At 51.3% G+C, this 68,588-nt stretch overlaps 5 protein-coding genes across 12 annotated transcripts; 4 read left to right on the top strand and 1 right to left on the bottom strand.

The window, feature by feature from the left end:
- The first annotated feature begins 10,763 nt into the window (after positions 1-10,763).
- On the top strand, positions 10,764-15,065 carry LOC113180408 (testisin-like). Its single transcript, XM_077802668.1, has 6 exons — positions 10,764-10,839; positions 10,933-11,079; positions 11,291-11,456; positions 12,122-12,405; positions 14,379-14,533; positions 14,826-15,065. The coding sequence occupies exons 1-6, from the start codon at positions 10,764-10,766 to the stop codon at positions 15,063-15,065; spliced, it is 1,068 nt and encodes a 355-aa protein (XP_077658794.1).
- Positions 15,066-23,613: 8,548 nt separating this feature from the next.
- On the top strand, positions 23,614-27,068 carry Prss41 (serine protease 41). Its single transcript, XM_026385307.2, has 7 exons — positions 23,614-23,692; positions 23,785-23,811; positions 23,908-23,934; positions 24,032-24,197; positions 24,891-25,171; positions 26,318-26,475; positions 26,829-27,068. The coding sequence occupies exons 1-7, from the start codon at positions 23,614-23,616 to the stop codon at positions 27,066-27,068; spliced, it is 978 nt and encodes a 325-aa protein (XP_026241092.2).
- A 3,271-nt stretch (positions 27,069-30,339) lies between these two features.
- Prss33 (serine protease 33) lies at positions 30,340-32,203 on the top strand. Its single transcript, XM_026385652.1, is given in 5 exon segments — positions 30,340-30,406; positions 30,860-31,025; positions 31,156-31,427; positions 31,676-31,845; positions 32,045-32,203. Coding segments are annotated over 5 exon segments (834 nt in total).
- Positions 32,204-37,398: 5,195 nt separating this feature from the next.
- Positions 37,399-41,351, top strand: Elob (elongin B). Its single transcript, XM_077802310.1, has 4 exons — positions 37,399-37,472; positions 37,579-37,713; positions 38,397-38,502; positions 41,204-41,351. The coding sequence occupies exons 1-4, from the start codon at positions 37,470-37,472 to the stop codon at positions 41,314-41,316; spliced, it is 357 nt and encodes a 118-aa protein (XP_077658436.1). The 5' UTR covers positions 37,399-37,469; the 3' UTR covers positions 41,317-41,351.
- A 449-nt stretch (positions 41,352-41,800) lies between these two features.
- Srrm2 (serine/arginine repetitive matrix 2) lies at positions 41,801-61,236 on the bottom strand. 8 transcript variants are annotated; one of them, XM_026385259.2, is made up of 15 exons: positions 61,019-61,235; positions 57,565-57,834; positions 56,595-56,702; positions 56,240-56,404; positions 55,982-56,059; positions 55,337-55,399; positions 55,219-55,251; positions 54,447-54,497; positions 54,185-54,277; positions 53,365-53,557; positions 44,866-51,527; positions 43,831-44,118; positions 42,661-42,774; positions 42,422-42,532; positions 41,801-42,332 (listed from the first exon to the last, which is right to left on the bottom strand). In XM_026385259.2, the coding sequence occupies exons 2-15, from the start codon at positions 57,804-57,806 to the stop codon at positions 42,323-42,325; spliced, it is 8,211 nt and encodes a 2,736-aa protein (XP_026241044.2). In that variant the 5' UTR covers positions 57,807-57,834; positions 61,019-61,235; the 3' UTR covers positions 41,801-42,322. The 8 variants fall into 8 exon arrangements, 7 of the variants coding, with proteins under 7 accessions (XP_026241044.2, XP_026241045.2, XP_026241046.2 ...); XM_026385260.2 differs by having other exon boundaries at positions 42,422-42,529; XM_026385261.2 differs by having other exon boundaries at positions 55,337-55,396.
- Between the last annotated feature and the right edge of the window lie 7,352 nt (positions 61,237-68,588).

Raw genomic sequence — 68,588 nt, 5'->3', positions numbered from 1 at the left:
AGACAGCAGAATACATCAGACACTAGAATGGCAATATGTAAATCAATGGAAGGGAAACTGATGTGATACAGCAATCTGTATACGGGGTAAAAATGGGAGTTCATAACCCACTTGAATCAAACTGTGAAATATGATATATTAAGAACTGTGTAATGTTTTGAACGACCAACAATAAAAAATAAATAAATAAATAAATAAATAAATAAAAACACCTTTTGGAAAACCTCAAAAAAAAAAAAAAGAAAGAGATGTAAAATGTTTTCTGATGGGAAATTAGATATAAGGTTTGTGATGGGAAAAGGAAAGGGAGAAGGTTTGTGTGACAAAAAGTTTCCTGCAAGTGACAAAAAGTTCTGAGGAAGTGATTAAAAAAAAAAAAAAAAGTCTGAGTAAGTTAAAGGTAAATTTCAAGGGCTGGGATGTGGCTCAAGCGGTAGCGCACTCGCCTGGCATGCGTGCGGCCCGGGTTCGATCCTCAGCACCACATACAAACAAAGATGTTGTGTCTGCCGAAAACTAAAAAAATAAATATTAAAATTCTCTCTCTTTAAAAAAAAAAAAAGAGAGAGTATGGAGAGGTTTAAAACATCACTGCTGAGCAGAACATTTTACCAGAAGGGGCTCAGCACTAAATTGGTCAAAGCTAAGGAATGCAGTGGTAAGCTGGAAAAGAAAGCAAAGAAAGGAACTCAGAAGGCAGAGCAAGGATTTGGAGGAGGGATTCCACGAGAGAAGGCTGTAAAGACAGAATCAGCCAGATGTGGTGGCGAATGCTTGTAATCCCAGCAGCTCAGGAGGATGAGGCAGAGCATCTCAAGTCCCAGGCCAGTAGCCTGGGCAACTTTGGTAGCCCTGTCTTAAAATAATAAATAATGAGGGAGAAAGTGAGAGAGAGAGACAGAGACCGAGTCTACCCCCCACCCCCAGAATGTGGGGATTTAACTCGGGGTCAGAATACTTGCCTACCTTGTGCAAGAATCTGGGTTCAGCTGCCAGGGCCACACGTAGATGGGTAAATAAATAAATGAGAAGGTAAAGATGGCCTCTGCACTGCCGAGTATCCAAGCTGGAGTGGGCAGGGTGCTGTTGGACTCTTGTGCCTCAGTGTGCACCCATATTTCCCACAGTAAAAAGTGTTTGAAACAGAGAGTGGGCTGGGAGAAAGCAAAGGGCCAGTCGCACTCCAGGATTCCCCCCAGCAGCTCATTCTGGGCTGGGACATGCTGGGGTTCCTCCCCTGTGCTCCAGCTGTGTGGGCAGAGGGCAGTGTCCAGACTGAACGAGTCTGAAGATGCTGGCCCATTAGCTGCACTTGGAACATTCCTGACTCCACATGGGCTGAAGCAAGTGATGGCACCCTCAGAGGGGAGGACTTGGAAGGCTCTTGCCTTTCCCAGGAAATAGGTCACCAGGGCCAGGGAGAGTCACCTCCTCAGCACCACACTCTGCAGCTGAGCACATTTCATGATGGCTGCAGCTCTTGGGAGTTCCTGGGAGGAGCTCACTGATGCAGGGGATACTGGACAGATGGCAAGGACTGCAGTGATGTCTTCAAAGGAGGTTTGCAGGCCAGGCACTGGATCTCATCCACTGCACAGCACAGAAACCCCTCAAGTGGGAGGATTGTGTCTTTATCCCTATAAGGTTTCTGAATCATGTGAAACTTCAGTTTCTTTTGCAATCGCAAACTCCATCATTGAGTTAATGAGAATATGTGAGTATCTTTTCCTTTTCTTTCTTTTTTAAATGGTTCTGGAGATTGAATCCAGAGACACTGAGCTACACTGACAGTTGTTTTTGTTGTTGTTGTTTTTGCTGCAAGTCTTGCTAATTGTTGAGGCTGACCCTGAACTTGCACTCCTCCTGCCTCACAAGTCACTGGGATCACATGTGTGGGAACTTGCACTCCTCCTGCCTCACAAGTCACTGGGATCACATGTGTGGACCATCACACTTAGCAATAGTGGATATTCTTACAAGATGCCAAGAAGTACATTCCTGTGGGTGCAAGCAGAAGTGGGTGGAGAAAAGATTTTTGTTGTTATTGGTTTTTTTAATTTTTTATTTGTAAGTGGATACAATACCTTTATTTTATTTATTTTTATGTGGATCTGAATATTGAACCCAGTGCCTCACACATGCTAGATAAATGCTCTACTGCTGAGCCAAAACTGTAGCCCCGAAAGTTTTTTTTTTTTTTTTATCATTTCTTTCTATTTGATTTTTGTTGGTGGTACCAGTGATCACACTCAGGGACTTGTGCATGCTAGGCAGGTGTTCTACCAGTGAGCTACATCCCCAGCCTGCTATTTCTTTCTAAATGCTTTCTTTCTGTTTCAGCTTTAATATACATTGCACAAAAGATGAAAGCAGATGAGGAAATTTTAACGTCAGATAAAACATGTCCAAGGATAGAGGTCTTTGGTTTGAAAACTGAGGATCTTTTCAATAGACAAAAGTTGCATTCAGGGGCTGGGGCTGGGGCTCAGTGGTAGAGCACTCACCTAGCATTTGTGAGACACTGGGCTCGATTCTCAGCACTGCATATAAATAAGTGAATAACAACATCAACATCTAAAAACAAATTCTGTTTAAAAAGTTGCATTCTGAAGCTGGCTCAGTGGTAGAGTGCTCGCCAAGCATGTTTAAGGTCCTGGGCACCACATAAAAATCGATCCTCAGCACCACATAAAAATAAATAAAATAAAGATATTGTGTCCATCTACAACTAAAAATAAATATATATTTTTTAAAGTTGCATTCCATTGAAAGATGTAGGAGGCATGTCCCTCTGTGTCCCCAGAGCAGAAGTCTTGGGAACACATAAGCAAAAAAGTGTTCAAAATACTCAAGCAACTAAAATCCAGATTTCCCCCCTCAGAATTCGGGAGATCAGTTAGAGATGAAAATGAACAAGTGGAGAAGCCGTCACACCAGGGTTGTCACCACGCATGATTTCCACTGCACTGCAGCATTTGGGTGCTCAGTGGGTCATCGTGTCCCTGGGGCACTGAGGCCCTTGGAAGTTGGTTACCTGGAGATGAGGTGGAGGGCAGCCCCAGTGCCAAGGCTGGCCAAAGATCCCTGCCCAGCAGCACATCTGGGAGGCCCCTGATCCCAAGAGATAGGCCCACTGCCGCCCCCTGGTGGCAAGTGGGCAGATGTCAAGGCGCGGGCTATGGGTGGTCTGAGGGCAGGTACTTCCATTTTTCATGTTGAGATCCATTGTCCTTGATTAATGAGTTTACCTCTCTCACCCCTGGTGTCCTGGCCCACCTAAGGTCCACAGAGCCTTGGGATAGAAGGTCAATGGCCAACAGGGCAGAGTGGGTGTGTTTGTCCAAGATGCCTGTGGCAAGTTCTGGGCTCTACAGCTCCACTGCCCACCCAGCCCCTTCCTGTTCACAGAGGGTGAGAAGGTGGGAGAGCCAGAAGGTGACTCTGCAGGGCCTGGTCCCGACGACCTCCCTTGGGGCCAGCTGCCCCAGCCTCACCCTCATACAGACTTACACGGAGGAGCTACACCTGTCAGGCTGGTGCCTGTTGAAACAGTGCCACGTGAGCTTGTCCCTGGGCCACTACCCCCAGCCCCCAGTGGTCCTCCCAGCACCCAGTAACCAAAAGATGAGTGCTGGGCCCAGCAGAGGGAGGGAGTAGGTCTCATTCAAAGCCAGCTTTGAGGAAGATGGGGAACTTTTTCTTTCTCAGATCTCCATCTTGAGGGGATGTAGAGGTAGAGGAGCACAGTGGGACAGAAGGCAGGAAACGCACATATGTGGATTACCTAGGTTGTGAACCTGTCACAGTCCTGACACCCCTCAGGGCCAAGGGGGCTTCAGCTTTGTTCTCACTGTGAGGAAGCTGGGAAGTTAAAACGATTTGCAGCTTTTCATTTCAAAGGGGGTCTTTTTCCATGGGTTGCACCCACAGGGCCTGCCTGGACGGTCCTTTCTGGGTAGTCTCCAGGAGCCTCCCTGAGTCATGGTTCTTTCTCTGGTGAGGGAGATCTTGTGAGTGCCAACCTGATAGGGTTAATGCATGGGTTGCATGGTATGATACTTTGGGGGCATTTTTCAAAGGGTCGGTGACTGTCATCAGCTTCATCTTCATCATTGCTCACATTTGTGACAGCATCTCATCTCAGTCTGCTGGGGCTGCCCTAACAAATGACCACAAACTGAGAGGCTTATAAAGCAGAAAGGTGTTCCCTCTCAGTCCAGGAGGCTGATGTCTGAAATTAAGGTGTTGTCTGGGTCTTGCTCCCTCTGGAGGTTTTGCAGAGTTCTCTCCTTGTCTCTCCCAGCCTCTGCTAGCACCTGGTCGTCTTTGGCTTTCAACACATCACTCCAGACTCTGCCTCCATCTTTGTGGCTCCTGCCCCATGTGTGTCTTCCTGGACCATCTCTTCTTCAGTCTCTTGTAAGACACTCTCACCCTAATAATCCATGCTGATCTCATCTTGACTGATTGCCTCTATCTGCAGAGCCCTTATTTCCAAGGTCACATTCTGAGGTTCTGGGTAGATGTGAATTTGGAGGTCACAGTATTCAATTCACTCTACTAAATCACCTTTGACCTGAGACTTGGAAAGCTGAGCAGAGTACGGTCATGTGGATGTCACTTGACCACGGTCCTGGGCCACTGAGCATCCATCCCACCCTGCTGCCCCACCACTGAGAGAGAGGAGAGCCCCACAGAGCCACCCCATGTCTATGTGTTTGCCTGGATGGAGAAGGAGGGGAACAAGTCTCCCTGGCTTGTGAACATTCATTAAGACAATCAGTGTTCTCCTGCTGGGGCTACCTTGGCGTAGGGGTGGGATTTCATGCAAATGAGACCCCTGCTCTGGGAAGCAGAAGGAGTGGTTTTTATCATTAGTCCATCCAAGTTGGTGTTTGGGGCTAACCAGCTGGGAGCCAGGAGGTGAGGACAATGACCTCCTCTTACCCTCCACCCTGAAGTAGCTGAGGTGCCCCTCTTTGGCTCCCAGACCTGTGACACCTGCTGGAAACCCACCGACCTTGAGAGTTTGCTGTGTGCCAGCTTTGAGGAAGGCCAAGAGGACTCCTGCCCAATGGGATAGCCACACGCAGCCCTCCACCAGAACCCCTCAATGGGCAGAGTGTTGCCCTCCCCACTATCCCTGGGAACCTCCCAGGACAGAGGTCAACATCTTTTTTTTGTTGTTGTTGTTGTTTTTAAGATGTTGACGGACTTTTTTATTTTACTCATTTATTTAGATGTGGTGCTTAGAATTGAACCCAGTGTCTCACACACGTGAGGCAAGCGCTCTACACTGAGCCACAACCCCAGCCCCGCTCAGCATCCTTTTTTTTTTTTCATTTATTTTTTAAAACACAAAGGTCAGTTCCAAAAGAAAACCCACAAAGTTCCCAAGCCCCATCTCTCTTTCTTTTTGTGGAGCTTTTGTCTCTCTTTCTTTGAGGTGCTGGGGATGGAGCCCGCGTCTCATGCAGGCTAGGCATGCACTCTACCACGCAGCTACACCCCAGCCCTTCTGCCTTTGAAATATTATATAAATACCATGGGGGTCAGGATGTAGCTCAGTGGTAGAACATATTCCTAAACTGTGGGTCCCCTCCCAGCACTGAAAAAAAAAATCAGAACATTCAAAATCTGAGACTGATCTTATCTCTCTCTTGAGAGTTTTTCCTTTGGGGCCAGAATACCCCCCCCCCAAAAAAAAAAAAAAAAAAACACTGTGAGCCTTTGACCATATTTTCATGCGGGCAAGTCATTTCTGGGCTTGATTGGTGGTGTCTTTCCCAGTCTGCTCTTATATGCACCTGCCACACGCCTCACTGTTTTCCCTCAAAGAAGAGATATTTTACATAGAAAATGAAACAAATGGAAATATCAGTCAGCAACTCGAAAGTGCTTCTCTGAGTCTCAACTCTGAAATACACAACTGTAGCAGAAATTTAAATTTTATTTAGAAATATATGGTCCCTGTCACACTGCCTGTCCCATCTGCAGGAATTCCATCCCCCTCTAGTTCCCAGACCAGCTACCCCTACCTGCTCCCAAAAACTCTCAGGGCATTGACCCTCTTCCTCCTAGCTCTGGGCTTGAAGTGCTAGAGGGAGGCTGGGGGACTGGGGTAGGGGTGGAGGGCCCAGTTTCTGTGTCCAGGAAAACTGGCCCTGGGCATCCCTGCACCTCTGGACGTTTTCTTTCTCCCCAGGGTGATTCCAGAAGCCCCCTGGTCTGTGACATTGTTGGCATCTGGGCCCAGGCATGAGTGGTGAGTTGGGGGATGAGTACAACTTCCCCAAGAATCCAGTTGTTTACACCAAAGTCAGCCACACGCTGCCCTCCACCCCATGCCCTGCCCTCTGGAGCTCTCTCGCAGAAGACCTCCCCCCACCCCTTCTTTAGACCTTGTAAGCCTCTGATAAGCCCTGGCCTCCCGCTGGTCCCTGTGGGCCCTGAGCTGTTTCTCGCCTGCCTGGCTGCCCTGTGGTTCCCTGAGGACAGAGCCTGGCAACTTTTTCTCCTTTCTCATGCCCCATCCAGAGTTGAGCCACAGGGTGCAGCCATCACTCAGAATATCTTTCTTTGCTGGTTTCTGGGACTCTTGGGGCTGGCCTGGGCTCCCTGCAGCGAGTCTGTCTTTGAGACAATAAAGACTAGACCCAGCAGAACATGTCCACCCAGGCCTACCAGCCACAGCCTCCACTTGCAGTATGGCCAGATGCTCACAGCGGCCCCGGGAAGTGCTCATTGCTCTTGGCCCCATTTTGCAGACAGGGAAACAGGAGTGGGATCTCCTGGTGCCCAAGCCCACTTTTCCTCAGCAGTGCTGTTCGTAAGCAAAGTGGGCATGAGAGCAGCACATCCAGGGGGTCTTGGAGTCATTGACAGGACCGGGGGATAATACCAAGAACTTGAGCAAAGCATGGGTGAGTCCTGGGGTCACAGGTGGCATTGGGTAAATCTGAGGGTCTTGAGCAGACCTGGGGTCTACAGTTCATTGGTAGGGGTTGATAGATCCCAAGGTGATGAGCAAGGCTAGGGGTCATGGCAGAGCTGGGGTCAATCTCAGAGTCATGGACAGGTCTGAAGTTCAATGCCTGGGCTGTGGTCAGGGCTGGGGGTCAGGCCTGGGTCTGCCTGGACTGGGCAGGTGGTATGACATCTCACACCTGCTGGGTGTAAATGGCACAGGATTGGTAGCAGACTTGGGGGTGCTCTTAGTCTTTCTCCTTTCTCACTCTTCTTCCCAGTCTCTCCAGAGAACTCTGGGTTCTGACCAAAGACAGCTAAGAAGAGAGCTGGAGGCAGAAGCACAGGCTGGGACCCCAGCAGGGGTGGAGGGGCAAGTGGGGACCCCTAGGTCCAGAGGCAGGAAATGGGGGCAGTTTGAGCCTCTTTGGGTGGGAGTTTCAGCCTCCATCCCAGGACACCCCTCTCCCAGGGCTCCTAGAGCCCCTGGAGTCATAGGTCCCCTCTGTCACAAGCCCCCACATGGGCCCTCCTCACCCTCTTTGGCCTCTCTGGGCCCTTGTGCTTGCGCTTAGGGCTTCCTCCATAATGTCCCTGCCCTGCTGCCTCACTCCCCTGGACCTAGGCCCTTCCCTGGGGCCTCATTTGGGCATCTGGGGCATGTAGGCTCCTGCCACTCCTTCTCAGCTGCTGTGACAGGACAGTCTGCCTCCAAGAGTGACTCGTTATGGGTGGTGAGTCTAGCAGAGCTAAGTGAAAGCTAGGGATGGGGACAGAGAGCTGTGGTGCTGTTTGGGATGGGGCTGTAGCAAGGAGGCCAGAGACCAGGGGATATAGCTGACCATGCTGGAAGGAAACAGCCCACACTCTCTCCAGATCAACCAGCTGGTCATTCAGATAAGACTTCAGCTGACCATTAGGGACACAGCATGGTAACCTGGCCCCAAAGCTCTTACATGCTATGTGTTGCCTGTCTGGGGTGCAAGAGGAAGGAGCATGGCCCCCTCCACTCATACAGAAGACCCCTCCCACACCACACAACAGCTGCTGGGGAACATATTCCTTCACAGGACTTTGTTGGGGATAGGAGCTGGGTGGTGGCAGCCTGGGAGGCTATAGGAGAGCAGAGAGGAGAGGAGGAAGTGCTTCCCCAACCCCATGACACCCAAGGGACTCCTGAGCCTGGCAGATCTTGCCTCTGGCTTCCAACATCTGAGATCCTCCAAGGGCATCCATGGAGCCGCTCAGTGAGGCCCCTGGCTAAGCCACTCTTCTGCAGGTTGTCCCACTGATTTGCCTCCAATCCAGAGTCCTCATCCCTGGGGACACTATGCACCTCCTGTTCCTCCTCCTCCAGCCCCTTCCTTCCTTTTATACCCAACAACCATCCAGTTCCGCAAGTGTTCCCCAAGCCTGCCTTGAGCAGAGTTTGGAGGTGGCCAATAGCCATGGCACAACCACCAGATGAGACCATTTCAGCCACACTGCTCAGTTCTGGGGCAGTGAGTGGACAGGTAGTGGGGGCCTTTATGGTTTGCTTTTCATACAGAGCAGAGAAAGCCTTGTTAAGGAGGTGAAGTTGTGGACCTGAATGCCAGGAAGAAGCCTGTCCTGCTGCTCTCTGAGGGCTGGGCTGGAAGGGGCTCTGGAGGCCTTGGGCAGTCTGTGGGGTTTGGTCAGGGCCTGCAGCCTGAATGTTCCCTTGGGCTGCAGTTGAGAAAGTCTCCCTGTGCCTCCCCACAGCATCAGAGTGGTGGCTGGCTGTGTGTCTTGGGTGATGAGCTGTGTTTGGTCCCAGTGGCCAGGAGTGCTCAAGAAACTGGCTCAGATACAACTGCTGGAGGGCTAAGGGAAGCAGAGGGGGATGATTTAGGGAAACTCTTGCCCCTTGCTATGTACATGGACTGGGTCTCTCCCCAAGCCCCAGCCCACTATTGAGGCCTGTTCTGCCCGAGTGCTTTGATCTGAGCCCAGGTCCACTGCTACTTTCTCCGCAGGGGTGACCTGGCCACTGATGTGTGAAGTCAAGGAGACATAGAAGTGAGCTGGTGTAACCACAGCAGCACACCATGTGCCCTGTGTCAAGGATGCCACCTGGGAATGATCTCTGCTGTGCCTCCAGCCAGGGCCTCTGCCGACCCCTGCCTCAGCACTTGTCCCAAGTCCCAGGACTCCCAGGAAGAGGACACATTTGGGACACTCCTGCAAGTCCTGACTGTCCTGCCTGGAGGGAGCTCCCTGAAGGCAGTGCTGGGGACGTCAACACTCCTCAAAACCCACCGTGTCCCTGGGAGTGTTTCAGACACAGAGGGGTACCAGGCAAGCACACCCTCCACAGACCCCCTCCAGAAGCCTCTGGTCACAAGGACACTGGGATAGCCCACCCAGTGGTGTGTCTGTCTCCCTTTCCACTCATTCCTTTGACCCTCGGACAGTAACATTTGTCAAAGGCAGTTTCAGCTCTGTCAGGATTCGTATTGGTTGTCCTTCACCACAGCTTCGATGTGAGTGGACAGCACTGAGCACAGCAAGACATCATGATTCAGCCCAGTGTCGGATGAAATCTCTCATCTTCAGGAGCATTTCTGAGCCTGGACAACATTGTGGTAAATTAAGTAAATTGGGTCCAGAAAGAGAGAAACTGAATGTCTTCGCTTATATGTTGAAGCTAAAAACACCTCATCTCAAAGAAGTAGAGGATGGAATGGGGTCACCAGAGGCTGGGAAGAAGGGGGAGGATGGTTATCAGGTGCAGGGGTGCAGTTACAGAGGAGGAATAAATTCTAAAGTGCTGCACCCAGTGAGGGAACTGTAGTTGGCAATTTATTGAATATAATATATATAATATAATATTATACTGAATATAATATAATGATAGATTAGCTAGTGTAGAGGATTTTGAATGTTCCCAACACAAAGAGGTGATAAAGATTTGTGGTGATGAATATGATCCCTGCACATGGTATGCATGCATTGAAAAGTCACATTGTACTCATACCTATGTACAATTATGTGTCAGTTAAAGACAAAAAATATACCAGTGATCCTAGAGGCTGAGCAGGAAGATCTCAAGTTTGAGAACAGCCTAGGTAACTTAGCAGCAGGCCTGGCTCAAAAAATAAAGAGGGCTGGGGAAGCAACTCAGCTGTAAGGCACCCTTGAGTTCAATTCCCAGTACCATTAAATAAATAAATTTAAATGTACATATAAATATATTTATTTTTTAAAAAAATTAAGGCAATCCACTAATAGTGTGTACCTCCAATTTAAAGGGGAAGAAAGGCTCAACGAGGTTAGCGAGGGGGGCTTGCCTCTAGGGGGCAGCCTAAGCCGGTGGGGACCAGACTGCTGCCCGCTAGCAGACACAAAGCCCAAGGCCGTCACAAAGTCCCCAACAAAGTCCTGTGAAGGAATATGTTCCCGGCCTGGCAAACAAGGAGGAGGTGCTAATGGGCTTACCTGGGGGCTCCTGGCTGCAGGCCAGGTCCTTGGTCCTGGTGGAGGAAAGCGGGCAACAGGGAAGGCAGCCAGGAGACAAGAAAGGGCTGAGGCTCACTGGCCGCTGCCCCATATCAAGGAGTGCAGAGGCTGACCAACCCCCGTCGCAGCTGAACCCAAGGGCTTCAGCGTAGGCCCAGGGAGCTCCTGCTGGGAGAATGTGGTGGCCAGGGCTCCCGCCTGCTGCCTCTCCCCTAGAGGGCGCCAGCAGGGCCTGGAGCAGTAGGAAGCAGAGGGGGCGCCAGCAGGGCCTGGAGCAGTAGGAAGCAGAGGGGCGCCAGGTTGCAGGAGAGGAGGCCATGAGCACTCGGGTCGAGAAGCTGCTGCTGCTGCTGGCGCTGCTACTGTCTCGGGTGGAACCCGAGGAGGAGAAGGGTGAGTGCAGGGGGCGCTGCTGGCAGCACTGGTGGCATGGAGGGGATGACGGGTGCCGAGGTCAAGGGCGCTCACCTTCTCGCCTCCACCCAGAATCGCTGGAAGTGGACCTGTTGTCAGGTAAGGCGCCCAGGATGCCCGCTACCTGTGTGGCTGTGGTGCGCCTGCACCGGGGTGCAAAGGACGCCTCATCCGTTCCTCTCCCTCACCCCAGATTCGAGGACTCATCTGTGTTTGAAAGTAACGGGGCCCTGTGGGAGGGCTGGGCCTGCGGGCCACAGGGGAGGATCCCAGAACCACGTCTCCTTCCACGGCCAGACCCAGGATGCGCGGGGCCTCGCGGGGCCTCGATGGAGCCCCTGGGGGGGTGCCAGGGACCCCGGGGGCAAGCCAGGCGGGGTGGGCCTGTCTCGTTCAACACAGCCACCACAGGTTCGTCTGACCATCCCAGGGCCATGCGGCCACCGGACCCTCCCGTCCCGCGTGGTGGGTGGAGAGAACGCGAGACTCGAGAGCTGGCCATGGCAAGGGAGCCTGCGCCTGTGGGGCAGCCACATGTGCGGAGCCAGCCTGCTCAGCCGCCGCTGGGTGCTCACTGCCGCCCACTGCTTTGAAACGTGAGTCGGGGAGAGAGCTGGGGGCAGGTGGGAAGTGACCGCGGCCAGGGCCACACTTGCATACACCATTTCAGGTGTATGCAGCCCAAGGCTCTTGTACTGAGCCCAAGGCTCTGCTGCAGCTGGTTGTACCCACCTGAGTTTCTGTGGGTGCCCCTGGAGGGAACCTTTTTCAGTTTCCTCCAGAATGTTCTTCCATTGCATTCCCATGCACCGTTGAGTGTATTGCTGGCCCTTTTCTTTCTCTCTCCCCTTTCTTTTCCTACCACCCTCCACCTACCTTGCAGATGTATACCTCAGGAGTCGGGGGCTAAGGGGTGGGGCAGGTGCTGGCCAAGCAGCCTGGCCTGTGGAGCTCTCTCCAGAGCAGCGGTTTGACTCAATCCTGCCCAGCACCCACACCACTACCCACATCTGTTCAGTTCTTTTGGGCTACATAGGGGTTCATGTCATTAGGACAGCTCTTGGAGGTGACAAGACCACTGGAGGGAGCCACTGTCCTCAGAGAGCCCTGAAGTGAGGGCTTTGGTTATGTTTGTCTTGAGGGCCCATCAGAGGGACTTGCTAATGGTGTTTGAGATGAGCAGGTGGTAGTGGCCCCGCAGTGTCCCATCAGGAAGGGGTGTAGGTGTACTCAGGTGGCCGGCTCTCTTCTCCCCCACCAGTTCCCTTGATCCCTTTGAGTGGACGGTCCAGTTTGGCGAGCTGACTTCTAGGCCAGGTATCTGGAACCTGCAGGCCTACTACAATCGTTACCAAGTGGAAGATATCTATCTGAACCCCCAATTCAAGGGGAAGGCGCCCTATGACATTGCCCTGCTAAGGTTGGACTCCTCTGTCAAGTACACAAACCTTATCCAGCCTATTTGCATCGTTCCCTCCGCGTTGGAATTCGAGAACCGGACTGACTGCTGGGTGACCGGCTGGGGGGACATCAGAGAGGGTGAAGGTGAGGCTGGGGATAGGTGGGTCTGGGAGAAGGTACTACTCATCCCATTTAGCCACCAAGCTCAGCTGCCCCTCTCTGGACTTGGGCACCTGCTCAGCATTCTCTGCTCAGAGGCTTCTCTCCTCTTGCTCCCACTGCAAGGTCAGGAAGACAGGCTCATCCCCTTCCCTTGCAGACACCATGTGAACCAGAAGGAAGGGGTGCAGAGGAGGCCAGCTTGGCCTGTCTGAGAGATGGGGGTCCTGAGGGTGTGGAGAAGAACCTCAGCCTTGCTTTATTCATGTGTCTTCCCACTTCCTCAGCCAGCCCACCATTGAGCCTCAGTGTGCCTTCTGCAGCCACCCCAGTTCCACTTGCCTGTCCCAGAGAGCTGAGCCCTTTCTTCTCAAAATTTCCAAGCCACAGGGTGTGGCCAGCACAGCTGCTCAGTAGGTTGAGGCAGGAGGATCTCAAGTTCAAGGCCAACCTGGGCAACTTAGTGAGACTGTCTTAAAATGAAAAAAAAAATTTAAAGAGAGAGAGAGAGAGAATTTTTAATATTTATATTTTAGTTCTCGGCGGACACAACATCTTTGTTGGTATGTGGTGCTGATGATCGAACCTGGGCCGCACACATGCCAGGCGAGCGTGCTACCGCTTGAGCCACATCCCCAGCCCTTAAAATGAAATTTTAAAAAAAAGAACTGAGGGTATAGCTCAGTGGTAGAGCACTTGCCTAGCATGTGTGAGGCCCTGGGTTCCATCTCCAGCAGCTGGGGGCGGGGGAGCTCTTAATCTCAGGGTAGCTCTGAGGTTTAACAGGGTTAGCACCCAAGCTCTTAGAAGTGTCCAGTGTAGAGGAAGCACTATCTGTGTGTCAGCTCTTGTCATCCTCTACAGGGTCCTGTGGTAACTGGACCCAGACAGGAACTGGGTTCACATCAGGCTCTGACACTTCTCTGGTGCCTTTCTGGAGGTGACTCTTCCCCTGACCTGTTCTTTATCTGGGAGTGGATCTTGATGCCACACCATCCCAGAGGTGATGAAGGAACCTTGAGAGCACATGGTTCAGGCCTTGGAGGTGCCCCGGATGTCATCAAGGAGAGAGCATCAATGGATGGCTCCCACCCTGTCTGGCATCTGGATGCTGCAGCAGGGCTTTGTTAATCATAAAACCATCTCAGCCTTCTTAGCCCCTCCCCTTATGCTTATTTTGACGGAGAAATCACCCCACTGCCTCAGGCAGGAGCTTTGTGTACATTCTACAGTGAGAGAAACTGAGTGTTGGCAGAGTGCGAACAGCCTGTACTTCCACTGGTCCCTCTTCCTTCCTTCTTCCTTCCTTCCTTCCTTCCTTCCTTCCTTCCTTCCTTCCTTCCTTCCTTCCTTTTCTTTCTTTATTTTTTGGTACCAGAGATTGAAGACACAGATGATAAACCACCAAGCAACATCCCCAGCCCTTTTTAAAAAAAAAAATTTAAGATGTTGATGGATCTTTATTTTATTCATTTATTTATATGTGGTGCTGAGAATTGAACCCAGTGCCTCGCACACTCTACCACTGAACCACAAATAATATTTTATTTAGAGGCAGGGTCTCACTGAGTTGCTTAGGGCCTTGCTAAATTGATGAGGCTTGGTTTGAACTTGTGATCCTCCTGCCTTAGCCTCCTAAGCCCCTGGGATTACAGGGGTGCACCACTGCACCTGGCTCCACAGGTCCCTCTTTGATATTGTTCTTTTGTGTGTTGCAGGGGTTGCTGGGGATTCAACCCAGGGCCTGGAACATGCACTCTACCACTGAGCTACACCCTAGCCTTCTTCTGTAACTTGTTGATTGTTCCTGAGTACAGGGCTGGAGCCCAGGCCCTGCAGGAGACAGTTGCAGGCATTGTTGGTGCCCAGGGTCACCCCTACCCAACAGCCTATGATGTCTCTCCCCAACCCCAGCAGAGAATCAAGTTGCCTGTTTCTCTGTCCCCTGTCCCCCACAGATCTGCCATCTCCTTACACCCTCCAGGAAGTGCAGGTCTCCATCATCAACACCACCATCTGTAACCACTTGTACCAAATGTCAGACTTCCGCTATAGCATCTGGGGAGACATGGTTTGTGCCGGACAGCTCGCAGGCGGCAAGGATTCCTGCTTTGTGAGTGTCACCCCAGCCCACCATGATCTTCTGCAACTAGTATCCCACTGTTCCCAGCCCCAGGCCAGACATCAACTTATCACCCTATACCTCATTTGATCTCATGCTAACCCTGGGAGGTGGAGACTGTCCCACTTTGTAGATGCAGAAACTAAGGCTCTGTCTCTGCTGGGGAAGAGACAGTAGAACTCATACCCAGTCTCCTGGCTCCACAGCCACCCCTGCTCCCCCAGCCTCTCTGCAGGCCCCACCTACCCTGCCCAGGGCTGGGCTCACCCAGGCTTCTCCCCAGGGTGACTCAGGAGGACCCTTAGTCTGCGAACTGGAAGGGCTGTGGTATCAGATTGGAATTGTGAGCTGGGGAGTGGGCTGTGGTCGACCCAACCGGCCTGGAGTCTACACCAACGTTAGTCAGCACTTTGACTGGATCCGGATGCTGATAGCCCGTAATGGCATACCCAGGCCTGACCCCTCTCCTGCACTGCTGTTCCTTACTCTGCTCTGGGTTCCCAGGCTCCTGGGACCAGTCTAAATGAACCTGGCCTTTGAGGGTTGGAACCTTCTGCTAGTTAAAGCTTTGGTCCTCTTCTGTTCTGTTGGCTAATAAACACATTCAGCATTCCTCCAGACTTGGTGGCTTCCTTGACAGTTTCCTCCTGTTCACCCCTGTCCAGTTCAGCCCAAGACCTGTCCCCAACTAACCAAAGGCTCGGCTAATGCAAACAGCAGAACCTTCTCCATTTAGTTCAATCAGATAATTTTCAAGAGGGGTGTAGTTGTAAGGTATCTGGGAGCTGGGAAGAGTGGGGGTGTGGGTGCTGGAGAGCATCCCAGTGTACACCATCATGCAAATGTCAGTCACTCTTGGTGTTACTCTGGTCCCCTAAAAGCCAAACTAGGACCAGGCCTTTGGTGCAGGTGAGGAAGTTGGTAAACTGAGGCAGGGAAGTACTGAGTTTATACAAACAGTTTCTCCTTGTGGGTAACCTGAGCACCGGTTCACTGAGGACAAGGACAGCAGGGCTGGCATTCCTCCTGACCCCCAAGGCACGGGTGGTCCCAAGGCATGGGATTCTCCAGAGCAGGAGCTGACTCCAGCTGAGGCTGTCAATCTGAGCTTCATCAATTGCAGCATCAGCAGGAGGTGGTGGGAGTGGGCAGTGGGAAGACACCCACCACCCTACCTGCACCCGAAGGCCCTCCTTAGTGTGGCCAGAGACCTGCTCACCAGGGCAGCTTTGGTGGGGGGTCTCTAGCCTATTCAAGCAGAGTGGGTCTTGCAAGATCCCCAGATGCTGTGAGAACAGAAGATGAAGATGCTGTGGCCAGATTCCTCTCTCCTGGTGCCACCCACAGCTCCACTTCCTGGAAATTGCACACCCTGAAGCTCCTCTCAGGTGTGAGCCTGGGAGGAAAGCTAGAAAGGGCTTCTGACTCCCCACTCTGGGAGTGAGCCGCAAAGGATGTACTGCCCTCTCTACACTGTGGCCTGGTCTCCTCTCCCCCGTCTCACGGTTGCCACGGAGAGATTAAAAACCCTTGTGGACAAGTTCCGTCAGCACTGAGCCCCACGGGCAGCGTCCTGTCCCAGCACTCCTGCGCCCTTACAGAGCCGCCACTCTCCTCCAGGCCCCCCTGGCTGCTCCACCTGCACTGGCTGCCGGTCTGGTGTGTCGGCCCAGCCTGGCCTCTGCAGGCGCCCGTTCTCCGTCTAGATCGCCCCGGCAGCCTCGGTGCAGCCTGCGCCCGCCTGCTGCTGGCTGGACCTGCTCCTACCGCACTTCACACCTCTGTCCCTTCATGCCCAATGCCTTGCAGGATGTGTTCCCCGGGTGGCCTGCAGCCTGCAGCGGCCTGGAACTTGGAAGAGTGTTGGATCCTCCCGGCTGAGGTCTGCGCCCGGCGGGGCCGCAGGGGGGGAGGACGCGCAGACACGTGGGTCCCGCCCAAGCGCCGCCCCTCCGCTGTGCAGCCCATGGGGGCGACCGCTCGTTGGACTGAGGGACCCCAGCCGGGACATCCTGCCGGGTCGGCGGCTGGGGAGGAACAAGGGAGAGACGGCTGGGCAGACCCTGCAGCCCAAGGCGGGACGCCCCCTGCCGTCCGCCCCGCGCGCCCGTGGGGTTGAAGCTGCTGCGCGGCCCGCGGACCACGCGCCCGAGGCGGGACCCCGACAGCAGTGGCGCGGCTGCGGCCACCGGGTCCGCCCTGCTCCGGAGGCAGGAGTCAAGGGGAGAAACTGCGGCCCCGCCCAGGGCCTCCCCAGGCCTCCGCGTCCTCCGTCGGATAAGGGCCGCGGCCGGCCAGCCCTAACAGTCCCTCGGCTGCGCCTCCCAGCGGGGCGACCCTGAGTCCCGCGTCGCGTCCCCGCCCGCGACCAGCGGTGCTGGCCTTGCAGTGAGTCTGAACTCACTCACCAGCAGCGGCCTTGGAGACACACCCTTCCCTTCGCCTCACTCACGCTGCAGAAGGAAACTGCGTCAGGGGTCGGGGGACCCCATCTGCAGAGGTCCCGTGCCATTTGGATCCAATGCCGGTCCTTTGCGGTACCGATTGGCGCGAGTACGGATCAGGAACTTCAGTCTCCGCTTGGGGACTTTTAGGCCCTTTGGGTGCACGTGGTGTGTTTGGGGTAGTGAGCAGCTTGACACAGCCAGGGAAGGCCGCAGTCCAGTTTCTCCTCTCGGGGAACTTGTTTTGGAAGGGTGCCCTGTTTATTCTGGTTTCCTTGGGGGGGGGGTGGTCGGTGGGTGGGTGGTGCCCTCTGAGAACTCCTGCAGGCGCGTCCTGATCAACTTACAGCACTCAGCCTGAATCTAAGCAAAAGATGATCTCTTCAGTAATAGACCTGGCCCTGGTATTTTTTGGAATAAAAAAACAATTTGAAAGTAATTCTGAAGACAGCATTGGACAGGATTTTATTCAAACTCACCAAGGTTAAATTGCCCCTGGATTCCTAGACACAGCTGGGGTGTGGGGAGCAGACTATGGCTCCTTTTTTTTTTTTCTTAGCAGAGAGATTTCTGCTCACATTTTGTCATTTTGTTTTAACATCATGGAGGTTTATTTATTTATTTTGGTCCCCGGGATTGAACCCAGGGGACCTTAACCACTGAGCCACATCCATCCCTTTGTATTTTATTTAGAGACAGGGTTGCCGGGTTTCTGTTCTCGCGACTAAAAGGCTCAGGGGTCACTCTAGTTAAACTGGGCTAACTGGGCTGCAGGAAATAACCACACAAGAGACACAAATACCTTTTTTTTTTTTGGAGTTGCTGTGATGGCTCCTCTGACCTTAAGGGTCTGCAGAAAGAGAGAGAGAGAGAGAGAGAGAGAGAGAGAGAGCGCGCGCACACACACACACACATACACACACACACACACACACACACACACACGTGCTGACCCCTGTTATTGAGGAGAAGCTATTCAAATGAGGCAAGGAGTCAGGTTTCAGGGGGCTGAGTCTATCTTCATGATGTCCACTGTCAGCAGGTTGACTGACACCTGGGTAGGCCACACCCAAGGGCACAGTAAGAGGAGGGGACACACGCAAGGCACTTCCATGGAAGATTCTATCCTAAACAGGGCAAGGGGTTATATTACAAAGGAACAGGTGAACATAGCTTCACCCATGGGGCTGTAGGAAGACACACCCATTTCTGTGACTGAGTGCCTCAGCACCCAGCTGGGGAGTGTAACTCAGTCACCCGAAAGGTTGGCCTCCCACACAGGGTCTCACCGAATTGCTTAAGCCCTTGCTAAATTGCCAGGGCTGGCTTTGAACTCCCAATTCTCCTGCTTCAGCCTCCTGAGCCGCTGGAATTACAGGCATGTGCCACAGGCGCTGACTCATCACTGGCTTTTTTGTTTGTTTGTTTGTTTGTGTTTTAGTTGTAGATGGACAAAATGCCTTTATTTTATTATTTTTATGTGGTGCTGAGGATCGAATCCAGTGCCTCACATATGGTAGGAAATGCTCTGCCACTGAGCCACAACCCCAGCCCCACAACTTGTGGCTTTCTTAAAAAAGTAAATGAGGGGCTGGAGATGTGGCTCAGCGGTAGCGCGCTCGCCTGGCATGCGTGCGGCCCGGGTTCGATCCTCAGCACCACATACCAACAAAGATGTTGTGTCCGCCGAGAACTAAAAAAAAATAAATATTAAAAAAAAAATTCTCTAAAAAAAAAAAAAAAAAAAAGTGCGATCTGGCTACCCTCTCTTTTAAAAAAAAAAAAAAGTAAATGAGGGTTGAGATTGTGGCTCAGCGGTAGAGCACTCGCCTAGCACATGCAAGGCGCTGGGTTCAATCATCAGCACCACATAAAAATAAACAAAGGCATGTGTCCAACAACAATTAAAAAAATATTTTTTAAAAAAAAGTAAATTGACTTTTGGGTTCTGTCTGCTTCGATTAATACTTTTGTTTGATTGGCATGCCTAAGATATTTCTGCGAATGGTTTTAAGTTACTTCTTGAACTGAAATTACAGGTTTATATGAATGCATTGGATTATTTTTTCCCTTCTGCCTAGACAAGATAATTTTGTTATTCAAGTTTTCTTGGAAATTTGCACTTTTAGTTAACCCTAGGCAGAATGCAAACATGTAAGTTTACTCGGATTCATTTGAGATTGGGCCCAAAGGAGCAAAAATGTAAATTAGGCTTTTTAAAATGCAAGCAGCTGTGACCCAACTCTGTGCTTGCCTGTAATTCCAGGGACTTAGGAAGCTGAGGCAGAAGGATAGCAGATTTGAGGCCAACTTGGGAAACAGGGTGGGCTGGAGAGCTGAGGGACTCTCATTCCCCAGAAGGGCTCCAGGTAGGAGGAAGAGCAAGATAGTGGGAGGGCTGCGGCCATCTTGCACTGCACTTGTACACCTGACTGGTCTTGGGGCCTGAGTTCCCAGACACTCTGGGAAGAAGGAGATGATTGCAGCTCATGGGCTCCTGGGCTCATGCTGGGGTGGGGCTGGGCTCACACCTGTCCTCCAAACTTGGGCAGGGCCTAAGGCCTCCACACAATGCCTGAGAACAGGGGTCCAGGCCTGCATGATCTGGGGTCCTTGACCCAGCTCCCAGGGCTCCCCTCCCCCTGCTCTTGTCCTGGAATCACAATACTCACCTTTCACTGGGTGCTAGCTAAAGTACTGAGTGCCTGACCTGACACCTCCTGTAGGACATACCCCCTGCCCCCAAGAGCTCTTATGACCCCCAACTGTGCAGCAGAGGAACTGAGACTGCAGGGTGAGGACCTGCTGAGTCCCACAGGAATGGGCAAAAAATTCTACCTCCTGCTCTGTGCTGCAGCTGACTGTGTCTCTGTGGGCTGGGTGGGCAGTGGAGCTGTAGAGCTCAGAACCTGCCACAGGCATCTTGGACAAGCAAACCCACTCTGCCCTGTTGGCCATTGACCTTCCATCCCCAGGCTCTGTGGGCCTTAGGTGGGCCAGGACACTAGGGGTGAGAGAGGTAAACTCATTAATCAAGGACACTGGATCCTAACAGGAAAAATGGAAGTACCTGCCCTCTGACCACCCATAGCCAGCGCCTTGACATCTGCCCACTTGCCACCAGGGGGCGGCAGTGGGCCTGTCTCTTGGGATCAGGGGCCTCCCAGATGTGCTGCTGGGCAGGGATCTCTGGCCAGCCTTGGCACTGGGGCTGCCCTTCACCTCACCTCCAGGTAACCAACTTCCAAGGGCCTCAGTGCCCCGGGAAACCATGACCCACTGAGCACCCAAATGCTGCAGTGCAGTGGAAATCATGCGTGGTGACAACCCTGGTGTGACGGCTTCTCCACTTGTTCATTTTCATCTCTAACTGATCTCCCGAATTCTGAGGGGGGAAATCTGGATTTTAGTTGCTTGAGTATTTTGAATACTTTTTTGCTTATGTGTTCCCAAGACCTCTGCTCTGGGGACACAGAGGGACATGCCTCCTACATCTTTTAGTGGAATGCAACTTTTTTTAAAAATTTTGTTTTTAGATGTTGATGGACCTTTATTTTATTCATTTATTTATATGTAGTGTTGAGAATCGAGCCCAGTGTCTCACAAATGCTAGGTGAGTGCTCTACCACTGAGCCTCAGCCTCAGCCCCTGAATGCAACTTTTGTCTATGGAAAAGATCCTCAGTTTTCAAACCAAAGACCTCTAGCCTTGGACATGTTTTATCTGACATTAAAATTTCCTCATCTGCTTTCATCTTTTGTGCAGTTCTTTCGACAATGTATATTAAAGCTGAAACAGAAAAAAAGCATTTAGAAAGAAATGGCAGGCTGGGGATGTAGCTCACTAGTAGAACACCTGCCTAGCAAACACAAGTCCCTGGGTGTGATCACTGGTACCACCAACAAAAATTAAATAGAAAGAAATGACAAAGAAAAAACTTTCTCTACCTACTTCTGTTTGCACTCACAGAAATGTACTTGCTGGCATTTTGTAAGAAAGTCCAGTGTTGCTGAGTGTGATGGCCCACACCTGTGATGCCAGAGACTTGTGGGGTTGAGGTAGGAGGAGTGCAAGTTCAAGGCCAGCCTCAGCAATTTAGCAAGACCCTGCTGCAAAATAAAAATAAAAAAAGGACTGTGAGCGTAGCTTAGTGCCTCTGGGTTCAATCTCCAGGATCATTAAGGAAAAAAAAAAAAGAAGAAGAACAAGAAAAAGAAAAAGATACTCACATAGTCTCACCAACCCAATGATGGACTTTGTGATTTCAAAAGAAACTGAAGTTTCACATGATTCAGAAACCTTAGATGGATAAAGACACAATCCTCCCACTTGAGGAGTTTCTGTACTGTGCAGGGCAGTTTCCAGTGGATGAGTAAACCTCCTTTGTAGACATCACCACAGTCCTTGTCATATCCATCATCCTCTGCCTCAGTGAGCTGCTTGCTCCCAGAGGTGCTCTGTGAGCTGCAGCCATCGTGATTGACCCTCTCTGTGCTCATAGTTCCTCTGCTGAGTGTGGTGCTGAGGAGGTGACTCTCCCTGGCTCTGCTGACCTATTTCCTGAGAGAGGCAAGAGCCTTCCAAGTCCTCCCCTCTGAGGGTGCCCATTACTTGCTTCAGCCCATGTGGAGTCAGGATGTTCCAAGTGCAGCTAATGCGCTGCATCTTCAGACTGGCTCAGTCAGGACATTCCCCTGCTGCAGAGGCCATCTTTACCTTCTCATTTATTTATTTACCCATTTACATGTGGCACTGGTAGCTGAACCCAGATTCTTGCACAAGGTAGGCAAGTGTTCTATCCCTGAGTTAAATTCCCACACCCCCGGGGGATGGGGGGGTCAGTCTCTGTCTCTCTCTCTTTTTCCCTTTTTATTTATTAAGACAGAGCTCCCAAAGACTTGGGATGCTCCTGCCTCATCCTCCTGAGCTGCTGGGATTACAAGCATTCGCCACCACATCTGGCTGATTCTGCCTTTACAGCCTTCTCCCGTGGAATCCCTCCTCCAAATCCTTGCTCTGCCTTCTGAGTTCCTTTCTTTGCTTTCTATTCCAGCTTACCAATGCATTTCTTACTTAGCTATGACCAAATTAGTGCTGAGCCCTTCTGCTAAAATGTTCTGCTCAGCAGTGATGTTTTAAACTTCTCCACACTCTCTTTTCTCCAGTTGCTCCTTTCCTGGACAATCCTTGCCTCCTCCTGGAAGACTCCTCCTGAATCTTTCTGAGGGTCACTAGTTCCAAGTTTCCCAGTTGTAGAGGGGTGTAGTGGTGAATGCTGGTAATCCCAGTGACGGGAAGGCTGAGGCAGGAGGATCCCACATCCAGCACAGCCTTGGTGACTGAACTGTCTGAAACTTTCTTTAAAAGGGCTGGGGTGCGGCTGGGCATTAGAGCATCCCCAGGCTCTATCTCCGGTACAGAAAACAAAATAAGTTTCCCAGTTGTCTGCTCTCCGTGGATTATCTGGGCTTTCTCTGTGGTCAGCTGACCTCCCTGCAACAGACCCTCTGATGAAGGCCCCGAGTTCTCCTGGAACATTCTCCATCCTCCTTGTTGGGCCGCCCAGGGCCAACTCAGCAGGAGCAGGGGTTTCCAATCCAGCGCAGTCCAAGAAAAACATTGGCCCTTGACCAGCTCTGGGGAGACCACAGGTGCCCTGGGATGATCCTTACTGAGGAGTGTCCCTGCAACCTTGGAGAATGGTGCCACTCTGGGTTCCACTAACAATGGGATTCCTCGAGGGGCTTGGGCCACAGGCAGAGACTGAGTAACCAAGGTTCCTACCTGGGCATCTCATGTCTCCCTGACCACGCCTCAGTATAGCCCTGGTGACCAGAAGCTGCTATCTTCCCTTGTGGCACTCCTTCGGGCCAGCAGTCTCAGGTCCACTCTGGGAGAATTCAGCCCTGTCCACTGGCCTCTGCTGGGGAACACATCTGGAGAGAGGCTCACGCTTGTGTCCTCACCCAGGAGCACACTGACTCTTCTGAGTTCTGTGGGACCCGGTGGGGACTCTCTGACCCAGGGGGTGTTGGTGCTGATGCCTGGCTGACTGTCCATTCACAAGTGGGACTGGTACACTGCCCCCACTCCCACAGGAAGCAGAGGCCCTGGAGGCCTGGGCAGTTGTGTGAGGCCACTGCAGGCAGCAGGCAGAGAAGGAGCTGGAGCCCTGTGCATGGTGGCAGCCCAGCTCTGTGGTTGCAAAGGAGCAGCACCTTTAGCAGGAGGGGCCACACTGCTGACTCCAGATCAGCCTGCCAGGAGGAGGTGCTAGTGGGCTTCCTGGGGGGCTCCTGGCTGAGGGCCATGTCCTTGTTCCTGGGGGAGTTTGTGGGTGGGGGAAAGAGGACATCAGAGGAGACAGCCAGCGCTCGTGGGCTGCAGAAAGAAATGGGGTGTTGGGGTTCACTGGCTGCAGCACCACATCAAGACGTGTGCGGGCTGACCAACTCCTGTAGGAGCCGAAGGCACTGTGGTCCCCAAGGATCCCTTGGTCCCAGGGAGCTCATCGGGTGAAGGTGGTGGCTAGGGCTTCCAGCCTGCTGCCTCTCCCGCAGGGGGCGCAGGCAGGATCTAGAGCGGAGCTGCAGGGAGCAGAGGGGGCGCCAGGTTGCAGAAGAGGCCATGGGCGAGAGGAGCTGCCCACTTCTGCCGCCGCTGCTGCTGCTGGCGCTGCTGTGGCCCCCAGGACTCGAGAAGCAGGGTGAATTCAGGGGGCGCTGCTGGCAGGGCGGGGCGACGGGGGCCGCGGGCGTCGTGGAGGTCAGGGGCGCTCACCTCCTGGCCTCCACGCAGACTCGCAGGAAGAGAACCCGCAGTCAGGTAAGGCGCCCCCGATGAGCACCCTGCGCGGTGCGCCGGCGTCGGGTGCAGAAGAAGGTGCGAGGACGCCTCATCTCTCCCTCTCCTCCGCCTCAGGTCCCATGAACACCCTGCTGCTCTCAAGTAATGACCGGGCCCTGGGGAGGGGGTGGGCGCGTCCCCAGAGGCCCCTGGCCCAGCGGTGGGCCTGCCCAGCGAGCTCATCGCGTGTCTGCCCCAGGGCCCTGCGGCCGCCGGGAGGTTCGCCCTCTGATCGTGGGCGGAGTGGAGTCCTCGCGCGGGCGCTGGCCGTGGCAGGCGCTGGTGCGTGTGCGCAATGTCAAGACGTGCGGAGGGAGCCTGCTCAGCCGCCGCTGGGTGCTGTCGGCCGCGCACTGCTTCAGGAGGTGAATCTGGGCATCCAAAGGAACGGCGACCTCCCTTCTTGCACTGGGGCGCTCTTGTATGTTGATACGGCTTCGTGTTTTCCTTTGCTTCAAGCAGGGCTGCAACTGGCAACAAACAAATGACTTTATAAATGACTTTCCCTGGCATCCCTGGAGATGACGCTGTTCAAATTCTAGCATCACTTTTTACCAAAACATTATTGTGCATTTTTCTTGTAATTTCCTCTTCTCTTTCTAACCAAATGGAACCACCATAGTTTCACCTCCCAATGGAGTGGGAGGCTTGAGTTGAGGAGGGAGCTATGCTGGTCACCCAGTTGGCCAGTGGAGCTCTCCCCACCCAGCTGTTTGACTTCCAGTCCCAGGACCAGCACTGGCCTCACATCTGCTTTGTTCTTTCTGAGTGGCACAAGACTGTGCTCTATGTCCTTAGGACAGCTCTGGGAGGTGACAAGACACTAGGGGGAGCCACACTCCTGCTCCTGCCACCTCAGTACTCTGGTTGTGGCCTGTCTTGGACTGAAGTTTCTACACGGGTCCCTTGAGCCCATAAGAAGGACTTGCCATGGACACTAATGGTGTCCATAATGAGGAAGTAGTAGCAGCCCCACAGCATCACCCCAGCCCAGGTGTGCTCAGATGGCCAGGCCCCCTTCCCCGGGCCCTAGAGGTCACTCTCTTCTCCCCTGCCAGGTTCTCTCGTGCTTCCAGGTGGATAGTCCAGCTTGGTGAGCTGACTCTCCGCCAATCTTTCTGGAGCCTGCGGGCCCACCGAAACCGGTACAGAGTGAAGGACATCATTGTGAACCCCCAGGCTAGAGGGAAGTTCCATGACATCGCCCTGCTGAGGCTGGCCTCCTCGGTCACCTACAGCAAGTACATCCAGCCCATCTGTGTCCTATCTTCTACCTTCATGTTCCTGCACCGGTCTGACTGCTGGGTGACTGGTTGGGGAGTCATCCATGAGGATATGGGTAAGGTTGGGGACAGAGGGATGGGCTGGGCACTATCCTCATCCCATTTAGCCACCAGGTCCTGCTGCCCCTCCTGGACCTGGGCACCTGCTCAGCATTCTCTCCTCAGGGGCTGCCCTCCTCTTGCTCCCACTGCAAGGGCAGGAAGACAGGCTCTGTCCCCTTCCCTTGCAGACACTGTGTGGGCCAGAAGGCAGGGGTGCAAGGGGGGCCGGCTTGGCATGTGCCTTTGCTAGCCAGCAGGGGTGGCAGGCTCAGGACAGCCTCCTGCCAAGGGCCTCTGCCGTTAACTTCCTTCCACTGTGATTTAGTTCACAAACCCAAACTTATAGCCAGCAGTGGCGAAGCAGGCTGTTCAGAGATCTGCAGGGCGTTCCCAACGCTGTGCGGCCATCCTGCCACCATCTACCTCAGAACAGCTCCATCTCAGCAGGAGTCCCCGCCCTCCTTGGTCATTCCTCTCCGTGCCTGGTGGCCTGGGCTCATTGCACCTGGCAACCACCGCCTGCCCAAACCACCGCCTGCCCTCTGCCTGCATGGAGTGCCTGCTCTGGACATTCCTTGCCAACGCAGCCACAGAGTGTGTGGCCTTTTGCATCTGCTTCTTGCACGTGCTATCGTGTCTCCCAGGGTCGTCCCGTTTGCTTGTCCCTCAATCCTGCATCCCTCTTTTTTTCCTTTCTTTTATTTATTTAAAAAAATAGTTTTAGTTATCAATGGACTTTTATTTATTCATATGTGATGCTGAGGATCGAACCCAGTGCCTCACACATGCTAAGTAAGAGCTCTATCGCTGCACTACGACCCCAGGCCCTCCCCCTCTCAATCTCTCTCTCTCTCTCTTTTTTTTTTTATATCTAATTCACAGAATGTTAAGTTGGCTACTTAACATGTACAACTTGTATATTCTCTACCTGGGCAGCAGGGGTGGCATCTTTATTGTCCAATTAGTATATCAAATCTAGGGTAGCTGCAATTGCCTGTCCTTCCGCCGGGTCCCCGCAGTCTTGATGACTGCGCTCAATGTGGAGCGGTCACCCTGGACCTCCCCACTGCTACAAGGTGTGGGCTGGGCACACACATCCTGCTCTGCTCTAGATGGCAGAGGAGAGGCTGAGTTTGCTTTCTGTCTCTGTCCTACCCCAGTACCTCTGCCACCCCCCTACCGCCTCCGGGAGGTGCAGGTCACCATCCTCAACAACAGCAGGTGCAGGGAGCTGTTCGCGTTGCCCTTTCAGCGCAGCTCCATCAGTTTCGACATGCTTTGTGCTGGTGCTGAGAATGGCAGCAGGGATACCTGCCACGTGAGTGCCCACCCCATGAGGAAATCATACCCACCCTGCCCCAGGCCTGAGAGCAGGCTCCGAGCCCCCACCAGCCCACACCTGGAGTAAAGCCACGGCAGTCCTTATTCACCAGCCTACAAAACATACTGCTCATTCTCCACTGGTGGTGCTCCTCCCACACCCAGTCAGCCCCTGGAGGTAGAGACTGAGGCCCCACTTTGCAGATGCAGAAACTGAGGCTCTGTCTCTGCTGGGGAGCAGGGAATAGGATTCACACCCCTCCTGCCAGCTGCACAGCCACCCTGCTCCCCCAGCCTCTCTACAGGCTCCACTCACCTGCCCTGGCTGGGCTCACCCAGGCTTCTCCCCAGGGTGACTCAGGAGGACCCTTAGTCTGTGAACTGGAAGGGCTGTGGTATCAGATTGGAATTGTGAGCTGGGGAGTGGGCTGTGGTCAACCCAACCGGCCTGGAGTCTACACCAACGTCAGTCTACACTTTGACTGGATCCGGATGCTCGTATCCCGTAATGACATGCCCAGGCCTGACCCGTCCCCTGCACTGCTGTTCCTTACTCTGCCCTGGGCTCCCAGGCTCCTGGGGCCAGCCTGAGCATACCTGATCTCATGAAGGTACTGTGGGAACCATAGCTCTGCACCTTCCCCATCCCGTGGACACCCAGTACTGTGTGGTGACAGCTTCCCAGACCAGCCCCTTTCCCCTGCTGTCTTGTTTGCTAATAAACACTCATGCATACTCAAGTTGGCAATCCAGAACATGATGGGCACCCAGTGCTTCCTGGACCATTGTCTGTATTACCCATGACCTATGCAGCCCAGGACCTGTCCTTAACTCCTAATCTTGTCCAGCTGTTGGTCACAGACAGCTGAACCCTTTCCAGTCAGTTCACCCAGAAAGCTGATTTGTGGGAAGAGGGTCATAGCCCCAGGGTGTCTGGGAACTTGGAAGTCTGGGGAAGGGTGACAGGGAATAAATGTTCCTCGTGGACAGCGCCCCCCGCCCCCAGTCTTGGTGTGCCCCACTACATGAGTCTCAGATGCTCCTGGTGTTACCAAAGTCCCGTAATGGTAGTTTACTGGGGTGGTGAGCTCAGGAAGTACAGGCCAGGAGTGTGTTGGGTTTTCCCACAATAAAAAAGAAGCTAAACTGGAAGTGGACTTAGCCTGAGACCCTGCCTCATTTTTTCAATATGGGACTGAGACACGGGGTGGGTTTAGAGGCTCTTTCCTCCTTCCTAAAGTTCAGATGCACATTAATCAACCTGCTGCAGACTCCTCCCCTAAAAAGAGCCAGTTTCTCAGGAAGAACCCATACCGGCCGGGCTCTCTGGGTCCCCTCCATCCTCTGTCCCTGCCTTTCACCCCAATCACCGTTCCTAGCAACCTGCTGAACGGTGCCCAGCCCTACAGCCTACCCCCCCTACCAAGGTCTGGCCCCACTCCCATTCAGCCCTCCAGCTTTCCAGCTGCTTCTGTCCCTGAACAACTGGCCCTATCTCCACCAGGCTGTCCACTGGTGGCCAGTCCTGGGGAGGCCTGAAGAGGACGGGAGCTTACTGCTTTTATTCCTGTGGCATTGTGTTTGCCTTGTACCAAGCACTGATCCAGGCTCTGCCCATTCATCCAATCACACTGGAGGAGAGAGCCACGGCCCCACAGAGCATGGGTGTTTTAGTTCTGGGGAATCAAACCCAGGTCTCATATAGGCCAGGCAAGTGCTCTCCCAGCCCAGAGTGGTCTTGAGTGTGGGTCCAGGCTATGGGCAAGACTAGCCTTAAAACTTCCTGCCCCACCTCCACACCCAGAAGCTGGGTAGGTCCCCAGGGGGTCCCCTCATGCCCAGCCTACTGCCACACTCAGCCCTGTTGACCTGCTCCCACATCCACAGTGCCTGCTCGGAATGGAGCACTGTTCTGCCCACTGGAGACTGTTGACTAAATGTTTGAGCCTCCAAAATTCCTATGTGGAAGCTCTATATCAGTCAGCTTTTCACTACTATAAAAGTACCTGAGGCAAACTAACTTCATAGTGAAAAAAGGTTTATTTAGCTCAAAACTCACAGGCTCCAGGGCATAACGCTGGCATGGCTCAGTTCTGGTGATGACCTTCTTGCTGGCAGAGCCCTGAGCTGTGGGGCGGGTGGGAACTCATTCGCCTCTGTGGTCTCCCTCCCTCTTCTTACAAAGCCACAGGATCCCATCCTGGGGGCTCTATTTGAACAGCCTATTCTAATCTCATCACTTCCCAAAGGCTTCACCACAAAAACCATAGCAGTATCCAGTTCCCCTCCTCTTAATGCCATTAACATGAACCTTTGGAGATTAAAATGCTTCAAGACTTGAGGTTGGTGGGGGGGCAACCATACTCAAACCATAATCCCCAGCGTGACTGTTTTTGCCTTTATGGAAGCAATTGAGATTAAGTGAGGTCATAAGAATGGAGCTCTGATAAAATAAGATCAATGTCCTTAGAGGAGAAGACAATCACTCTCTTCCTCTCTGCACCCAGAGGCCGTGTCAGTACCCAGCAAGATGGAGGCCTCCTAGCAGGACAAGGGGAGGCAGCCTCAGAATGAACCAGACCTGGTTGGCTTTGACCTTATACCCCATCCCCCCTACCCCCACACCCCCCAGAACCTTGAGAAGTACATTTCTGTTTAAGCTGCCACACCTAGGATAACTGTCACAGCAGCTTGGGCTGACTAGTTCAGGGCCATAAACCCAGACCCGGCTTCATGGAGAGGAGATGAACGATACAGATGAAACCTCCAGACCCATGTCAAATCAGAATCTTGACATGGTGTGAGGGAGACATGGCCTCAGCAGTGAGGCCTCTGAGCAAGAGACAGAGGAGCAGAGGCTGAGGGGCCAGGAGTGCCGACAGAAAGGGAGAGGGGCTGCACAGCCTGTGGGTGAACCCAAGGGGTGACTCACAGGTCTGGGCATTGTCCTGGACCCAGCCCTCCACTGGACCCCTTCCCTATCTCCTGGCCTCACCCTAGACCAACAGTCTTGCTATGTTCTGGCCACCCCAAGCCAGAGGGTGGACTGTTTCCTAAGGTCACACCTGCATCTGGCTCTGATCAGCTATGCATTACCACTCTAAGCTAGGATCCAGGGGGTGTTGGCCTGGCTAGGTTCTCCATATGGAGTCAGCCGGCCAGGCCCGAGGTCTGGGTTCTGGAGTCTGCAGTCAGGGCCCCATGTGGGGCTGGCTGGCCCAGCCAAGCTGGGATTACTGGACAGAACAATAGAGCTCAGAAGCCCCAGTGACCATGCCCCACCAGGAGGCAGGATCAGGTTCAGAGATGAGCTGCCAAGGATTCTCTGGAGCTTCCCAGCCTGACCGCAAGCCCCAGGTCTCCGTACAGGTATCCTCTCCCTGCCACCTCCCAAGTGCTGCTCAAAGAATCTTTGTTTGAGGCTGGTCAGTGAAGCCACATCCCTGCCTTGGCCCTGCCCAGCCTCCGCCCCTCTGCCCTTTAAGCCCCAGGCCCTCCCCTAGTCCCAGATAGTGAAGAGGGCACCAGGCTGTGAGGGTGAGAGCAGTGTCCAGGGCATGCCGGGGCAGGACAGTGCAGCTCCTGGGTAATGGGAGGGAAGGACGGTGTTGGTGATGAGGTTCTAAGACTCCTGTTGAGGTCTAGGAGACCCAGATCTGAAAGCTGGGGGGACTGCAGACTGGGCTGGAGGTGGTCACCCAGGACCGGGGCTGAAGGAAGGGTATTAAGCCTGGGTGGAAGGGATAGCACAAACAGAAAGGCCACTGAGGGAGGGGCATGGGGTTAGGGTGTTCCTTTCTGCTCCCTGCCAGAGCCCAGCACTGGGCAGAGCTGCCTTACCCAGTCCAGCCCCGGAGACAGGATGATGGGGGCTTCCCAGCTCCAGATCCTGCGCCTGCTGGTATTCGGTGAGTGGAGCAAGGAGTAGGGGTGATAGCCACAAAGAACTTGGCTCCAGGTCATCCACGTCACCACCTCTGGGCCTACTTCCGGCCCCCCCACCCCGCATGTTCTCAGTTCCTGACCTTGGGCTCTCCAAGTCCCAACAGGTTACCTGTGTAAAGGGCCTGGGTCCCACCCCCATCCCAGTGTTCAGGAAGGTGACATCAGGTAACCAATCACATAGGAGCCTGGCACAAGCTCAGTGCCACACATATGCCCTGCCTCCCTCCTAATCTCTGACCACCCCCCCAGTTATCTGACACCAAGTCCATAATCCAGCTCTCTCTCCACTTCCTCCTCCAGGAGCTACCGGGTCGTTGGCGTCTGCAGGTAAGAAGCCTCAGAGCTGCCCCTCCAGGCCCTAGGCCTTGTCTCTCCTACGCACACTTGTCTCCAGGCCCCAGTCCTCCGCCAACCCTGGCTGTCCCCTTGTTGTCTCACAGCCTGTGGGCAACCCCTCATGTCCAGCCGGATCGTGGGGGGCCGGGATGCCCGTGAGGGAGAGTGGCCCTGGCAGGCGAGCATCCAGCACCGGGGGACGCACGTATGCGGGGGGTCACTCATCGCGTCCCAGTGGGTGCTGACTGCAGCACACTGCATGGCCAGGTCAGCTCCCTGAGCCCCAGATGGATGCAGGTGGGGAGGAGGGTGCCTGAAGGTGTAGGCAGGGCCAGTTCCCCACAGGATGGTCTTCTGGGTGGGGTCTGCTTCAGTGATCCCCTCCCCTGTTGTGCAGACAGGCACTTCCATCTGAGTACCGCGTGTGCCTGGGGATGCTGCGCCTGGGCCCTGTGTCACCCCCGGCACTCTCTGTGCCAGTGTGGAGGGTACTGCTGCCTCCAGACCACTCTATGGATGCCACCCGCGGTGACCTGGTGCTGCTGCAGCTACGCCACCCAGTACCAATGAGTGCCCACATCCAGCCCATCTGCCTGCCCATGCCTGGTAGTCACCCACCACCCAGCTCACCCTGCTGGGTCACCGGTTGGGGCACCCTCCGCCCAGGAGGTGAGGCATGGAAGGCTTGGCATGAGGTTATTGAGGGAACCCCTTTCTTTATCTAACTGGGCGTCCCAGACCCTCACAGTCCCAATTCAGGACACAGAGCCACTTGTAAGAACCTGAAACTTCTCCCCAGAGCCAGATCCAGGGTGTCCCCTGCCTGACAAATCAGAATCTCGGGCTCCACTTCTTCCACAAGCCCTGCTCTACACTCTGCCCTCCCCTGGCTCTCAGAAGTCTCCCCTTTTCCCCAGTGCCACTTCCAGAGTGGCGTCCCCTGCAAGGAGTGAGGGTGCCACTGCTGAGCTCACGCACCTGTGACCGCCTGTACCATGTGGGCACCAGCATCCCTGAGGCGGAGCGCATAGTGCTGCCAGGAAACCTCTGTGCTGGCTACCTCAGGGGCCATAAGGATGCCTGCCAGGTGTGTCCCCCACCTATAACCTCTGGAGTCCATGCCCCTGTGTCCAGCACCCTACCTCCCTAGAACTCAGGACCCAGCGATCCCACCCCCAGGCTGCTTCCCAGCCCCCAATCCCGAGGTATCACCCCAGCGACCTGGGACAGCTGCCCCGAAGTCTTGGGAGGACTGGGACCTACAGTAGCCTTTCTGTTTGTTGCAGGGTGACTCCGGGGGACCCCTAAGCTGCTTGCAGTCTGGGCACTGGGTCTTGGTGGGTGTGGTGAGCTGGGGCAAGGGCTGTGCCCTGCCCAACCGTCCTGGTGTCTATACCAGCGTGGCCAAGTATAGCCCCTGGATTCAGGCTCACCTCAGCCTCTAATGCTGGGTGGTTTTGGTGCTGCTGACCTGAAGCCTCAGCCTCGGTCCATCCAGGACCTGCACACATTCTCCTCTCAGAGATCCTAACGGGCCATCCATGTACTCTCCATTCCCCTGCCTCTTCTCCTCCAGGGCACTCACTGAATGTGATTCCACAAGCCAGCAATCCAGGGACCTTCTGTGTGTCCTGGGGGCTCACTCTCCTCCTTCCCCTCCTGTCTCATCTTTACCCTCAGCTCTGGCCAGGGATGAGGGCAGGACAGCAGATATAGGCAAACCAGCTGCCCCTGTCTGGCCTGTGTCCCCCTTGTTTTCTGGAGGAAGACAGACATATGCAAAGCATAAGAGAGATTCAACACCAAGGAGCGTCTCCATTGCTGGCTCTGAAGATGGAGGAGCCAGGAACTGAGAACATCCCACAGTGGCCTCTGGTCGACATCCAGCAGGGCACAAGAATCTGGGACCTCCAAATGCCAGTTCTGTGAGCCCCGCCCTGATGACCCCTTGCTCTCAGCCTAGTGAGACCCTAAGCAAAGAACCCAGCTGAGCCACTGGACTCTGACCTACAAAGTCATGATTAAATAAATTGGTGTTCTGTTAAGCTGCTACCTTTCTGGCAATTTGTTACACAGACATAACAACTAGTAAAGATTCTGCTCCACTGTCCTGGAAGTGTTCTAGGGGAAGATGGGCTGGTCCTCTGCACTTCAAGAGACTCAGAAGCCTGTGTGCCTGGCTTGGAGAGTTCCTCGGCAGGGCTGTCCACAGTTGCTACTGCTCCTGAGGCTTCTGACCCTCACTCACTCCTCACACCCCTAATCTGGACACAGCCTCTCTCCAGTGTGGCTCTTTGCCCTCCCTCTGCTCCCCTTCCAGCCTGGGGCCTGATCTCTTCCTCTCAGATAGAGGTCAGTTTCTAGAGTAGCAGGGGAATAAGAAACAGCAAAATCTGGAAAATTATTTTTTTTGGGGGGGTGCTTACTGAGAATTGAACTCTGAGGCACTCAACCACTGAGCCACATCCCCAATCCTATTTTGCATTTTATTTAGAGACAGGGTCTCACTGAGTTGCTTAGCGCCTTCCTTTTGCTGAGGCTGGCTCTGCTTCAGTCTCCCTAGCAGCTGGGATTACAGGCGTGCACCACCGCACCCAGCTCAAAGCCTGTTCTTTGGAGCTGATCAACAGAGAGATGGGGAGAAAGGGGGGGAGTGCATCAAAGTCCCTGCAGGCCTACACAGGCCTAAGCCTCTCTCCCTACCAGTGGACTTACTTGATGGTCACTGCTGGGTCAGGCCAGGTTGGTGGGGCAGTAGGCAGATGCCCAATTTTACTGCAGTCCATTCTGCAGTAAAATTGGGCTGCCTGTGATGGGGTCACTAGGGACTAGGGTGCTCAGGACAGGGTATGGCCAGCCTGCAGAAGTCCAGGGGCACATTTGCAGTGAGACCCTGTTGGGTCATATCAGCTGCCCACTGCTTCAATCTGTGAGTGCACCTCATGCCTTTCTCCTCTCATCACTTCCCTGGCACAGGGCCAGCCAGAGATAGTCCCCAGGATGCTTCTCCAAAAGGGAGCACATGAGACATTGAGCAAGCCAGGGCCTGGGGCCTGCCTCTCCATCCAGAGAGCCTGTGTATCTGAGGAACACCCAGGCAGCCAAGGCTGAGGAAGGAGTGAGATGGACAGGGCTGGGGGTTGGGGGACCAGTTACAAAAGATGACTGCTCCCAGTGGTACCCTAACAACACCATGCAGGGACACAGTGAGGTACTGAATCTCATCAGTTACCTCAGACTCTGCTAGGTGGACTTCCCCATTTGTCAGGTGAGAAAACGGAGACAGAAAGTCCCAAAACTGGGGGCTGGGGATATAGCTCAGTTGGTAGGGGGCTTGCCTTGCAGGCACAAGGCTCTGAGTTCAATCCCAGCACCACACACACACAAATGAAATAAATAAAGTCACACAGCTGGCCAGTGATAGATTGGGCTACCCTCCTTTTTTTTTTTTTTTTTGGTATCAGGGACTGAATGAACCCAGGGGCACTTAACCACTGAGCCACATCCCCAGTCCCTTTTTATATTTTTTTTTAGGGACAAGGTCTCACTGAGTTACTCAGGTCCTCACTAGTTCACCACCATGCCTGGACAGACAGGCCCTCTGATCCAGGAACGGCAGAGGTGAGGTGGTATTTCCTTTGCTCTCTCCATCCTGCCCTAACAGCTGGTCTCCCCGGCCTCCTCCATTCAGCCCATTCCTGAGGTGGCCGCCCATGGTGCTGGCAAGTTGAAGCACCTCTCAGTCCTTGCACCGCTGAGACCCAACTGCCAGGGTAACTGAAAGCCTGGTCCTCATCCTCAACGCCAATCCAGTAACAAAGACAAAGTCTTGAGAAAAAGGAAAAGGAAGGTTGATTGCTTTGCTAGCAAAGGAGATACAGAGGACTGCTGTCCCAGAGGCTGTGATTCTCCCCATCAGCAGGAACAGGGGGGCTTTTATAGAGGTGATTCAGAGCAAATGAGATTAGGGAGGAGAGATCAGGGAGGAGAAGATCAGGGAGTTTAGGGAAAAGAATATCAGGAAAAAAGAAAAAAAAAACATGTAAGTTTCTTTTTTTTTTTGTGAGAGAGGAGAGAGAGGAGAGAGAGAGAGAGAGAATTTCCAATATTTACTCTTTTGAGGAGAGAGAGAGAATTTCCAATATTTACTCTTTTTTAGTTCTCGGCAGACACAACATCTTTGTTGGTATATGGTGCTGAGGATCGAACCCGGGCCGCACACATGCTAGGCAAGCATCCTACCGCTTGAGCCACATCCCCAGCCCCGAAAACATGTAAGTTTCAAAGCATCAAGTGAACCCCTGTTACACCAGCACAAATGGCATGGGGGTGGGTGGTCCTGCCCTGCTGAAGCTGAGGCTCCTCAGACCACATCAGCTGTAGCCTGGACTGGATGGGGACTGTGCTGAGGCCCTGCGAGGGAAATCACAGCAGGGGAAGGTTCTTTAGAAGGCTCCCAAAGAGGCTCCCAAAGAGCTAGAAGCTGCTGGTCAAAAGTAAGAATACGTAGTTGTGGCTTAGGAAGCAGCTACAGAGGCCTTAACATGATTTTCCTTTGGTCTTAAAGAGCAGAGAACAGAGCCTGAGGAGGTTGACTGCCAAAAGCTGCAGGGTCAGCAGCAAAGCCAGGATCAGAGCCAGAGCCCCCAAGGCAGCAGCACCTCCATAGCTGAAGTGAGTTCGTCCCTTGGTGAATGCAAACAACTAGGCGATAAAGGAGTGAAGATTTATTAATCGCAGCAAAGAGAGTGCTGGGGATATTTCCCTAAGCAGAGTCTCTCTGAACAAAGGGAACCGGGAATTTTACTGGGGAGACTCATGCATATTAATACCTGAGAGACTATCACATGTAGAAGGGATGTTCTTGCCCACACCCATTTCAAGATCCAACTTCCCCTTACAGTGACTGCTTGAAAATGGTGGGTGGGACTGCCTCTGGGGTAGAGAATTTAGCTTTCCAATGAGATTATGAGCAAACCTCAATGACCTAGAAGAGTGTGATCTGGGTTGGATTACACAGGTCCCTGGTGGTCTTTTCTCAAGGGCCTTATTTAAAACCAAACAAAAACAAAAAACCCAGAGGGGTTTGAAGAGGTGCGTGCTCTAATCCTACCCCAAGCACTGTGCCTACCCCTACGACTAGCTATCAGAGTTGACACTGACACATGGCCCCTCTAGGACACTTAGACCAGAGCTCCAACAACTGCAGGGCTGCATGGTGTCCAGGGCCACTGCCAGTGGGTCTCTGGGCTGGTGGCCTCATCTTTCACACCTGCCCAGCTGTCAGTGGCTGACCAGGTAGCAGCTGTCCCCTCCTGGGGGCTGGCTGGGTTCCAGAGTAGCCTCTAATGGTTGTTGGAGGCTCCACCAACAGAGGAAATCAAGCTGCTGGAGGAGCCCAGACAGGGAGGAAGTGCTGCCACCAGGGCCGGAACTGGAGCGGGGAGCTGTCCAGGAAGCCAACCAGAAGGGACACCCCTCCTACCCTGGACACAGTGGGGCCTGGCCAGGGGATGCGAGGTGAAGGCCAAGGGCAGCCTAGCAAGGCCAGCTCAAGATACAGATAAAAACGGTGGATGTAGCTGTGTGGTGCAGCGCCCCTGGGATCAAGCCCCAGAACCAACAAAATAAAAGTGAAAAAACCAAAAAGGGTGAATGGGTTACCGAAAGCTCAATCCTGGCCCTCAAGGCCAAACTAGTAAGAAAGACATGGTTCCGAGGAAAAAGAAAACATTTCTTGCTTTGCTACAAAGGAGAAACACAGGGACTCCTGTCCCGGAGGCTGTGACTGCCCACGGGCAGGAACAGGGGCTTCTACAGAGGCGACTCCCATGGCAGCTGGCACCACTTGTCAATTTGGGGGACAGTCATCCCAGAGACCTCCGGAGTCTGGGTTACTCAGTTCCCAGGGTGGGTGTGTGCTCAAGGACAGATAAATCCGCCTAAACGGGAGAAAGGCAACCCTGTTTCCCCTGAGCCTAGGGAGGGGACAGAGGAAGAGAAAATAGCTTGTCCTTTAAAAATAAGTCATAGCGGCCGAGCGGCAAGGGCTGTCAGAGCATGAAGTGCACAATGGCTACGGATGCGGCTCTGAGGTGATGCACCCGGGGTTCAATCCTCAGTGTCCACCCCCCCCCCAAAAAAAAAGAGGCCGTAGAGCAGCCGAGGTGTCCCTCAGTGGAGGGACGGGAGAAAGGAACATGCACTCAGGCTTGGTGCAGCCATAAAATGACATCGGGTTATCGGAGGGAAAATGCATGGAACTGGAGAACAGGAGGCTGAGCAGAAAAAGCAGCCTCTGAAGGTCGGGGGTCGCAGTGTCCCCTCTCGCGCGGAAGAGGTAGGGGAGGGTTCCCACGGAAATGAGGGAGAGCATCGGAAAGGGCCAGAGAGGGGTCCTGGGAGAGGCAGGGACACGCCGTGTCGTGTGCACCTGCGAATGTGTAACAGCGAATTCCTCCGCTGTGCACGGCTACTTCGCGCCTAATAGAGACACGCGAAAACCGCCGAGAGCGGCGAAGCCTCCCTCCCGGCAGCGAGATGGCGGCCCGCGCCGAGCCTCTTCCGGCTCACTTAAAATGGCGGCGGGGGCGGGGCCGCACGGGGCGGGGAGGGGCGGGGCCGCGCGGGGCACGCCGGGCCGCGCGCGGGCTGCCGGGAAGGGGCGGAGCGCGGCCGCGCCGGCGCGTCGAGCGAGAGGCAGCCGCCGCGATGGTGAGCGGGCGCGGGGGGAGGGGCGGCCGGGCCGGGCCGGGGGCGGCGGGGGTGGCGGGCTCGCGGGGGCGGCGGCGGGGCGCTGACGCCGGCTCGCCGCCCGCAGGACGTGTTCCTCATGATCCGGCGCCACAAGACCACCATTTTCACGGACGCCAAGGAGTCGAGCACCGTGTTCGAGCTGAAGCGCATCGTCGAGGGCATCCTCAAGCGACCGCCCGACGAGCAGCGGCTCTATAAGGTGCGGCGGGCGGCGGTTGCGCGCGCGGGGTCCCGCGGCGTCTCCCTGCCGCCGGGCGGGCCGAGCTGGGGAGCGCAGACGGCGGCCCCATGCGCCCGACCGCCGACGGCCGGGTGGGGTCTTCGCCCGGCGCCCGGTGCAGGTCGCGGGCAGCGCGGTGCTCCTCCGCGCCGACGCGGGGCGAGCCGGAAACTGGCAGGGTCGGCGCCTCCGAGGCCTCCGCTCCCCTCCGCCGCGGGCGCTCCAGCTCAGGGACCCTGCGAGCGCCGACTGCGGGACTCCCCGCCCTCTTCCCTCTCCCGCTCGTGGAGCCCCGGCCGCCTGTGAGCCCGGGAAGCCGGGGGCCCCGAGTTATAGTTGAGGGCACTGATGTCAGAAAGTTGAGCCCCTTCAGGGTCAGAGCTGTCAGTGATCTGCCTCGGCTTCCTTCCGCTGGCTCAGTGACTCCGAGGGCGATTCGCACGCAGGGTTTGGGAGAACTAGATTCCAGAGCCCTCCCCTGCAAAGTTCTTATTTGGACATCTTGGGGACGCGGCTCTGGAAGCTGTATCCAACGTGCTCTGTGGTAGTTATGGCCACACTTGGGACTATCTCTTCCTCTGACTCCCATTGTGGTTGCTGGCCAGAGATCTGTGGGTCTTGCCCCTTCTGGACCTCTCCCCAGACCCTTCTTCTCTCCTCAGGATGACCAGCTCCTCGATGACGGCAAAACTCTGGGCGAATGTGGCTTCACCAGCCAGACAGCACGGCCACAGGCCCCAGCCACAGTGGGGCTGGCCTTCAGGGCAGGTAAGGACTGGACTGGGTGGCAGCTGGGCAGGCTGATAATGGCCACAGAAAAGGGTCTTCGGGGAGCTGAAGTTGATTTGGCCTTTGCTTTCCAATCCACAAAGGGTAGGAACTATCTGACAGTGTTTCTCCATTGTAAAACAAACAAGAGACACTTGTAGAAATTAAAGCCCGTTTCACAAATGGTTTGAAGATCCCTCATCCCAATGCCCTCTCAGATTTACAGAGGATTTATTGAGTACTTGGCTCTTCACTCTGAATGTTACTTTCATTGTCCCATCTAATCCTCTCAGCCCGGAGATGCCAGCACTGCCATCATCCCCATTTGCAGATAGGGAGGACTAAGTCTTGCCAGCAGTCCCATGGGTAAGAGGCGGGCTTCTAGTGCCTTGCTAGAGTCAGATACCATACCAAGCTTGAATTGTGCTGCTTATCACCTGATTCCCCCAGTATTTCTGGTCAAGGCTTGAATTTGCATTAGTTTGAATGGTGGTTATTTTGGTGCTGGGGATTGAACCCGGGGCATTTTACCACTGAGCTACATTCCCAGCACTTTTTTTTTTTTTTTTTGAGACAGTGTCTTAGTAATTTGTCTACAGCCTCACTAAGTTGACAAGGCTAGCCTCAAACTCACAATCCCCCTTCCTCGGGCTCATGAGTTGCTGGGATTATAGGCAAGCAAGCACCATGTGGATTGTGTTTTTTAAGGATGAGTAAATTGAGCTTGGGGAAATGGGGTTGTTTGCTGGGATGCCAACACCAGGCTTCAGATCTAGATCCTATATTCTTGTTAATCTTACCCCAAATCTCCCAGGATATTGTACCATGATGGGTGGGGAGAGTTTCACATTTCCCTCCATCTAAGAAAAGGGGAGGGTAGAATTTTTAGTTTTTACTCTTGGTCTCCTGGAATTTTTTTTTTTTTAATTTATTTATTTAGCTCTCGGCGGACACAACATCTTTGTTGGTATGTGGTGCTGAGGATCGAACCCGGGCCGCACACATGCCAGGCGAGCGCGCTACCGCTTGAGCCACATCCCCAGCCCCGGTCTCCTGGAATTTTAAACAGATCATAGAGCCATATTTTTGCAGATGTGGATCCAAGGGATGTGTGGGTAGAGGGAACATGGATAAAGGAATCATTTTCTGTTTTGTAAGAAAACAGCACAGGTTGAAAAAGAAGAGTATGGTCTAGGTCCCATAAGGATAGTGGGGTTAGGCCTCAGCTTCAGCAGATGTGTCCTCAGGTCAGGTACTTCTTTCCCTGCCTCACCCAGCAGGGCAGCCTGAGTCTGGTCTGCTGTGAATGCTACAGACATGATACAGGAGTGTCTTTCTGCGGGGGTAAGTGATGACTGAGTCACATCTAGTGGGCTTTCTGAGCAGAGGCAACAGAGCTGTATTCTCCCTGAAGTGATCCTTTCTCTACTTTTTGTTTTTGCTATACTGGAATTGAACCCAGGACCGTATATGCTAGGGAAGCACTATACTACTGAACTATACCCCTACCTCTTTTTATTGGTTTATTTTGAGACAGGGTCTCACTAAATTGCCTAGGCTGAACTTGAACTTGGGATCATCCTGCCTTAGCTTCTTGAGTAGCTGGGATTATAGGTATGTGGTAGCTTTTTTGTTGTTGTTGTTGTTGTTGAACAAAAGGCTTGGAGTGGCTTGGAAGACACTGATAGCATAAATGAGGGCTAAGAGACATGACTTGTTTTTGCCCACCATGGCATTGCACATTACCTTGAGGCACGTAGTGTCTGTTGGTTACTTTTTGTTTTCTCACAGACTACTTGCAGAAAGACAACTCTTTGTGCAGCTGACCAATCAGTACTAGGTTCTTGGGTCTTGATTGGGTGCCACACTCTCTGCCATTCAGTGTCCTTACTAAAGGATGAGACAGATCTGTCTGCCAACCTCAAACTGCTCAATTAGGGAGACGACAGTGTCAGGTGTGAGATTGCACTGGCCAGATGAGTCACGGAATATGTGTGTAAAGGCAAGAATTGTCCCTGCAGGTTTGTGGCTTGGGTTTGTTACCTCAGCAGTATTAGCACTTGGGGCTGGATGATTATGTGTGGGGCCATCCTATGTATTGTGAATGTATGGCAGCATCCCTGGCCTCTCCTATCAAATCTGACAATTTTTTTCTGAGGTAACATCTGAGCTGAACGCTGTCCATAGCATGTCCCATGTGACAGGTGTTGGGACTGGCAAGTACAAAATCCTGAGGGGGGAAAGGGCTTGGTATGGGAGTGAGGCTGAGCATTGGAGACAGACACAGGGTTGGTGAAACCAGATGGGAAACCATTGGAAAGTTCTAAGTGGGTCAACACTGTACTTGGTTTCCCACCACTGGTTGGTTGATGGAAAAGGCAGAGAGAGCAAGGAGACTCTGATGTGGTGGCAGGTGATGCTGGCTGTGGAAACAGAATTGGGGGGTGCCTGCAGGAAGTTACTGACAAATGTAGAATGGGAAAAGGCCTAGAATGGCCAGCAAAGAGGGATGGGTGGCTTGGGCCAATGGGGTCAGGAGTCATTCAGGTGCCACTAAGTGAAGCAGCTGGCAGTGGGCAGGTCAAAGCTGCAGGACAATGACTTTAGGTGCCCCAGGGCTTCAGGTTATTGGGTGGAACAAGGCCCAGCTGGGGTATGATATGAGTTGAGCACCTTTCCAACTCTGTCTCCTCCCCTACAGATGATGCCTTTGAGGCCCTGCGCATCGAGCCCTTCTCTAGCCCACCCGAGCTTCCGGACGTTATGAAGCCTCAGGACTCTGGAGGCAGCGCCAATGAACAAGCTGTGCAGTGAGGGCCCCAGGCCCATCCCTGAGGCCCATTCCCCCCCAATAAAAGAGATTTGGGTGTCTGCCTGGTTGCCGCCTCTTTCTCCACCCTCTCCCTCCCTATTCCAGGCATTGCCCTCCCTGGGATGGGTCTTGTTCCCCCACTTCTTTGGGCTCTTAACCTGACTTCTATGTTGACCAGTCTATCCTGGGCTGCCCTGAGAGCCAAATTACTCCCAGCTTTGGAGAGAAGGTCAGAATTCCGAGCCCTAGGCCAGCCCAACACAGGAGGGGCAAAAGAAATCCAGCCTTTAAGGTGCACTTGCCACCCAATTTCCAGGTGTTTCCTTCAGTGTTAAGAGTGGGGTCCTACTTCATCATTGCCCCCCACCCCAGGGCTTCAGGACATCCAGGGCAAAGGCCTTGGGGACTTCTAGTCAGGGTGTAAGGTGAAGGTGGTTTTTCCATTTGCTCTCTCACCACTTAAAATAAACAATTTATAGACCCAATTCCTGCATTTCTCATTTTTATTTGACAGAAAAAGTTGCTCTTGCTGTACAGATTTTTAAAAAACCAAAATGCCTTTTAAGAAACATGAAGAAAAATTGGGGGAGGGGGTCACAACCTCATGGGGGGCAGTAGGGGCCAGCTAATTTTTTAACTCCTGCCCCTTTCATCCAAGAACACCTCAACTTCTAAATTCTAAACCATCACCCCCAGGAACTTCAGGCCGCTGCACCTCCCAGGGCCTCTCTGAATCTAGGCCTCAGTGTCTGAACTGTATCCTCTCCTCCCCCAACTCCCATCAGCATTCATTCCCTCCCACCCCCAAACCCCCCCAAACACATGAACCAGGAAAAACTCACAGAGATTAACATTTCACAGGAACAAAGAAAAAAAAAGGGAGGAGGGGGGGGAAGGGAGCCCTCCACCCAAGATGCTGCCAGGATTCAAAGGTGGGGGAAGACAAGGACCTCCCACAGCTCTGTTGGGGGACACTCCCTGTGGCTCCAGAGCATGGGGCGCGGTGATTTAAGGAGACCTGTAGCAGAAAAGACCAGAATCAATGCCAAAAATCAAGTTTGGCTCCTGTCACCCACCAGAATGGGATACCCTTCAGAGGAGACACACCTGGAGGAGCGGTGTCGCATGGGACGGGGGCTAGGAGTTTCCCTCCTGCGCTTATGGCCCGGAGAATGGCTGTCCCCACGCTGGCCTCTCCGGGAAACCCGCTCATTGCTGCTGCAACAAAAAAACATGTCAGACCACTGGGTGGCACCAGCCTCAGACATCCCTGAACCTTGAAACTGGCTTTTCGCTCAAGTCCTGTGCGTCATTCAAGACTGTGTTAACCTTTGGGTGGGCCCTACCTTTGCTGGTCCCGTGGTGAGGGCTGAGGTGAGGGACGGCGTCGCTCCACAGGTGAGTAGCTGAGGGACCTCGAGTCCCGAAGGGAATCTATAGGCTTCCGGGGGCTGCGGGACCTGGGGAGCAGAGGAAGCTCCCATAGCACAATGCCCTTCCAAATCCACCAGCCAGCACTCAGAACCACCCACCCAGGTCCTGACCACCAAACCTCACACCACGCAGGGCCAGCCTCAGACCCACCTTTGTCCGCACTCACCCATCCGCCCGCACACCTTCCACTGAGTGCCCACAGTGGGCAGGGCACAGGGTGCAGCGGGGGATGCAAAGATAAAGACAGTCCCTGCCCTTGGAGGAGCTCAGTCTGGTAGTGAAGGAAGGCCAACAAGGGAGGCACGCAGGGCCCCATGTGTAGGAAGCAACCCCACAGGGATGGATGTGCATGGATCTGGGGACTTGGGGCACAGATACATGGGCGGGGCAGGGGCGGGGCGGGACAATCTTCTCGGAGGTGCTGTTTTGAGTGGAGTCTTGCAGAACGAGGAGTTCACCAGGCGGACAAGGAAATTCCAGGCAGAAGGAACAGCATGTCCAAAGGCATGGGCTCTCCTTGACTGCAAGGCGCTGGGTGTGGCTGGAGCACAGGGCATGTATGGGGGCGGGCAGGAGGAGCACAGGGTGGGCAAGGCCAGCTGGTGAAGAGCCTCACACGCCATTCCCGCAGAGGTGGGGCTTTATCCTGCAGGCCACAGGGCGTCCCGGAAGGATTTGTGGAGTGGAGGGAAGTAACCAGATGTACGTTTTAGAAAGATTCCTCTGGCTACGTGTGGAAGAGAATGGCGTGGAGGCAGGGAGACAGGGAAGAGGCTGTGGACAGAGTCGGGAGAAGATGATGGTGGCCAGACCAGAGCCCTGTAGCAGCAATGGGGAGACTTAAAAGAGCTAGAATCCCTGGGACCAGGCTGCATGTTGGGGGAAAGAAAGAAACCTAGGACTTCCCAGTTCTGGCTTGAGAACCCACTTGGATGGTGCAGCCCTTTACCAGAACAGGGTGCAGAGAATAGCGGGCAGAGGAGTGTGCCCGACTCCTCCCTTACAACCAGACACAGAAGTCCACAAGGGGCCCATTCTGGAGAAATCACCCTCCCCTCCATCTCGGGCAAGTCAGGACTCACCTCCGCTCGCCAGGGGGTGGCTTCTTGGGGCTTGCAGGTTTGGGCAAGGCCTGAGGGCCTGGCTTAGCAGGGGAAGGGGAAGAGGAAGAGGATGAGGAAGAAGAGGAGGAGGAGGAGGAAGAGGAGGAAGAAGAGGAAGAAGAGGAGGAGGAGGATGAAGAGGAAGAAGAGGAAGAGGAGGAACTGGAACTAGAGCTGCTAGAGCGCCTCTTCCGTTTGGCTGGGGCTGGCTCCTGGGGACGTCCCTCTCGAACAGCCTCCTTTGGTGCTGGAGTGGGGCTGGGGACCCTGTGGGAGAAGAGCAGTGTTACAAAGAGACAAGCTGCCCCAGCCCCAACCCTACCTTCCTTGGCCTGGAGGAATGGCAGTGGGGGAGGGGTGCCTGAGAAAGGCCCTGGGAGCTCTCGGAGCAACCTGAAGCCAGCCAGTGAGTGCTTCTCTGGAGATCATTGGCCCGAGCCGACCCAACCTCTGCTAACACAAGCAACAGGCTGGGGCCCGCAGCATAAGGGATCAAGGTTAAACCTCAAGAATGTCCCTGATGAAGGAATAAGGCCCCTGGGCTCAGATGTGGAAGCTGAAGCTGGGTGGTCTCCTTCCTCGGAGAGCCGCAGCTTGGGGAGGCCCCTGTGAGTGCAGGTTGGCTTGGGGAGGGGCCGTCCTGCCTGGAGGCAGGGAGAGGGATGGGATGACCTCTGAAGATCCTTCCAGCCCAGGGAGTTCCTCTTGAGGTCTAACTGCCATCCCTCCTGCTGTAAAATTAAGTCCATTTCCTCTAGTTCTGTCCTCTGTAGAGATGGAAAACTTATCATTATCCTCTAGAGAATTAATCTTCTGAGACTTTTTTCTGTCCCATCCCTCCCCACCCGTAGCCCCCACCCCAGCATTCTCTTCTACCCCCAGCTTGAGGGTCAAGGTTCCCCATACCTTCTCAAAGAACCAAGAACCTGAGATATGGTTGCTCCCACCCCACTCCCTCATCCATTCCCAATTCCTTTTCCCCCTAGAAGATTCCTGAAAATAAAGTTCCCTCACCTCTTCAGTGCCACCTCAGGCTGAGCTGGAAGGCTAGAGCCCTCTGAGTCGCTAGAACTGGAGCCAGAGGAGGAAGATGATGAAGACGACGATGATGATGATGAAGAGGAGCTGGAGGAGCTGGAAGAGGAGGAGGAACTCCGCCGCTCCTTTGCTGGTTGCGGGGTGGCCAACGCAGAAGGCTGCTGGGCCCCAGTAGAGGCAGGTGGCTCCCCACCCTCCAGGTGAGGCACCCCAGGAGTAGGGCCAGAAAGCATGCCATTGTGGTCACCAGTGGAGGACATGGCCTTTGCCACCGTCCCAGAGGAAAGGGACTGAGACCCTGCTACAGAAGTGGTCTGGGCATTTGAACGGGATTGGTCTGAAAAAGCAGATGACACAGGAGACCTAGGTCGATCCTGTGCTGGAGGGAGAAGAGACTGTGAAGGAGCCTGGATCATTCTGGAGGCAGGGGAGGGAGCCCGCTCAGAGGTCATTCTAGACTGGCTTGGGGCTGATGGTGGTGTTCTAGACCTAGCTCGGTCAAGAAGCGGGGGTGAAGCTCTGCCACTAACACGCTCATAAGCAGAAAGGGGCACCCTGGGGCTGGTAAGGTTTGCACCAGACAATGCTGGGGCCATCCTAGCACTGGTGAGGCTTGCAGAGGCCAAGGCTGAAGGGGTTCTAGAACTGGCAATATTCACAGGAGCTGTGGCATGTGCAGATCGTGGACCCACGAGGTTTGCAGGGGCTGGAGCCTGGGGTGTTCTGGAACTAGAGGGATAATTTGCAGCAGTTGGAGGCGTGCCAGATCCTGAAAGACTCAAAGCTGCCAAGGCAGCAGGGGTTCTGGCTCCTGCTAGGTTCACAGCTGGAGCTGTGGGGGTCCGAGGGTCAGCAAGATTCACGGCTGAAGGTGCCACTGCAGTTCTGGGGCTGGCCAAGTTCATGGCTGCTGCTGCTGCTGGTGCTCGTGAGTCTGCCAGGTTCACTGCTGTTGGGATAGCGGGTGTCCGGGCACTGGCCAGGTTCATGGCTGCTGCAGAGGCTGCAGGAATCCTGCTAGCAAGATTGGCAGCTGGGGCCGTTCTGAGACTCATGAGAGGTACCGGAGCTGGCACCTGGGACATTCTTGCAGCAAGACCAGCAGCAGACATGGATGGAGGAGGTCGGGCAGTGCCAAGGCTGATAGCTGTCAAGGCAAGTGCAATTCTAGACTGAGCATGATTTTCTGGCACAGATGTTCTTGGATGATCAGGTATTCTGGGACCTGGGCCATCCATCATGGAGCCACCAGCTTGTTGCAGGACAGACATGGGTGTTCTAGCACTGCCAAGGGGTTCAAGCATTCCAGGTGATCTACATCGGTCAAGAGGAGTTGGTGACATGCTAGGACGACTGAAACAGCTCATTCTGGAGCTATTGAGTGCCACTGGAGGTGTCCGAGAACCAGAATGATTCCTTGTTGCTGGAGGAGTAGCAGAACGTGAACGATCAGAACTACTTCCAGATGCAGAACGCCTGCGAATAGCCGGAGGAGATCTTGTTAAAGACCGTTTGCCCCGAGTTGCTCGGGGTGTACGGGACCTAGACCTGCGGCGAATAGCAAGTGGTGAGCGGCTTCGAGAACGTTTGCGTGGCAACATCGGTGTTCGAGACCTAGAGCGGCGTCGAATAGCTGGAGGCGTTCGGGACCTTGAACGGCGACGAGTGACTGGGGAGGTTCGAGATCGGGACCTCCTCCGAGTGACTGGAGATGTTCGTGACCGAGATCGCCTTCGAGTGACTGGGGACGTTCTGGATCTTGATCTTCTGCGAGCAATAGGTGAAGTTCTGCTTCTAGATCGCCTCCTGGTTACTGGTGGGGTCCTAGATCTGGACCTTCTACGAGTCACTGGTGGAGTTCTAGAACGGGAGCGCCGGCGTGTTGTTGGTGTTCTGGACCTTGAACGACGACGAGTTACAGGTGGTGTTCTGGACCTGGACCGTCTTCGACTCACTGGGGATGCCCTTGACCGAGATCTTCGTCGAGTCACTGATGTTCTGGACCTGGACCGTCTCCGACTCACAGGGGAAGTCCGAGACCTGGATCTACGTCGGCTGAGCAAGGGTGTTCTAGACCTGGATCGCCGGTGAGTTGCTGGAGAGGCTCGAGATCTAGAACGTTTCCATGGGGCTGGTGATGTGCGTGAGCGAGAACGCTTGCGACTGGTTGGGGGTGTTCGAGAGCGGCCTCTTCGACGTCGAGAGGAAGTTCGGGAACTCTCCTGCCGGGCAGGTGATCTGGAGTGGTAACCAGAGCCTCCCCTCCGCCTGCGAGTGACCCGAGACCTGGACCGGCTCCGCTGTCTTCTTCGCGAAGTTGACTGAGAAGACCCAGACCTATCTCGACGTCGGGTTGTTCTGGTTTTCTCCCTACGTGAGCGGGAACGGGACCTCTGGAGTCCACGAGGCTTTGGTGAAGGGGAACGGCCTCTTCTTGAAGTTGTCTTAGTGCGTGGAGATGAAGCTGAACGCCGCCGACGTGAAGACCTTGACTTTTCAGCTGGCTCAGGGGAAGACACTGAGGGACTTCTGCGGCGTCTTGGAGGAGTTCTGGAACGAGTTTCTGGTGAAGAGGAGGCAGAGCGGCTCCTACGGGAGAGTCTGGCCTTCCTGGTTAGCTCAGGAGATGACCGAGAGCTGCGACGTCGAGGTGGTGTGCGAGACTTTGTCTTTGGCTCTGGTGAAGACCTGGAACCTCTTCGAGCAGTTCTGGACTTGGGTGGGTGTTCGGGTGAGGACTCAGAACTGCTGCTTCCTTCAGGAGAAGGTCCTCTGCCTTTGCTTGATGAGCCTGATCTGCTTCTTCTGGGAAGGACCCGAGGGGCAGGTACTTTGGGTTCAGGAGAAGAATCAGAACCACTCTGGGTCCGAGGAGCTGCTCTTGGCTTATCTTTCACTTCAGGAGATGAGCCAGATCTACTGCGCCGAGGAGAAGCTCGGGATTTGCTGTCAATCTCTGGAGAGGATCCAGAATGACTCCTCTGCCTAAGTGGAGTTCGTGTCTTGGCTTTAGAATCCGGAGAAGAATCTGACTCACTTCCCTCCTGAGGAGATGCACTGGGTTTCCCGTCAAGCTCTTGAGAAGATCCAGATGGACTTCTCTGCCCAAGGGGGGTCCTAGCCACAGTTTTCTGCTCAACTGATGATTCTGATCCACTTCTTTCTCTCTGAGGGGTAAGACACTTGTTGTTGAGCTCTGGGGATGATGGAGAACGACTTCTTGGCCTAGGAGTCTGAGGCAATGCTTTCGGTTCTGGGGAAGAATCACATTCACTCCGCCCCCTAGATGGGGTTCTAGGTATATCTTTCATTCCAGGAGAGGACCCAGACAGGCTGTGCCTAGAGGGAGTCCTGGAACCATCTCTAAGTCCTGGAGAAGACCCAGACCGACTTCTCCTTGATGGAGTTCTGGGTAAACCATCTTTCAGTTCAGGAGAAGATGCAGAACTACTTCTCTCTCTTGAGGGCGTTCTGGGTACAGCATCAAGTACAGGTGAAGATACACTCTGATTTGAAGACATTCCTGCCTTTTCCACCACATCTGGGGATAACTCAGAACTACTACGTCTAGAGGATCTTGTTGACTGTTCTTTCATGTCTAGAGATGGGTCTGTCTCCAGCTGATTAAGGAAAGGTCCATTCAAATCTTCTTTAACCTCAGGAGAAAATCCAGTATTCATTTCTGTAGCAGTGCCTGAGTTTCTAAATTCTAAAGGTGATCCAAAGTTATTCTCCCTGGGAGGAGAGTGAGATAGTTCTTTATGCTCTGGAGAAAAATGTGGCGCTCCCCAACAGGAGGCCACTGCAGGAACTTCTTCCAAAGCCATTTGTGACTGGCTTTGGTCAAGAGCTAGCCCTTCTTCTACTTCAGGAGATGATTCAAAATTACTTACAGCCATTTGTTTTTGTTCTGGAGACAAATGAGGCAGCACTTGGTTTGAAGGTTGTTCAAATTTCTCTACCACCTCCATTGATTCCTCATCTTGGTTTGACTTAGGTAATGTATTACTTTGGTCTTTTCTATCTGGAGATGATTCATTGACACTTCTTTCCCTTGATGGGGTTCTAGGTGCATCTTTTAGTACTGGTGAGGATTCAGTCCTATCCTGTACAGGTGTACTAAATTTTTCTCTTGGCCTAGGAGATAACGCAGCAACATCTTCCTGAAGGGGTAAGACCATTTTCTCTTTTGATTCAGAAGACTCCAATCTGCTCTGTCCCAGAAGAGATTTAGAGTCCAATGCAAGATATGGACAAGAGTCAGACTGGGGCCTGCTCTGCTCAGGTGACATTCCTGATTTCAGCCTAGGACTTGTTGATAATTCACCTCCATCTTGTCTTGTTGGAGATCTAGATGCCAGCTCAGTGACTGGAGATGAGGACCTGGACCCACCACTCTTTGGAAATGTTTGAGATTTGCTCTGCAGAGGTGAAGACTCCAAGTGACTCTGTCTCATTTCTGGACTTGAAGTATCAGATCTGGGGTCTGGTGAAGTTTGAGATTGTCCTTTATGTTGCAGAGATGAGGAGCCAAAGTAGCTTTCTCCTGGTGGTGTGTCAGACGTTACTCCTGGACAGAGTAAGTATGATCCAGAGCAACTCTGTGCTTGAATTTCTTTAGACTTCTCTTGGGGACATGGTGATTTTAACCCAGACTGACTTTGCCCTGGTGGTGTTTGAGGCTTTACTTTGGGGTATGGTGACACAGACCCTGAGTGACTCTGTCTTGGTGGTGTTTCAGGTTTCACTTTGGTATCTGGTGAGGAGGATCTAGAATGGCTCTGTCTTGGCAACGATCTAGATTCCACCTTGGTGCAAGGAGACATTGATCTGCTTTGCCTTGGAGGTGTTCTAGAAGTCATCCTACTAGGACTTGGAGAAGAGGAGCCAGAATGGCTTCTTTGTCCTGGTGACATTGCCTTCACTTTGGGCTGTGGAGACAATGACCTAGATGGGGTCTGTCTTGGAGGTGTACTAGACTTCACTCGAGGAGGAGAGGACCCAGAACAGCTGTGCCTTGAAGGAGTCCTAGATTTTACCTCGGGATCAGGTGATTCAGAATGGCTCCGTCTTTGTGGTGTTGCAGATTGTTCGATGGTCTGGGGACTTGTGATGGAACCTTGTCTTGGTGGTGTTCCAGATTTCACTTTTGGGTGAGGAGATAAACTGGAATGACTTTGTCTTGATGGTGTTTTAGATTTCTGTTTAGGTGGTGAAGAACCAGAACGACTCCGCCTTGGTGTTCTAGATTTTGCTTTAGGTTGTGATGATCCAGAGCGACTGCGCCTGGGTGGTGTCTGTGACTTTTGTTTAGGGCATGGAGAGGACTCAGAAAGACTGCGCCTCAAAGACGAGCGAGATTTTGCCTTGGATCTTGGTGAAGAGAGAGACCTGCTCCGCCTTGAGGAAATGTGAGATTTTTTCATTTCTGGACTTGAGTTGGACCTGCTCCTCCTCTGAGATGTTCTGGATTTGTTCTTCCGCTCTGATGACGAACCAGACCTGCCTCTTCTTTGTGGTGTCCTAGAGTGAGATCTTCCTCGCCTAACTAGACTTCTACTGCGGGATCTTCGTCTTGCTGGGGTTCTAGACCGAGACCTCCCTCTCCTCGCTGGGGTTCTAGACCGAGACCTCCCTCTCCTTGCTGGGGTTCTAGAGCGTGACCGGCCACCACGTCTAGCTGGGGTTCTAGAACGCGATCGGCCCCGTCTAGCTGGGGTTCTAGAACGTGACCGACCACTTCTCCTGGCTGGCGATCTACTGCGAGATCTCCTTCGTACCGGTGATCGGGTCCTAGACCTGCGCCTAGCAGGTGTTCTTGACCGAGACCTGCCCCTGCGGGCTGGTGTTCTTGACCTGGACCTGCGCCTGGCAGGTGTTCTAGATCGTGACCTCCGCCTGGCAGGTGTTCTTGAGCGGGACCTACCCCGTCGAGCTGGTGTTCTAGAACGTGATCTGCCCCTGGTGGCTGGGGATCTAGAGTGTGATCTGCCTCGCCTTGTTGACCTAGACCTGCCTCTTCGCTGAGTATTTCTGCTCCTGGACCAACCTGGTCGCTGAGGGGACCTAGAGCGGCCACGCCGCTGGGGGCTTCTAGATCTTCCCCACCTCTGTGCAGACCGTGACCTACGCCACTGAGGGGACCGGGAACGAGAATGACCCCTTTTGGTAGGGGTTCGAGACCGTGATCTCCCCCTCTTAGCAGTGGCAGGGCTGCGTGATCTCCCCATCCTACGGGAAGGAGTATGAGAGTGTGATTTATCCCGCTTTGCTCGGCCATGTGACCGATTCTTGGATGTGGGGGAAGAAGAGATCTCTCGGCGGGCACCAGGAGCTGGCGTGGGTTTAGGACTTTCAGGGGAAGAGCTGGCATGCCGAGAAACTTTGGTAGGCTGTGGGGATGGTGGGCAGCTCTCTGAGGAAGAAGACTGAGGTGGTTTCTCAGGAGACTTAGGTGGTGAAGGGCCCCGGGTTGGGGAGGCCTCAGATGGGGGGTTCACTGGCTCCTGACTTAAGGAGGTTGTTGCAAGGGGCTGTGGGGAGCCGCCATGCTGCTCAGCAAGGAGCGGAGTGGGAACAGGTGGTTCTGGGCCTGTGCTGCTCCTTTCCGGAGAGGGGCTAGGTCGAACTGCAGGTTTCTGAGAGTGGAAGAGAAAGTAGGGATAGGGACACATAAGCACCCAAATTTCCTATCACCCGTAAGATCTCAACACCTTTTCAATTAAACTACTTTCACATGCCCCATCATACCCATTGATCCTTTCCCTCACCACAGGCAGTCACATTCATTCAATAACAAAACATCGTTAAACACAAAGCACAGTGTGAAAAATGTGAAGATAAGAAAAACCTGTAACTTGAAGTCTTAAAATCTAGAAAATATGTAAATAACTACTGCATTGCAATTAACAATTAATACTACTACAAAGTAACAGAATGATCAGTAGTTAGGGTGGGGAATTTTTTTTTTTTTTAATGGATGCTGAGAACTCAGAATGTTAAATACTCCCAGATCTCCAAAAGAGCATTTTTAAATAGAGAAAGCAGTTTTCTCAAGCAGGTGGCACTTGACCTCACTGTCAAGAAACTTCTGTATTAAAAAAAATAGTAAAAACAAAAGCAAAGTACTGGGGCTGTAGCTCAGTGGTAAAGTGCTTGCCTCGCATGTGTAAGGCACTAGATTCAATCCTCAGCACCATATAAAAATAAAGATACTATATGTTCATCTACAACTAAAATAAATATTTTCTAAAAAAGCAAAGTACTGAGAATCTGATCTGTGTGAAGAAAAAAATGACAAGGGGCTAGGGATGTAGCTCAATGCAGAGTGTTTGCCTAGCAGGCATTAGGCCCAGGGTGGGGGTGAGGAGTGAAATTAGATTTGACTAGGATGGCTAAAATATAGGAAAACTACAAAAGCCTTCTAGATACCACTCAAATGTCATAGAAGAAAGATGATACACTCATAATTTGCAAAATTTGCTGAATGAGATATAAAATCGAGAAATTATATTACAATAATTGAAAAAAGGGAAGAAAAAAAAACAAGAGAATACAAAACAACAGGAACTACAGGGACTACCATTCTTTTTAGTGTTTTCAACCTGCTGGCAAAACCTCAGTGGGTTGAAAATTTTCATGAAATAAAACATATCTTTAGGGCTGGGGTTGTGGCTCAGTGGTAGAGCACTTGCTTAGCATGTGTGAGGTACTAGGTTCGATTCTCAGCACCACATATAAACAAATGAATAAAATAAAGGTTCATCAACAACAACAAAAAAATGTTTTTAAATAATAAATTTAAATGTGGCTTAAGGGGCTGGGGTTGTAGCTCAGTGGTAGAGCACTCACCCAGCACATGTGAAGCACTGGGTTCAATCCTCAGCACCACATAAAAATAAATAAAAAACAGAGGTATTGTGTCCATCTACTACTAAAAATAAATAAAATAAATGTGGCTTAAAGAGCTGAACGTAGTGGCACACACTGGTATCCCAGCAGCTCAGCAGGAGGATCTCAAGTTCAAAGCCAGCCTCAGCAAAAAGCAAGGTGCTAATAAGCAACTCAATGAAACCCTGTCTCTAAATAAACTACAAAATGGGGCTGGGATTCTGGCTCACTGGTGCAGTACCCAAATTCAATCCCCGGTACAAAAACAAAAACCAACAGAGGCTTAAACTTGTTAGAATTCTATCCACGCACACATATAAACAGGACACTGCTACAAAATCCACTGCAAACCTCTAGTGAAATTTTGATTCTAAAGGGTTCAAGATTCAGTGCAGTGCATCACGACTATTAAAATACATGCAGATATACAAGAGAACATTAGTAGAACAACGCACACTGGGAAAAAAAAAACAACTAAATTCACTTCTCTTATTAAGCTATCATCTCTCCTGTTCACTCCACAGCCCTATCCTAAAACTCATAACCTAGCAACCCAGTGAACATCCACTACCCTCAGGAACATACCTCCTTCTTGTCTTTGTCCTCGTAAGGACTGCTAGGCTGCTTTGTAGAAGTCTCTGGGCTGCTAGGCCGTTGTATACTGGTGGTACCTGGTTCACTAGAAGGCGCATCTCCCTCCCCTTGACGCCCTGGAGCAGGGGAAGGACTTCGCCCAGTCAAAGCAGTTGTATGTATTTTAGCTGCAGCACTTCGAGACCTGTGGGAGTTAATGGAGGATGGGGGAGAGCAGGGAAATCAGCTCAAGGGAGAATAGAAAACCCCCTCCCAGCTCCCATCTACTTTTCCTAACTATACACAGCCCTCTTCCAAAAAGCCATAGTCACATTTCAAATCATTCACAGAATGCAAATTCAGTCCACTTTGTTTCTTTGCTTCCCAACAAAATCCCAAAGAATGTTCTCCCTCTACCCCTTTATTCACCTCCCCCAAACATCCCCAAACCCTCCACCCAACCCATTCCCTACCCACTTCATTCAAAACTCACCTCTGAGCCCACCTCCTTCAGGAAGCCTTCCCCGATTAAGGAAGCCAGGGTAAGGATTCCTTCCTCCCCCAGACACCACGAACAAACCACCCCCCCTATTCTGGCAGTCCATATACATCATAACGAAACAAAAAAATAACAAATAAAAAAAAAAAAAAGAGAAGGGGAAATGTATATGTCTGTCCATCCTGTTGCTTTAGCCTGTCAGCTCCTAGAGGGCAGGGACCGTGTCTTCCGAATGGTCTGTGCAGCGCCTAGCACACCGTGGGCGCTCAATAAATATTAAATTGATTAACCCACCATTCCCTCTCCCTCCCTTCCTTCTGGACTACCCCTTACCGACTGCGAGAAGTGTCAGAGGAGGAAGCAGAATCAGCAGAGGTTGACCGATGGGCCCGGCGACTCTTGGGAGCTGGTGTTGTACTCCGAGACCTGAACGAATACCACCACATATAGCTCAGGAGGCTGTCACACCTACACTGGGTTCTACTCACCCATACCTCAACCCTTAACCATTCAGGTACAAGATTAATTATTCCTTCTCCCCCTAAGGGAACCCAATCATCTACTTAGTAAGGAAATTCCCCTCAAATTCACTTACCGCTTCCGTTTCTTGTCTTTAGATTTACGTTTACTCTTTGGAGTGGGAGACCTGGGAAATTAAGTGAGAATGTTAAAGATGTATTTATTTATTTTGCAATATGAAGGATTAAACAAAGGGCACTCTACTTGAGCTAGTTCCTGATAAACCCCTCCCCCATCCCCCCACCAAGGCTAAGAGACCTAGTGTTAGATTTGTGATCCTCTCACCCAAGCCCCCCAAGCTTCTGGGATTACAGGTATGCAAGGCCATACTTGGTCCCTTAACCCTATTAAAATTTTGATACAGGGTCTTGCTAAATTGCTAAAGCTGGCTTTCAACTTGTCATTTTCCTGACTGAAATTCCTGAGTTTCTAGGATTACAAGTATGTGCCACCATGCTTGGCAAAAAAAAATACATAAATAAATAACTTTTTTTTTTTTGGGGGGTACTGGGGATTGAACCCAGGGCCTTGTGCATGCAAGGCAAGCACTTTACCAACTGATCTATATTATTCCCCAGCCCAGAAATAACAAATTTTTAAGGAAAAAAAAAAAAGCCTAAAAGTAAAATAGATGGGTACTAGAAAGTTTTATCAACAATTAGATCAAGGATTAAGTTTTACTCAGAGATAAAACCTCCCAAAGGCCAAAGAGAAAACAAAGCCATCAAGCAATGTCTCGTAACTCCCATGTGCCACTGTGGGGAGCCACATTGAGTTACCAAGGCCATCAAGCAATATCTCATAACTCCCATGTGCCACTAAGCCCCTATATGCCAAAGGGCTCTTACCTGTGCTTTCGTTTCTTGGACTCAGATTCCGACCTGTTGGGGGGGGGAGAAAAAAAATCATATGCCTGAACTCTATCAGTAATCCTTCTGCAATCACCCAATTACTTCAACTTCATACCTGTGCTTCTTCTTTTTTGAGCTCTTTTTTCTCTCCCGTCGAGGAGAGCTACTCTCTGACCTGCTGAAGATGAGATCAGAAGCAAGGTCATTTTGCTTGGCTTCTTTCCCGAATCTCCCACTTACAACACTTTCTCACAATCAAATAACCCCATCAGCATCAACTCCCCAGACCTCAATCTAGGTCTAATTTCTCTACTCTCTAAGAAATATAGGTAACTCCTTAAATCAACACATTTAAAAATTAAAACAATTCCAAAAATCCCAACTGGCCAATTTTTTTAAAGAGAGAGTGAGAGAGAGAGAGAATTTTAATATTTATTTTTCAGTTATCGGCAGACACAACATCTTTGTTTGTATGTGGTGCTGAGGATCGAACCCGGGCCGCACGCATGCCAGGCAAGCGCGCTACCGCTTGAGCCACATTCCCAGCCCCAACTGGCCAATTCTTAACTGTCAGGGCTTCAGACTCAAAACTTCCCCACTAAGAAGCAGTCAGCTGAGATCTGAAATGATAACTCCCTTCTCCTTGACTTTTTTGAAAACCACCTGCTGCTCCCAGAAAGCAGAATCCTTGACTTCCAGAGACAAAATACACCACAGGATTGGCCCTCTGTATAAGAGAATAACTTTCCAATCAACTTACCGTCCTCTGTCTTTCTTCTTTTTCTTCTTCTTTTGCTTTGGGGTCGGTGAACGAGAACTGCTGGACTCCCTAACAAGGCTAGTAAAAGATAAAAAACACGGGTGCTAAAATAAACTGTCTTTAAGACGTTTCAATCTCAAGAATGAAACCTGAAGAGTTTGAGATGGAGTTCACAAAAAAAAAAAAAAAAAAAAAAAAAAGAACAGAGTGCTTAGAACCAGAAGGAAAAATTGATTCTAGTTTCTTGGTCTTGAGTACCTATAAGGTTTGGGAGGCTCGGGAGCTGGTTGTTTAGCTTCTCGAGCACGACGCTGAGGATCAAAAGAGCTGCCATCCACATAGGAATCACTGATGCCAAAGGCAGCTCGGAGCCGCTCATTCTTCTTCTCATTCAATTCTGCCAACTGATGCGTCTCAGTTACCCTAGAGGAAAAAAGGTAGAAATGTGAAGGTTATAGGAAACAAAGAACAGAGCTAAATTCAGAACAAAATTAAGCAGGAGACAAACAGCCATGGAATAAGGAACATGAAGGCAGAGAGAAGTTCCAAGTAAGGAGGGTGGCAGCAGAGGCAGCAGCAGACAAAGTCCAGGGGGAACCAAGGGAACACTCACACTGGCCTCTGCCCTGGGGTTTCCTCCTTGCCCCCAGGGTTCACATCCTTCTCCAGCAACATGAGTCGAAAGGTCGCCACTTTCTCTTGGATTTGCTGTTCCTCGTACCTGAAGGACAAATTCCTTCAGGGTTAGAGCTTGACAGGACACTTCCCCAGTCCCAAATTCACATTTCCCTTATTCCCAATGGGGGTCCCACCTTCCCTCTCCATGCACACATAGAACTTTTCACTCACTGTCACCCTAAAATCCTTAAGTCCTGTTCTTTTCCTATCATCTTTCCTTCCTTAATTCCCTATGCCCTCTAGAACAGTGGATTTTAAACATGCTACAATTCAGGAGCCAAGAGAGGAAAGTTAGCTGGCAGAGTTCCCAATGCGCCTCACCAACTTCAACAAGACCCAATCTCTTACTTCCTGGGCTTTCAAAATATAGTATATTGTATTAAAGGAGTGCCATTGATGAAGTTTGAAAACCACTGCTCTAAAAGGTGCCTTAATGTGCTCCTTCTTCAAAATTTCACTTTCCTACCCGCCCATCACACTCTTAATACAGTATTCTACCAATCCTTATTACTCTGGCTTTGCTACTTTCCAAGGCCTCAATCCTTAAAATCCATTTACCTACCAATGACAACACCTGACAACTTACCTAGCTCTCCTACCTAACTTCTGCTTTCCCATCTCTCCCTTTCAGCACACTTTTGTTCCTCAATCGTCCCCCTTCCCATGTGCATCCATCTAAATAAATAATTCAGACTCTCTGAGGCTCCCATTTAACACCAGACACAGTTTCCTCACCTCCCACTTTGCATTACCCCTTAACTCTTTTCAAATCTCTAGCTCATTTACCTCCTCCCCTACAACTCCACTCCAGAACTCTTTCAACCAGCCCTAAACTCCATAAATCCCACCTAACACCCAGCTCTGCACTCACTCAGTGCTCGTCTCTCCCCCAGCCCTCCCCTCACCCCTGCTCTTCCATCATCTCCTCCAGCTCGAGGCATCGCAGCTCCACGCGCCGCTTGCGCTCGTGGTCCAGGATGTCAGGATTAGGCCGCTTCACCAGGGCAGCCTCCAGGCGCCGCAGTTCCTCCTCTCCCTTGTAGTCAGGCCGCTCACCCCGGCGGCCCCGCACCAGGGACAAGTTGCGCTGGACGTAGCCGTTGGTGCCGCTGCCCCGGGGCGTCGGCAGCCCGATCCCGTTGTACATGGCCCTGTGCCCGGGGGCACCACCGCTCCTGAAGGGGAGCGGGGAGACACGGGTCAGGCCCCTGGCCCCAAACTATCCACTTTCCACCACCCACATCTCTGCTCTCCATCCTCACACTACATCTCCATGAGCTGCATGATACCACCTCATTCTCTTGAACTAACAAGTCTCTTTCATCCTTTCAACCAAATTATAACCCAATTCTTATAGCCTTTTCCTCCCAATATTCTTTCACATTAATCAAAATCATTCCTCTTTGCACCTAGACTTCCTTCTTTTTCCACCCTAGGCCATCAAGGATTCTGTTTCTCTCAAATATCTCCATACTAGCATTTTATTCTTCATTGGAGCCAATACACTTTAAGTAACATCCTCACCAACTACTCTTTAACATGTAACCTCTGGTAACTAACCATCCTCCAAAGTGGACATAATAAAACACACATCTGTGCCTAAGGGCCTACAGTCCATATTGAAAGAAACTTCCCAAGAATTTACCTAAGGACTTCAGACTATCCATAAGAACATAAACTCAACAATCTCTAAGATATCTGAACAGGTAGGCTGCTGTTAACATAAATCAAGTGCCCTATGAAGACTCACATCTAGACTACAACCAGCATACACATCAAAACACAAGAACCAGGGTGTTACATTTCACCTCCAAAGAAAGAGCCATTTCTTTGATTCCAAATATTCACAACTCTTATCAACTATCCTAATTTTGCACTTTCAATTTCCTTCCCATCAGGATTCATGACTTGCACTCCTCCAAATCTCCGTTAATTATTACCCGTTTTCAATTCAATGTTCTAAACATATCAAACCAGCCTCCTGTTTCAACTGCTCCCATAATTTCTCTATATGTTACCCTAAACTTATCTAGTAAATCTTCCTCATTTTCATCAATGTCCAGCTTTTGACTTTCCCTATCAATCCCCTGTTGCGCACTTCCTGGGTTTTCTCTCTCAATCCTGCTTTATCCCTCTAACATGTTAACACTATGCCTCCTGTCAGATTCCATCCTCTTGTTTCAACCCAGCATGATTCTGAAAACCCCCAAATCCCAACTTTTCTGGCTAAACTTATTGGCTATTCACACCCTATTCCTTTCTCCTGCCATGTATGGTCCTGTCTCTTCCATGAATCCTCTCCAAGATAGTTTCACAAAACACAAAGGTGAGGTGAAATTACCCCAGGAAAAAAAACCCCAAAAACAGGCAAAATAGTTTAGTCAGAAAAGAGAATTGAATGAGGGGAAGACCCCATGTAGGAAATTCCAGAAAAGCTAAGTGCAATGGCATACACCTGTAATCCAACGCACTCAAAAAGGCTCAGGCAGGAGTTGGGGGACGGCCTCAACAACTTAGCAAGTTGTTAAAATTAAAAAAGAACTGGGTGGTCCTATGTTCAATTCCCAGTCCCGTAAATAAATAAGATCACAGAATAAAAAAGCATCATACAAATGCCAGGAAGTAAGATATCAAAATGTGTAAAAAGGAAAAAAATAAAAATATGTAGTGATATTAATAGAAGGGAGCTGTCCAGTTTGTTTCTGTCCCATTCCCAAGCCTGACCAGTCCCTGCCCAAACCCCACAGCAAAAGATTTGAAATAAAAGATAACTATCTCAGGGTAAAGGAATGACAGATAAGGCTAAATTTAGAAAAAGCAAATGGAAATTCAGGAGGAAATGAAAAACTTCTTTACAGCACAAGAAATCAGTTTCTCTACCTTCCAACTCAGTTTAGTTTTCTAAAACCAGTTCTTCCCCAATCTAATCCTAAACCTTGTGTTGCCTCTCCATACCCCACATAATTTCTGCTTTGCAAAAAGCTTCTGACCTGCAATTAATTCTTCAGCCCATTCATTCACCCACACTTCCATACCACCGCACACAAAAATCCTCCCACTCCCTAAAAATGGAAAACCAGTAGCTGCTAAGGAAAGGGTATTAAGTCACAACATTTTGGAGAAATTTTATGAAATAACAAAAAAAAAAAAAGGAATTGGGGGGAGGGGGGAACCACAGCACCGAAGGTGTTCACAAGGGAAATTACTTCAACACAAAACTACCAGACGATTCTTAAAAACTGGAGTGCATAGACTGGATATGCTAAAGTCACTCCAAGAATCTGCATAAAGTAAAAGGAATCTCCAAAAACAAAAGACTTTTTCCTGTTGGAAAGTTACCAGAGTACCCTGAAATCCAACACTAGGACAATCAAGAAAGGAAATGGCACATAAAGGGGGAGAGGGTATAGAGGACAAGGACCTAGGTAGTACAGCAAGCTCGGCGCTGGGGCGCCGCGGGAGCCTAGCAGACATATGGAATCCAGAAAGCTAAAATGTTAACTCAGGAATGAACCTAAGCCCACGTACTTAAGACGAAAGGCAACAGACTGACTGCGTTTCTGGTTCAGAGACATCTTAAGAGAACCTAAACGAGGCTCTCTCCGAGAGTTCCGTGCCAAATAACGCCTGACACAAGAGACCATAACCTTAAACTAAGTCGAGAATTTTCTTCCTGCTACTAAAACCTGCTACAGCTTCCCAAGCCCTAGCACAACTTTCGGGGAGAGTGGAAGAGGTGGGAGACGGAGCGCGGGTCTACCTTACGTACACAGACCACACACGCTAACTCGGGGGCCAGGGGGCTTTTCTCCAAGGCCAGGCGGCCGACGCGCCGACCCCGCGCAGGCCAGGAGCCTCCAGCCCGCCGCGAGGCCTATTTTCGGCCCGAGGGTGGGGGAGGGGCGGCGCGGCGCCCCGCGGTCTAGAGGCTCCGGCGGCCCGCGGGCCCGGGAGCAGCGGGAAAGGCGGGGGCACGTGAACGCGGTCGGAGACAGGGCCTCGCGGCAGGGCCCTCCCAGCCACTGAGAGGCCCACAAGGGCAGCAGCGGGGGCGAAGGCTGCCTCCGCCGCAGGCGCGGGGCGGCAACCAGCCGAGCCTGGCGCGCTCTTCTCGCCGAGCACGCGCGCGAACCCGTGCGCAGGCGGCGGCGCGCGCCGTTGCCATGGGGGAGGGGCGGGACTCGAAGACCGCGCGCGTCCGGGACCGCGGGGAGGAAGGGGGCGAGCGAGGGCGTCCGCGCGAGCTGAGGGCGGCGGGCGCTGCGTGCGTGTGGCGGCAGGACCGTTCTCCGCGCGCTGGGGCCCCGCGCTGGAGACGCCCCTCCCCCACCCGGCTCGCGCGCTCCCTCGCCCTCTCACCCGCCGCCGCCTCCGCCCGCCGCCTGTGAGGGGGAGAGGTCCTGCCGCTGCCGCTGCCCGGGCTCCCGAGTCACTCGGGGCCTGGAGCCGCCGCCTCGCCTCGCCGGTCCGCCCGCCTCAGCCGACGCCGACGCCTCCTCGCTTCCTCAGGGGCCGCAGCGGGTTCCGACTGCGCCACTCGCACCCCGCCTGGGCCACGCTGCACGTCAGCACGACTAAGTGCGTCAGCACGCAGTCCTTGCGCGTCGCAAGGCGCGCCGGGACCCGTAGTACGTCCCGTGACCTTGTGCGCAGGCGCGGGAGCCACACCGGGAAATAAAGTTCCTTAGGGTGCTGGGAAGTTGAACTCCTCAGCCGAAAAACTACGAGTCCCGTCAGCCTATGCAGGGATGAACAGCGGAGCGGGCCGAGACCTCAGCGTCTGCAGGAAGCCTTTCGCTGGGGGAGGGGCTCAGGACCTAGCGCCACATTGAACGACCCCGAGCGCGTCTCAGACTCCTGCCTTCGACCTTGGGCATTCTGGGAATTGTAGTCCGGGCGCGGCGCGGAACCCGTATGTAGCCTTGGCGCGGGGCACGGCGGCCATTTTGTCTCCCCATGTTGGGCGGAGATGGCCCAATCCTGGGGACACTGTGACCGTTGGCCCGCTTAGCACTCGATCTGTCGTACTGGGATGGAGTCGCCTGAGAACCCAATCCGCTCGCACTACTGGAGGCGGGGAGCCCAGCCTCAAGCCCTGGGCCTGCAGGAAGGCCAGGCCCGCCGCCGGCCAGTACTGAGCGAGAGGGAGGCAGGCCCCGGCGAGTCGCGTCCTGTTGCCTTCAGGCGGAGGACTGCAAACGTGACTTCTTCCGGAAGCAGCGCGCGCTGCAGGCGACGCCACCGATACTTGTGGAGGCCTCGCGGGCGCCCTAGCTGCTGGCGCCCTCGAGGCCCGCCAGCGGGCGACCGCAGGCGGTGCGCTCGAAGCCTGCTTAGGGTGTTAGTAGATTGTTTATTTTTAACGTGCCCACAAAGGGCACTCGGGTGCCTGCGGTGGAGGCCCCCCCCCCGGCTGGTGTCAGCTTCTCCCTGAGCCTCTCCCTGCAACGGAGCCAGCCGGCCAGGTGTCACAGATGTCCCTGAAACCAGACACCCCCCACCCAACACCCGTGACGTCTCCGTGTTGATGGGATATTTTGTGCTGAATTTTCTACCTGAATCATTAGTGCATTAAATCCTCATAACAACCCCATGAAATATACAAGAAATATCCACTTCCCATGATGTTAACAGTGAATTTCCCCCCATGAATCCACAGTGATGATTTTTGAAATCAACAGTGACATTGAAGCAATGCTGCTTCCTCTTGCACGTGCTCCCACCATTGCCATAGGCCAGGAGGTGATGCAGTCAAAGGTAGGGGCCCACAGCAGAGCCTGCACACTGGCTGGTCCAATTTTCAGCCTCCAAAGCTGCAACTAAGTAAACCCTCCTGTAACGAACATTATCCTACCTCGGGTGATTTTACTTACAGTAATGAAAAGCCAACTAATAGACCTTCTATAGTTGAAGTACCCAGTGGGAAATGTATCTTGAAGCCAAAAGCTGAATACTAGGTGAACTTACAGTTACTGGGGTATCATTATTTCTAGGCTTTCTTGAGGTGATGAAACAGAACTGAATGAAATATAGTCCTATATCCATGACACTAATGTCTAGCTGCACCTAATGCTACTGGGTTTGTTCTGTACTTCCCTTTTTGAATTTCCTTTTCCTCCTCTGAGAAACTTGTCTTGCATTCTACCCCCACCACCTTTTGTTGTTATTGTTTTGTTTTGATAGGGTCCAAACCAGGACCTCACACATGCTAGGCAAACACTCCCCAATGTATTCACTAATGTGCTTCATCCTAAAATTGTAAAAAGTAGCTTCAAAATTGTTTGTACATACTTCCTGTAGGGACAAGGATGGTATGCCTACAAATTAGAGCCCAATATTTGTTTGGAATTTGTTTTGTCTTTAGACTGAGGGCACACAATTAAAACACTGTATGCAGGGGCTGGGAATGTGGCTCAGGCGGTAGCGCGCTAGTCTGGCATGCGTGCGGCCTGGGTTCGATCCCCAGCACCACATACCAACAAAGATGTTGTGTCTGCCGAGAACTAAGAAATAAATATTTAAAAAATCTCTCTCTCTCCCCTCTCTCACTCTCTCTTAAAAAAAAAATCAAAAGTCTTTCTCTCTCTTTAAAAAAAAAATAAATAAAATAAAACACTGTATGCAAAAATTATTCCAGCTGTACACACTTTTATTGTTTCATTTGAAATATAATTTGGTTCTGTTTGTATTAAATCTTAGGATTCCTCCCATCCTTATATATTTTACTTGGTTTACTGTTTTTCAAATATGTGAAACAATAACATGGTTCTCAAAGTCAGGCATATACAAAAAGATACGTTCAGAGAAGGGTCTTGTTTCTCATCCCTGTCCACTCCCTTTTGTCAAACAAATTCAGTCATAATTTTACTTTGCTAGGTTTCTTTTGGCTCAAATGTCTGTTTTCTTACCACTACCGCCACCACCATCCTTTTTTTTCCCCCTCAATACTGAGATCCAATCCAGAGCCTCATACATGCTAGGGAAGGGCTCTACCACTGAGCCCAAATTTAGGCCTTCCCTTTCTCACACAAAGAAAGGTAACATACTCTAGATATTCTTTCACACTTTGCTCTTTTCACTTAGCAACATATCCTGGCCATCATTCCATATCTCATAGAGATGTGTAGAGATACTATTGTTTATTCAGCCACTATTTCATACCTGAACATCTAAGTTGTTTCCAGTATTTTCTAATTATAAACAGTGCTGCAATTGTTAACCAAGTGCACCTCATATTGTTGGGGGTGTAGCTTCTGAGAGACTTCCTAGGAATGAGAAAGCTAGAGCAAAAAGTAGAAATAAGCAAGTTTGTTAGTGATTCCAAATTTCTCTTAAGTAAGGACTATTAATTTGCATTCCCACTTGTGAATTGAGAGTGCCTGCATACCCACAATCTCGCCAATAGAGGGAGTTGCTAGCTTCTGAATTTTTGTAGTTCTGATAAGCAACAAAGTCAGTGTAGTTTTTAGGTGGTGAAATGTAGATAACAAAATTTATCATTTTTGCCTTTTTTTTTTTTTTGGTGTGTGTGTGTGCGTGTGTACTGGGGATTAAACTCAGAGGGCTGGACCACTGAGCCACATTCCCAGCCCTATTTTATTTAAAGACAGGGTTTCACTGAGCTGCTTAGTGCCTTGCTAAATTGCTGAGGCTGGTTTTGAACTGGTAATCCTCCTGTCTCAGCCTCCCAAACCTCTGGGATTACAGGTGTGCACCACTAGGTGTGACAAATTTTGCCATTTTTAATTACACAACAGTGCCATTAAGTACCTTCACAATATTGTAACAGTGTTCACTTTATGCTTTCCATATAGGCCTTGCTGCTCTGCCACTGCAACTTATTTTTTTAAATGGACATGTTTCTTTTTCTTCCTCTCTCCCTGCTCCTCCCTAATCTCTCTCCATCCCAAATCTCTGAGGAAATGGGATTACCTTTCTCCTCATCCATCCTAGGCAGCTATCTCCCAAATTAACAAATGGATTACAACTCCAGATTTTGAGTCACCTCTTTAAAAGCCCCTGTTCTGGCTGATGGGCAGAATTACACCCTCAAGAACAGGAGTCCCCTGTGTTTCTCCTTTGTTACCAAAGCAATAACTCTCTTTTTCCTTTTTCTCAAAACTGTGTTCTTATTTTTGGATTGGCATCAGGGACAAGGACTGAGCCAACAGCAAAAATATCATGCAAAGCTTCACCACCATCCACTTCTAGCACTTTTTAAGTATCTCAAATAAGAATTCTGTGCTCTTCTTCTTCTTCTTTGCGGTGCTAGGGATTGAACGCAGGGCCTTGTGCATTTGAGGCAAGAATTCTACCAACTAAACTATATCCCCAGCCCCAAGAAATCTGTACTCTTAATTAAATAATTACCCATGTCTCCCCTATCCCGTACCTAGCCCTTATAAGTTCTCATTTACAGTCTGTCTCAATGAATTTATCTGCTCTTGTGTTAGGTACTAGCTAGCAATGAGCAGTGAAATGCAGGCAAGGTCACAAGTGTTCTTCAAATTTCTTTAGGGTCCTTCTTTAAATTACTTCCAAAGTAGATGAGAAAGCAAAGGGTGAAAGAAAGTAAAAGGTTTATGATGAACCCAGCCTAATTCCAACTTAAGATTGGGAGCCATCTTGTCACAAAATCATGAGAAGTTAATTTCTGTTTTAGTATAAATTACTACAATTTCTAAACTTGTTTGGAATTCCTGCCTGTGCCTTGAACTCACCCATGCCTGGCTTTCCCTGACCAGATAACATCCCTCTCTAAAACCTTAGTAGTGCCTTATAAATTCTGATGTTGGGATCTAAATGTATTCCCTACCTTGAAATGTTAAGCCATGTAGATCATTAACCTACTGTCTGCCTTTGTATTACGCTTGTCAAAATCCTGTTATCTGTAAGTTCTCAAGACACCCCCATTTGCAACTTTTTGTGCTATAAAACTATGTTCCTAGAGAGCTGTGATGCTGGTCTCTAGCCCAGGGTTTTAGGAGAATCAGTCCTGGCCAGCTCCTGTGTACACAAATATAAGCTTACTTTAATTTTATTCAAATTGGAGTCCATGGTCTTTTCTTTGCATCATTGTAGTTTAACAGTTAATTTGTAAAAAGTAAAATAAGGGCTTGGGTTGTAGCTCAGCCTATGTTCGAGGCCCTGGGTTCGATCCTCAGCACCACATAAAAATAAGTAAATAAAATAAAGACATTGTGTCCAACTACACCTAAAACATAAATACTAAAAAAATAAATAAATAAAATAAGCTAATTGGGAAATATGTCAAGAGAAAAGGATTAATGGGACTAACTCATGGATTCCCCTGATCAGGAGGTCATTGTAAAGCAGAAAAGGTGTGTGAGATCAGGAACCATAGAACAATAAGGCACCAGAAGAGGATTTATTGGGAGGTGTGCCCAGGCAAGATTCACTGGTCTGGGAAAGGATGAGGGCCAGTGAAGTCATGTAGAAAGGAGAGCACAATGCTTATAAGGAAAGTTGGAGGTAGGAGGGCTTAGGCCATCTAAACTGCCGCTACCAACAGCAGGTTGGCCAAGGTGTGGGACTGGACCCTTCTCCACGCTATCCTTGAAGGGTTAACTTGCCCAGAACAGTGAAATAAACAGCTGCTTTCAAGTAAACTTCTGCAGATTGTGAACTTCTGAGTCCCTCTCCCTACACACTGGGTATAAAGTTCTAAAACTGCCTGAGCTGGGGGTTCAGGGGGATTGATTGATTACATCAAAAGTTTTGCCCTCTGAAAAATAAATTTATTTGGCTGCAGACAAATAACTGTGTTTCTTGCTTTCTTTGCTGTCTTGCCTAGTCTGTCCCCACAATTCTATCTCAAATTAACTCAGATTGTTATATTGAAAGTTGTACTTCTGTAAGACACTGACAGACAGCAGTTAAAGTTTACAAGAAAAATACAAAATGATATCAACAGTAGTAAAAATATATTGAGTTTGTATAAACTAAGCTATAAACTAAGAAACATAATTTTTATAATCCAAAACCTTTAAACATTAATTTGAAGAACACCAGCTTGGTAAAATGTTCTTCTAAATCTTATACTTCAAAGTCTTGTATACTTGGAAGATCACTGGCCTCTTAACATACAAAGAGGCCAATAATGGAACCACAATCACATTAATGTTTTTATATTGGCCAAGTTTAGCTTTTAAAGAAAAATTCAGTATCTGAAATGTAATGTAATACTTTAAAACAACAGTTGTTGTTTAACCAGAGTTGTACAAACCCTAATTCCTTTAAGACCAGTTAGCTGCTCTAAATAAAACTTAACCTTGTTTTCAGTAAAGACACAGACAAAACAATCTTAAACATTTTTCCATTTACCCATTTATGAAAACACACGTAATGTTTAAATATGTTACCTTATAAAATTTAAAAAGAGTAGTTAGCACCTTAACTTTGTAAATTAAAAAGATGTCTATAACAAACACATTTATGATTAATTCCAATTATGTTAAATCTAATTTACTTATTTTTAACTGTAAAACCCAAGCTGTCAGACAATTATAGTTAACAGTACTAGCCATGTCTTCCTTGTTGAATAAAAATCCTAGAAGCAATGGATATTATGTTTTAGACATTTTATAGAAATTAACACTCTATTGTTTACCACCTAGAAAATCTTGTAAGTTAGTAATTTTAAAGACATCTTTACTCTCATTTATTTACCTAATTTACATTGAGCTTCTTAAATCATGTAAATTAAAAGGTATCTGATCCATTTTTCTTTTATATTTTTTTTTAAAGAGAGAGGAGAGAGAGAAAGAGAATTTTTAATATTTATTTTTTTAGTTCTCGGCGGACACAACATCTTTGTTGGTATGTGGTGCTGAGGATCGAACCCGGGCAGCACGCATGCCAGGCGAGCGCGCTACTGCTTGAGCCACATCCCCAGCCCGTCTTTTATATTTTAATTTATGAGCAATCATATATCTATATGCCAGTTTTGATACCATGTACATGACATATGGACACAGGCACATATAGACATAACAACACAATACATGTGTTCGCACATACACAAGACAGACAAGGAGCAATATCTTCTAGCTTTTTGTAGGTAGAGCTCCACAGGTAGGAGGTAACACTATAGATGTTTATTAAAGCTTCTATTAGATTTATTTCCAGCATCACCATGTCGAAGTCCTATTTAGGATCTTGTAAGAGGAAATTTTCCCACTGCATTTGAGAGCTAACCCTTGAAAACTGATCCCTGAACAAAGACAGAGTGCAAAAACCTCTACAGTTAGATAAAATAAGGCTGATTGGAAAAATATATTGCTTTAGTCATGTAGGATCAAATCATAAAATCATGATTTCCAAAAATATAGAATTTTAAAAAAAAGAGTTCTTAAAAAATTACAAGGCTGTTATGAGATCAGAGTTTACTTTTTTTTTTAAGATAGAGTGAGAGAGGAGGGAGAGAGAGAGAGAGAGAGAATTTTTTAATATTTATTTTTTAGTTTTCGGCGGACACAACATCTTTGTTTGTATGTGGTGCTGAGGATCGAACCAGGGCCACACGCATGCCAGGCGAGCACTCTACCGCTTGAGCCACATCCCCAGCCCCCCAAGTTTACTTTTTGACTCAGAGAGTTAGTTTAGATATTGAAAGAATGGTGATTAAATGTCTGTAATCCCATCAGCTCAGGAGGTTGAGGCAAGAGGATCACAAGTTCAAAGCCAGCCTCAGCAAAAGTCAGGTGCTGGGGCTGGGCTTGTAGCTCAGTGGTAGAGTGCTTACCTAGCGTGTTGGAGGCCCTGGGTTCGATCCTCAACACCACATAAAAGTAAATAAATAAAATAAAGACATTATGTACAACACCTAAAATAAAATATTTTTAAAAAAAGATGAGGTGCTAAGCAACTTAGTGAGATTCTGCTCTAAATAAAATACAAAATAGGGCTG

Source organism: Urocitellus parryii, chromosome 9, assembly GCF_045843805.1.
Source record: "Urocitellus parryii isolate mUroPar1 chromosome 9, mUroPar1.hap1, whole genome shotgun sequence".
Classification (NCBI taxonomy): domain Eukaryota; kingdom Metazoa; phylum Chordata; class Mammalia; order Rodentia; family Sciuridae; genus Urocitellus; species Urocitellus parryii.
Note: the sequence above shows the minus strand (reverse complement) of the source record. Positions and strands in the feature narration are given on the sequence as shown.

Coding starts and splice junctions, on each gene's coding strand:
- LOC113180408 (XM_077802668.1), top strand. CDS start 10,764: ATGAGCACTCGGGTCGAGAAGCTGCTGCTGCTGCTGGCGCTGCTACTG. Junction 10,840..10,932: donor GGAACCCGAGGAGGAGAAGG/GTGAGTGCAGGG, acceptor GCCTCCACCCAG/AATCGCTGGAAGTGGACCTG. Junction 11,457..12,121: donor GCCGCCCACTGCTTTGAAAC/GTGAGTCGGGGA, acceptor CTCCCCCACCAG/TTCCCTTGATCCCTTTGAGT.
- Prss41 (XM_026385307.2), top strand. CDS start 23,614: ATGGGCGAGAGGAGCTGCCCACTTCTGCCGCCGCTGCTGCTGCTGGCG. Junction 24,198..24,890: donor GCCGCGCACTGCTTCAGGAG/GTGAATCTGGGC, acceptor CTCCCCTGCCAG/GTTCTCTCGTGCTTCCAGGT. Junction 26,476..26,828: donor GCAGCAGGGATACCTGCCAC/GTGAGTGCCCAC, acceptor GCTTCTCCCCAG/GGTGACTCAGGAGGACCCTT.
- Elob (XM_077802310.1), top strand. Junction 37,714..38,396: donor ACGAGCAGCGGCTCTATAAG/GTGCGGCGGGCG, acceptor TTCTCTCCTCAG/GATGACCAGCTCCTCGATGA. Junction 38,503..41,203: donor GGGGCTGGCCTTCAGGGCAG/GTAAGGACTGGA, acceptor CCTCCCCTACAG/ATGATGCCTTTGAGGCCCTG.
- Srrm2 (XM_026385259.2), bottom strand. CDS start 57,806: ATGTACAACGGGATCGGGCTGCCGACGCCCCGGGGCAGCGGCACCAAC. Junction 55,252..55,336: donor TCAAAAAAGAAGAAGCACAG/GTATGAAGTTGA, acceptor CCCCCCCAACAG/GTCGGAATCTGAGTCCAAGA. Junction 51,528..53,364: donor AGGACAAAGACAAGAAGGAG/GTATGTTCCTGA, acceptor TTCCACTCTCAG/AAACCTGCAGTTCGACCTAG.